This window comes from Bidens hawaiensis, unplaced genomic scaffold (assembly GCF_021521415.1).
Source record: "Bidens hawaiensis isolate Kalapana, Puna unplaced genomic scaffold, B.hawaiensis_p1.1 tig00038192_1, whole genome shotgun sequence".
In the NCBI taxonomy this organism is placed as follows: Eukaryota; Viridiplantae; Streptophyta; class Magnoliopsida; order Asterales; family Asteraceae; genus Bidens; species Bidens hawaiensis.
Genome location: NW_027496708.1, coordinates 4,247 through 76,335, shown reverse-complemented (window position 1 = coordinate 76,335; position 72,089 = coordinate 4,247). Strand labels below are relative to the sequence as shown.

The 72,089-nt window shown below is 35.1% G+C and overlaps 5 protein-coding genes and 3 pseudogenes across 6 annotated transcripts; 3 read left to right on the top strand and 5 right to left on the bottom strand.

Moving 5' to 3' along the window:
• The first annotated feature begins 140 nt into the window (after positions 1 to 140).
• Positions 141 to 507, top strand: LOC143590162 (ATP synthase subunit beta, mitochondrial pseudogene; annotated as a pseudogene).
• An 8,362-nt stretch (positions 508 to 8,869) lies between these two features.
• On the bottom strand, positions 8,870 to 11,014 carry LOC143590168 (uncharacterized). The gene is made up of 2 exons (XM_077070730.1): positions 10,757 to 11,014; positions 8,870 to 10,177 (listed from the first exon to the last, which is right to left on the bottom strand). Exons 1-2 carry the CDS (start codon positions 10,998 to 11,000, stop codon positions 9,108 to 9,110), a joined length of 1,314 nt encoding a protein of 437 aa, XP_076926845.1. The 5' UTR covers positions 11,001 to 11,014; the 3' UTR covers positions 8,870 to 9,107.
• Positions 11,015 to 13,515: 2,501 nt separating this feature from the next.
• LOC143590167 (putative galacturonosyltransferase-like 4 pseudogene) lies at positions 13,516 to 14,562 on the bottom strand (annotated as a pseudogene).
• An 11,174-nt stretch (positions 14,563 to 25,736) lies between these two features.
• Positions 25,737 to 27,783, bottom strand: LOC143590166 (auxin-binding protein T85-like). Its single transcript, XM_077070729.1, has 5 exons — positions 27,699 to 27,783; positions 26,563 to 26,669; positions 26,079 to 26,282; positions 25,941 to 26,008; positions 25,737 to 25,855 (listed from the first exon to the last, which is right to left on the bottom strand). The coding sequence occupies exons 1-5, from the start codon at positions 27,781 to 27,783 to the stop codon at positions 25,750 to 25,752; spliced, it is 570 nt and encodes a 189-aa protein (XP_076926844.1). The 3' UTR covers positions 25,737 to 25,749.
• A 9,924-nt stretch (positions 27,784 to 37,707) lies between these two features.
• Positions 37,708 to 41,892, top strand: LOC143590165 (uncharacterized). Its single transcript, XM_077070728.1, has 4 exons — positions 37,708 to 38,619; positions 40,691 to 40,898; positions 41,011 to 41,140; positions 41,526 to 41,892. The coding sequence occupies exons 1-4, from the start codon at positions 37,709 to 37,711 to the stop codon at positions 41,804 to 41,806; spliced, it is 1,530 nt and encodes a 509-aa protein (XP_076926843.1). The 5' UTR covers position 37,708; the 3' UTR covers positions 41,807 to 41,892.
• Positions 41,893 to 42,456: 564 nt separating this feature from the next.
• LOC143590164 (sugar transporter ERD6-like 7) lies at positions 42,457 to 48,007 on the bottom strand (annotated as a pseudogene). Its single transcript, XR_013145422.1, has 18 exons — positions 47,860 to 48,007; positions 47,716 to 47,778; positions 47,257 to 47,346; positions 47,081 to 47,140; positions 46,926 to 46,991; positions 46,764 to 46,829; positions 46,585 to 46,660; positions 46,289 to 46,353; positions 45,613 to 45,705; positions 45,449 to 45,529; positions 45,266 to 45,350; positions 44,224 to 44,267; positions 44,097 to 44,158; positions 43,965 to 44,024; positions 43,817 to 43,870; positions 43,678 to 43,737; positions 42,699 to 42,813; positions 42,457 to 42,618 (listed from the first exon to the last, which is right to left on the bottom strand). The product of XR_013145422.1 is annotated as a sugar transporter ERD6-like 7 (transcript).
• Positions 48,008 to 52,927: 4,920 nt separating this feature from the next.
• On the bottom strand, positions 52,928 to 53,563 carry LOC143590161 (putative B3 domain-containing protein At2g27410). The gene has a single exon (XM_077070726.1). It carries the CDS (start codon positions 53,561 to 53,563, stop codon positions 52,928 to 52,930), a length of 636 nt encoding a protein of 211 aa, XP_076926841.1.
• A 9,796-nt stretch (positions 53,564 to 63,359) lies between these two features.
• On the top strand, positions 63,360 to 66,882 carry LOC143590163 (receptor-like cytosolic serine/threonine-protein kinase RBK2). The gene is made up of 7 exons (XM_077070727.1): positions 63,360 to 63,744; positions 64,691 to 64,942; positions 65,069 to 65,223; positions 65,739 to 65,818; positions 65,916 to 66,051; positions 66,381 to 66,530; positions 66,639 to 66,882. Exons 1-7 carry the CDS (start codon positions 63,366 to 63,368, stop codon positions 66,792 to 66,794), a joined length of 1,308 nt encoding a protein of 435 aa, XP_076926842.1. The 5' UTR covers positions 63,360 to 63,365; the 3' UTR covers positions 66,795 to 66,882.
• Positions 66,883 to 72,089: the final 5,207 nt, after the last annotated feature.

Genomic DNA, 72,089 nt, shown 5'->3' with positions numbered 1-72,089 from the left:
ACCGTGTAGTCAACCACTCCACTTCCATCGCCGCCGCCGCTCCAGCCAAACCACCTCCGACAACCGGCGGCGAAGAATCTTATGCCAGAAAGTTCACCGACGAGTTCACCGGTGCCGGAGCGATCGGACAGGTGTGCTAGATGATAGGTGCGGTGGTGGACGTGAGGTTTAGTGAAGGGTTGCCGCCGATTCTAACGACGTTGGAGGTGTTGGATAACTCGATAAGGATGGTGCTGGAAGTGGCTCAGCATTTGGGGGAGAATATGGTTAGGACGATTGCTATGGATGGTACTGAAGGTCTGTTTAGAGGTCAACGCGTGTTGAATGCTGGGTCTCTTAGTGGTCAACGCATGTTGAAATTGATTTGATCTGGTTGTTGATTGATTGTTTTATATCTGGTTGTTTGTGTTTAGGGCTGGTTGGGGTTTCTTTTGGGAGTATAGTGACAAAATTGCCCCTCAAGCAGATGGACATAACCAGGTAGATTTAACGGAGTTAGTGGGTTAGGATTTAACTGCAAGTGAAATGAAACCACAGGGACGAAAATCGTAAATTTGAAACTATTGGAGTAAAATCGCAGATTTGGACAAACCACAGAGACGTAAACCGCAGTTTACTCAAAGATAAAACATGAAAAAATATGATATGTTATAATGGTAGTTCATATCACAAAAAAGGGGACATGCAAAATAGCCTTTTTAATACAAGTTAAAATGATTAACGAGTATGGCCTTTTTGATTTATCATACGTGTGTTGTTCGAGTTTCTTCGTTATCTTTTTCATTGAGAAAGTGAAAGATAATAAAGCAAATGAAAAGGGCACCACTAAAAACGATCATTTGGGACCGTTCAAACTATCTTAAATGCTAACTAAAGACTTCTTGTTTTTTTATTCTTTTTTTTTAAATGACGAATTGAATTTCTATAACTTCTGATACTTGAATCTTAGATCCTTCAACATTGGTGCTTATGTTTACTTTTCTTTTAACAACAAAATTCCACCTTGCCTTGCACCTGATAAGATTTGAATTCACAACCTCGCATTTGTAGATAAGGGCAACATACCACTAAAACAATTGGTCATATGGTTAAACAAACAAAGTTTGGGCATGTTTTGAGAGCCATTTTTTTTTAGCTTTTAAGTAATTAACTTAATGTTTGCAATACTCATATATATTAGTCTAGTGGTATGGTATCCTCACTTTTAAATGTGGGGTTATAGGTTCAAATATTTATAACGTGAAAATTTGTTGTTAAAAATAATAATAAATATTTGTAAGTGTTTTCTTTTATATAATTTTATTTATGTCGCGACTGATTTTATGATCGAAATCATATTTTTATAAGGTATGTGTGAAACCTTGGATGGACAAAAGTGAAATTGCACTAATTTTGACGTTATTTTACTAATCTTGTGAAAATAACGTTAAAAGTGGCGGAAGGTTAATCAGGTATCATGTGGTGGCGTTGATAGTCGAAAGACAAGGGTACATGCACCAATCGGCCGGGGTCCCGATGGTTGAGTGTTATGTGCCTTAGTCCAAGGCTTGATGCGAAAGTACTATCAAGCCGGGGGTCTCACCGGAAGCAGCCTCTCTAATTCTACAGGGTAGAGGTAAGGCTGTCTACATCTTATCCTCCTCAGACCCTACCATATCTTTGTTATTTGTGGGATATACTGAGTATGATAATGATGATTTTAATTTTTAAGTTAATATGGTAAACGATTTATGACTAAGTTATTTACCTTTTGTCTTTTTATCAAATAACGTTGGAACCGCTCTTTGACAAAAAAATATATTTTATTCCAAATATAATTTGCCACCAAAATCACATTTTCTTTTTATTGCGTGTTTTCAGTCAGTGCTGTAAAAGTTGGATTCCAAGGTTTTGGAATCGGCGATTCCAAGGTCCTCGGACATCAACTTTGCCGTCTTTTCTCAACTCGGCCACCATTACTCGTCAAGGTCCAACTCGGTCAAAAGTCGGAGTACTCGGGATTACTCGGCCTGTACTCGGGATTACTCGGCCTCCAAGGTCAACTCGACCACCAATTTTTTTTATATAGTAAAATGCTAAAAATAACAACAAAACATGAATTTTTTTGAATTATGTTTTTTTTTCATATGAATTATGTTTATTTTAACACGAATTATCCTTGTCTTAACATATATATAATATCCAATAATTATTTTATGTTATTTTTATCTTGTCCGAGTACAAACCGAGTACTCCCTCCAAGGGGGTCAGACGCCTAGGGACCGCCTAGCAAGTTTTACAACATTGTTTTCAGCTATAATTTGGGAGTGATATTTCTAGTAACTCCTGTATCTAGTTCATTTGATCACTAATCCATCAAAACAAAGTTAGCTCGGAAAATGGTAGTCAGAGTATGAAGCCATAGATGATTAATTCACGGGTGAATTCTGAGAAGAAAGAAAAGTTAAGTAGTCTTAACGACGATGTGTCGTATCGTAATAAGTTGTAAAAACTAATTAACTTCTTATAGCATAGTCTAGGTACGCTTTAAAAAAAATCAACTTTTCTAAAATCATCATTAATGTGTTGTATTTTCGTTTAATGTACGTAATTATGTCTATACGTAACTATAAACATAGGTGCGTAACTACAACATATATAGGTTGGCTAATTATTAACATATCCTACGAAATATGTTACATAATTATTCTATAAGGTGTAATTAGTTATATGATTGTGTAAATAATTATACGTGTGGGTAAATATTATTACGGGTGCGTATACCCTCACCATATGCCATGCGCCATATTTTGGTATTTCCATACCTTTTATACATTAATACAACTTTAAACAACTCTTTATATGTGTGTGTTTTCTAATAACCGTATGAAATGTTTTTATAAAAAAAGTATTTTGAATTTAATAATACGAATATTATCGAAGGGCCATGGGATTTATCAGCTAATCGGTTTTATCTAGGTTGGTGTTGCCGATCTTAATTCTTTAATTCCAAATTGCCGCTAATAAATAATTGCTAAGTAGGTTATTATTTGAAGTCTTTAAAAGTGCCACTGGGGTATTGTGTAATTGGGTTAAATGATTAGTTAATTGATGAAGATGGTTATTGATTAATCAAGGCTCTTATAGAACACTAAATTACTACTAACTTTATAATTCTTTTATATATGTTAATCGACCCACAGTAGCTAAACGTGAAGGAATTTTGAATAAAATTTATGTCGACGCGTAGATATTAAAAGCAAGTCTCAGCGATGTATTTGAATTTTAGTAAAACTTTATATTTAAAAGTTATAAAAGAAAAACTAATTATGAGTAAAATTAAATATAATAATATAATATTAAGAAAAGTACAAAAAATTTCATAAAAACTAGCCCAAACTATTTTTACTTAAATAGTCGTCCAGACACGTTTAGTGCTTCAAAATATTCGTCCCTGAAATTTTCTTAGCCTAAAATAGTCGACCCGGCCAGTTTTGTAAACTATTAGTCGTCACTACCAGTTTTGTGAACTACTAGTCGTCCCGACCAGTTGACACCAAGAATCCAGTCGTCACGAGTAGTTTAAATATATATTTCTGGAATTTTTTTGCAAAAAATACCTAAAACTTGAACTTGTTTTTGAAAATACATATTCTGGAATTTTCCCTATTTTTAAATGTCATACTTTTTGTTTATTAAATCCTAATTCCCGTTACCTAATTCATTAGGTATGAGGTAGAGATGATCAAAAAAACCGGTTCCTGGAACCGAACCGGTGGACCCGAACCGGAACCGAACCGGTTCCTACCCGTTTTTGGTAGGAACCGGACCCTATCTGATTCAACCCGATGATCCGTGACCGGTTCTTGCATTTCTGAGTGGGGGCGGGTAGGAACCGGAACCGAACCGGAACCGGTTAGGAACCGGTTCTATCCGGAACCGGTTAGGAACCGGTTCTAGCCGTTGGATCGATTAAGCCGTTGGAAATCGTTTTTTTGGCCGTTTTTTGACCGTTGGGGTCAAAAGTAGCCGTTTTTTGGCTCCCCCAAGCACCCCACTACTAGTATAAATAGGTATTTGGTGTCATGGGTTCATCACAACACTCAAAACGCAAACCCGAACGCAAAAAAATACAAAAAAACGCTATTACAACGTTTTGAGTTCTCTAATCTCTTGTTTTCTCTTCTTCTATATTCATATTTGTTGTTATGGCTGCCTCACAATCATCGGTTGGTCAAGGTTCCAACGCCGAACCAAGTTTCGTTCGTATTGTACCTCATAATCGTAATCAAGAGATTTGGTGCAATTGGGATTTGGTTGAATTGAGTGACCATTCATTGAAGGCTCGGTGCAAGTTTTGTGGGGTTTATTTAAACCCACTTTCGAATTCAAATTTGAAGAAACACATCGAAAAACCGTATTGCAAGGCGTTGAAAAAGAACGTAGATTCGCAACAAACGCAAATGGATAGTGAAGGCGGAATATTTACATACCAAATTGATCGAGTTCAAAATTGTATGGCGAAGTTTGTGATTCAAGAAGCTTTGCCGTTTAGCCACTTCGACAACTCTCGCTTAACCGCCATGATTCGAGATACGCTTCAACCACAATACACTCACGTAAGTCGTCATACTCTTAAACGTTATTGTTTAAAATTGTGGAAGAAGGCCAAAGAGGTACTAATTGCATATTTTGAAAATATAAATACGGGAATAAACTTAACTAGTGATGTTTGGTCGGCTCCACATGGTCTACCCGAATCTTATCTTTGTGTCACCGCTGATTGGGTAGACCCGTCATCGTGGGTAATGATGAAACGCACCATTGCTTTCGAACTCTTTGAGTATCCACATACGGGAGATAATTTGTTTAAAATTTTAGATTATGTTATAAAAACTTATAAACTAGAAAATAAAATATTTTCAATGGCATTTGATAACGCGTCGAATAATACATCGGCGGTTGATAAATTAAAATTAAAATATACGCCGATTTGCAATGGTGTATTTTTTCACTCAATGTGTGTTGCACATATCATTAATTTAATCGTGCAAGACGGACTTGCTTCGGATGAGGTTACATCGGTTATAAACGATTTTAGACTAATGATACATGAAGTTTTTAAGAAAAGTAAAAAAAGACAAATGGATTATAGAAAATTTTGTAAAGATATGGGAAGAAAAGCTTTGGGAGCTAATTGGGATGTACCTCATCGATGGAATTCCACTTGCATAATGTTTCAAAGTGCTTTGGAACAAATTGAAACTTTACAAATGTTTCATTCTAGTCTTGCCGAGAATGATTTGGCAATCCCCTTTTCAAATGAGAAATGTGAAATTATCAACGATTTATCGACTTTTCTTGAAGTTTTTAAAACATCAACTACGAAACTATCAGGAACGTATTATCCGACAAGTCCCTTGGTTCTTTCGGAGTTATTTTTAATGGTTAACAATCTTAAAGAATTTGAAAATAAAAGTCCAATGTTTTCAAACATCATATTACCAATGAAGTTTAAATTAAAAAAATACTTTCTTGAATTGCCACCGGTTTTTACTTGCGCCGCCGCTTTAAACCCAATGTTAAATGTTACGGGGGTTGAATGTGTGATAGACGAAATTTTTTCAGCCTTAGATATGCATGAAATTGACCCAAACTTTTCAACAGAGGCAAAAAATTATTTTAACTTGAATTTTAAATTTATGTATGACTTTTATTTAAATAAATATGGGTCAAACATACACATGCCTATGCCGGGGGGGTCTTCATCAAGTTCAAGTGCTACTAGAGTACGAGATCCCATGATTAGCCTTATGAACACCGTTCGCAACGTAACGGCTTAAAAACAAAGGGGTAACACCCCTTCAAGAGAATTAGGAAGGTATAGTGCAAATGATTACTCTACCGGTTTATCCGAAGAGGAATATGGCACTTTTGATGTTTTGGCTTGGTGGAAGGTAAAGGAAACCGAGTTTCCGATTCTTGCCACCATGGCCCGTGATTTACTAACCGTCCAAGCTTCTACGGTAGCTTCGGAATCCGCTTTTTCTCTTAGTGGCAGGGTAATATCGGTGAGAAGAACAAGACTAAATTCGGAGTCGGTGGAGATGTGCATTTGCTTAAAGGATCACTTGGACTCAATCGATCGTATTCAACACGTAACCACTCTCGAAGATGAAACACCACTTGATGTTCAAGTGCACAACGAACAAGAAGGCATTTCTACAAGTAATTCCGAGGAAGAAGTCGCCGCTCAATAATTACGACGAACAAGAAGGCTTTTCTAGAAATAATATGTCACAACTTTATATTTATAAGTTTAATGTTTTGTTAGTTTGTTTTTGAAGATTTTAAAACATGTAACCTTTTTTTTTTTGAACTTCTTAAAGTAAATAAAATGAATTTTATGTTAATTGTTTTGTTTATTTTTCATGCTATACAAATACGAATCGTAGTTTAGAATCCAAATCGCAAACGAAAAACGAAAAAAAAAAAAAAAATTTTACACTGTAACCGGTTCCAACCGGTTACAGTGTAGGAACCGGTTTAGGAACCGGTAAGAACCGGTTAGATAGGTTAGGGGTCCGAGGGTGGGAGAACCGGTTCGGTTCCCTAACCGGTTCGAGCCTGGAACCGGTTTAAAAGGGGGTTTTGAATATAGGAACCGGTTAGGAACCGGTTCCGGTTCCTAGTCCCAAACCGTTTTGAACATCTCTAGTATGAGGTCAGATGGCATTCCTAAAAATAAATCCATGCTTGGGAAAACTATTAATTAAATAAAGCTAATAAAATAAAATAAACCTAACCGGTTCCGGTTCCTAGTCCCAAACCGTTTTGAACATCTCTAGTATGAGGTCAGATGGCATTCCTAAAAATAAATCCATGCTTGGGAAAACTATTAATTAAATAAAGCTAATAAAATAAAATAAAACTAACTAATATATGAATACATTTGACGATATGACAATCTCTATGTAAAGAAATTTTAATGGGATGCTTTGAAAATAGCCGATCTTAAGTAACATTGATTAAAAATTAAGTAATCCTTTACAACTTAAACAACTTAGATGAAGTTATTAATTTGAAGTCTTAATCAAGTAAAATTTATTTTAGAGGTAGCGGAGAGAGGATGTTGAGGTGGATGTGTAAGCGCATAATGTTAAATATGATAAGGAAATGAGGTTTTTAAATAAATGTCAAGAGTAACTAGTATATCAGATTAGATAATAATGGTGAGGAGATTGAGACAATTCAGGCATATGAAAAGCAAGTGAAGACCAGTTAGAACAGTGGAAACCTCATTATGGAGGACATGACTTGAGATGAGTGGATTAGATACGATACCTCTTTAAGTATATGGTGACTATGGTCCAAGATAGGAGTTTCTGGAAGCACAAGAAAGATAAAGGTTAAGGATTTTCATCAAATGGTACTTTTGTGTCTTAGCTTTGTCTTAGGGGTTGCTTTAGGTAGACTTTGCAAGTGTTTTGTCTTCCAGATTATACGTCCGTATGTTGTCTATGATATATGCATTTCTATTTTACTAACTCTTTCACTACTTCTTTAGTTATTGAAAACATTCTATTTCAATAATTATTATTTTGTATGTTTGTATGTTGTTTGTTCAGAAGCCTAGTGTCACGAATCAAATATTTGAAGATCGAGATGCTTAATTTGTGTTGTAACGCTTGGGTTTGTTGGCTCGTCCAGGACTTCATTGGGCACGGCCTCAGCGGGAAGGAAGGCGTACATGTCTAGTCGTGCTTGCATGACGAATGCATTGCTGGTTGCGAGCTGTTGCCGCTTGCCTGACGAGTCCAAGGCAGGACGAAACCAGCAGTGAGCGGACTGATTGGCTGGCCTTCGGGTGCCACACGGAGTCTGAGGGATAACTCCGTCACTCCGTGACACTAGGGTCTCTTCAGAAGTAACTTCTTTATTTTTATGGATAGAAATAAGTTTTGTCTGCATCTTATCCTCCCTAGATACTATAAATAACTTTGTTATTTGAAAGATTTATTGGATCCAATTGCTTTTTTACTCAGGCCGCCAGAGGCCGAGAAGTAAATGAAGATCTGGAATCCAGCCGCTAGGCCCAATATGCAGTGGGCTTCGGTCTGCATGAAAAACAATCAAACCCAACAAGAGAACTCCCTTTATGATTGTTTGCTCACCTCGCTGCATTTTTCATCCAAGGCAATCCTTAGTTCCTTACTCCTCAGTTATTTTTTCAAGCTTTTCAAACCAAAACCATTTCCAACCCAACCAGAGAAATCTGAGTCAGATAACCGATAGATCTATAAATGGCATAAAAAACTAAGCCCGAGAGTTTAGTGTTGGGGTCTTTAATTCTAAAAGGCTAAAACTCGAAGCATTTTGGAGTATTCTAGGCGCATAGGATTAATTATAAAAAGTTTTATGGGTTTGAGACGGATTGTATTAAGTGATAACTGCACGCTTATCCATAACCAATCGCATACTCATTTACCGGTGCTAAAATCGAAGAATATAGTAATATATCATGCAATCTTAAATGACTATAATAAACATCTTAAATTAACCAGAAGCTCAAAACTACTAAAAGTATAGAATTGTTTAAAATGCAGTCGAGTATTTGATATTTCAAGTCAGGGTCAATATTGCATTTCGGGTAATAGGGACATGAATGGGTAATTTCTAACCACCTAAGATTATAACCAAGCATACTCATGCCTTTTTAATATGCTGTTTACACTTTTCGACTACTCGTTTCCTAGTGTAATTGTTATTTTCTATGATAATACTAACCTAATTGCCATTTGGGGTTCGGTCAGTTTCAACAGTTTGTGAGCACCCTAATTGCCTTATCCAATCTACCAAAATTAGTATTAAACTAAAAAAGAGCACAATATATTTCAATACAAAATCATATAACAGTTGTAACATAAATAAACTTCTATATGACCATAGTAGCAACATATGGAGAATGCGTTATTATGAACAATTAATTGCAATTCACATAAGAATACCTGCTTTCTAAAATAACAGGAAAAACATTTGGCACTCACTAAAATGTAGACACAATTACAACAAAAACTATCACACAAACACAATGCGAAACACCTTAGGTGATTGATTCATGTCATGCATCACTTATTACCTGGTTTTAACGGCTCGTCGTCATCTTCAATATCCCAACTCAAATCCTCATCATCATCTGCAACAGTACCCAACCGCTTACGCAAGTCAGCTTTGTTTGTTGCCTCCCCATGAGAGACAACGTTCTTGTCATCCGCTTTCTCAATATCTTCAATCTCGTCCCACTCAAGATCCTCATCCTCCTGATATGATGATTCGTTTGACTTAACCGTGACGTTATTATTATCTTTAGTTTCACCTGAATCCAGTTTGATATCAACCTTTTTATCAGATTCTGGCACTGACTCAACTTTCTTAGCAGTAGACTCTGCATCGCTCTTATCAACACTAACCACACTGGTCGTCATCTCCTTATCTTCGTCAACAATCCTGGAGTTTAGAGTTTGAATTTCAACGTCAGCGTTGTCTTTCTTTTTAACATCAACTGAATCTTCGGCTTTTGAGGCACTTGATCTGATTTTATCAGCTTCTTCTTGTTGTTCAATTTCATCATCATCATCATCATCATCATCATCATCATCATCAACATCCCAACTTAACTCTTCTTCATCATCAACCGACAACGACCTCTTCACAAGCTTCGCTCTCGTCTCCTCCTGCTGCTTAAGCTTCCACACCCTATAAAAATACCTAAACCAAAACGTCGCATCATCAACCTCGTTTGGAACAAGCTTCTCATACATCCCCACCAGCTCACCATTCTCTCCAACCAACTCCTCAATCTCATCTTTCTTATCCCCAACCGCAAACCCTACCTTCCACTTATTATAATCCTCCACGTCCTCAGGATCCTCACAGTAAACCCTCACATCACTCCTAATAGCATTCAACTGCGCATCAAACCGACTGTACCTCATCGAACCCACACTTCGATCACTATAATCATCAACATCAGATGAACCCGCAAGCAAAGCTTCTTTACCTTGTGAAATAATATCCGCCGTCGATTTCAACACTCCGTCAATCGCTGAAGTACCGACATCAATAGACGCCGGCAACTCCTTCACCGCACGGCTCGCAACTTCACGGAACAAATCAGATTCCTTCCGCAAACCGGTACCTATTAGAATAATTGGATCAGGAACACGATATTTTGTGGGAAAACACAACCCACAACTCTTTTCGTTTACTAATAATCAAAACCATACAAAATATATTACCATAGCATCTCTATTTATACTAAAACTCTAACTTGTTTACCAATACTTCTAACTAGACTCAAACTCAAAAACCAAATAAACTAATATTTTTTTAACGGCCAATGAATCCTCCAAATGGGTTACCAGCTAAATTCTCACCACATCACTTGCCTTTCGATCTGGGAAAACCCTCACCTAAGGCCAACGCACGAAGACACGACAGTGCAGTTCAGTTCAAGGATCCAACTAGTGAACGCCAACTACTCGCCTAGTCTCCCATCATTAATCTGGTGCCGCTGAAACTAAATGCTGGTGCAGGAATCGAACCTCGGTCACATAGAACACCAATTACGACTATCTTCCTTACCACTCCACCACTAGCACTAGCTCATTGGCAAATAAAATAAACTTAATAATTTCTAACTCTAATAATTATTTACTAACAATAAATTAACAATTTAATTATTAACCTATTTCAAGTTCATATGTTAAATCAGTACCAAATTCCTTGAGATCTCGACGGTAGGTTTCTAGTACTGATTCCGATTTGGTAGTCAAAGTTTTCACTAGATCTCCGAAGCTCCATAAACCACCACTAGCACCACCGCCGTCATCTTCCGATGAATTAATATCGTCATATTCGGTTTCGTGAGGGTTTGGTGATTGATTTGTATCGGGTTGTTCGTGGTTATTTGGAGATTCGGGTTCTGGATCATCTGATAATATGGATCTGAAGAAATCCATTGATTATTCAACTGATTTGAATTATTTATTTAGGGTTTCTGTAAAGAGAGTCTCTGTTTTACGTATATCCTTCAAATTGTTATTATATTAATCAGGTTGTGAGTGTGAATGAATGAAATGAATACTGACCAACGGTAAACGATTTTAATATCCAACTGGGCTACATCTATTAGGTCCATTGGGCTGGCTAGACACATTAAGACCATTATTTAGCCCGTCTACTGAGATGCCCTCATGGAGTCATGGCTGATTAATTTGCGGGTTTGTGTCAGTCAAATGGATTCCAAGTTGAGTTGTTTAAGCAGTTTGTTTTTAGGAAAATTGGATTTTAATAATCATAACTTTCTGTTATTGACAGATAATAATCCCAACTTAGTTTATTCCCTGGTCCCAAATTTAAAAAAGTTGGCTTTGAATGGTCCAACGTTGAAAAAAAACCTAACGGTGTTAAGTTTTTTCCGAATTTCAAACTGATTTTTTAGGGCTTTTGATTGGAATGAGGATATGAGTCGATTAACGCAAAACTTAGCTCGAAATGATGCTTCAAATGGCTTGATTAGTGCTTCAAATCGGGTGTTTGAACTTCAAATTAACAAAAATTAAGTTGTTTGGAGTATCGTTTCAAGCTAAGTTTTACATCAATCGACTGGTATTCTTCTTCGGACAGAAGCCCTAAAAAATCAGTTTGAAATTTGGAAAAAACTTAACGCCGTTAGTTTTTTTTTAACGGGGGGACCATTGAGAGCCATTTTTTTAAAATTTGGAACCACTTGTGAGAATAAACTAAGTTGGGATTATTATCGGCCAATAACAGAAAGTTTGGATTATTAAAATCCTATTTGCCTTGTTTTTATGATTCATAAATATTTTTAAAAATGATTTTTAATTATAACACGTAAAAGAGAAAAAAAATATCATGTTTATAGTTTAGTTTATACACTTGTGGGTGTTTTTTTGTTTTAAATTTGTAATTACAAGAATATTAATACGCAAATATAACTTAATAAAAATAATATGTTTATGGCTTAAGCGAGTCTTGTTTTTGTCAACCCGTGAATATGTGTCTAGCTAACGCAATTTTTGAGTAGTTGTCATATTCGGCCCTTAGCAGTTAGCACCCTCAATGGACTAGTTTTTTTAGTTTTAATTTATGATTTTCATTTTCTGATTATTTAGTCGAATTATTAATAAAGCTACACTCAGCATGAAACTCGTGGTAGTCAAAAATATAATCAAATTCAAGGAAAGTACAACAAAGATGTTATGGTATCATACAAGCAACCCCTTTGTCTTCTAAAGAAGACCCAACCTTCACTCTTTTCACTTTCTTTACCTCACATCCAAAGATTAGAATCATAAACAAATCCTTAAATTGTGACTGTTTTTCTGAAATAAAATTGCCACCAAAATTATGCAAGAAAAGGGCAAACAAGATGATGGTTTTGGCCCATTTGGCTTTTGCCATAGGCTATTCAACTTCATCATGAATAGCATCCATACTCGAGGTATAAGACGTGTTACATTCGCTACGACCAATATAACACCACCCGACGTTGACCAAACTCAAGCCTTTGAAGTAAGTCATATGGGCCAAGACCAGACATCACCTGGTATTGACCAAACTCAAGCCCTTGAAGCAAGTCATACGAGCCAAGATCAGATGATCGAGCCCGATGATCATGAACTACTAGTTGAGTTTAGACACATCAGCGGTTCAATGGTCAACCGAACCAATGACGCTTCAAGTCAAATCTTGATCCAAGAGAACAAGAATTCAACCAAAACCAGTAAGGCAAAGGGCTCACAAGATCAAGGTAAGGTCAACGATGGTCACGGGAAGTTAACTTTGACCATTTTAGAAGGTTCAAAATTGCCAGAAAAGAAGCCTCATTTTTTGAGTGTTTCTTCAAATATCAATGAGAAAGCAGATGCATACATAAGGAGCAAAAAGGAAGCCATGCAGAAGAGTCTAAGCATGTCACAAGCAAATGATGTGTAAGGAACTAATGATCAAATTTGTTGGTGTATAATAAGCAAGATTCCTATTTGCAAACATGTTTAATAGTAATTATAGCGCGCGTGTCATGGTTGTTATGATTGATTAAAAAACGCGTGCAAATGGCTAAAGAACATTATCTATGGGAAACAAATCAAATTAATGTACAACAAAGATGGGCATGGGGTTCCTAGAAATCTGACTAATCTAAAACAATGACTAAAACAAGATTAAGGTATAAACACGATACCTAAAACGAATTATCTATGTATGCTCAAATGTGGTTGTGTTTTTAGTTTTTACTGTTGATAAACAGACGTATAGATCCTGAGAAACATCGACATATTTGCTGTTAACCTCACCTTCCATCCTTATGTTGCAAAATCTAACCGTAAACCCTCTTCGCGTTCAACTTTGCATCTCTAAACGAACCTAAAACCAAACACTTTCTTGATTCTTGGCCTAAAAATCAAGAACCTGTCAAATGATCATCTTGATCCGTTTCGTGATCAAGACCCATCAAAATTCAAAGGAAAGTTTGGATTTTGACGACCGATAAAGATCATACGGAGCCCATAAATGGTCAACCACACACGGCTTACCCGAGTCAAGCCTTAGCCATGGTTTACCTTTACCACTCCAATGTAGCAAACTAATCGCACCCGGGTGCAAACTCCTACATTTTCCTTCAATATTGTCACCACCCAAACCATGTTGGTTCCAACAATGATGAACTGGCTTAATATTCCCGGCAAAAACAAGCAAAAATGGCGGCAAAGAACCCAAATGATAGATCTTTTTCTTTTTTTGTACCACCATCCATTCTTCAACCTTTTGTAAATACCCGCCTTCCCGCCATTTTTCGACATCTAGAACCATAACGCCCGTGTTGAAATAACACGGCTCTTTCCCTTCGAATATCTTTTGTAACTCGGGTTCGTTCCAAAAATTATCATTAAAGTATTGCGTAAAATTCGCTTCACAATATTCGGGTGCTGCGAGTACCTTGTCCACTAAATCAACTCTCCATAACTTGTCGATATCGTCAACGACTACAAGATCAGAGTCAAGATAGATTATCCGTTTAACATGCTTCGGGATAATATCAGGCAGGTAAATTCTCGCATAATTCAAAGGCTCATCAAGCGCCTCACGGATGGATTTCGAAATCTTCCCTTGAACCAAACTCGAGTCGAATCGATACAACTTAAAATTTAAATACGGGAACGTTGTTTTGATGCTTGTTTTAATGTCTTGATCAAACCTTAGCCACAAGAAATGGAAGACCACATTTTCGGGGCAGCCCGAGTTGTGCAAAATGGACAAAATGGCGGCCATTGTACCGCGAAGGTAGTTCGAATCAAGGGTCATTGCTAGATGGATGGTGTCGTTCGCAGTCGAGCCGCATGGTTGGCCGTTGCGAAAGGCGGGGGCTTCACGGAAGAAGTTGACACTCTGGGAGAGTTTTCGGGGGAGATTGGTGGCGGTTAACGACGGTGGCGGCGACAGAGACAGAGACAGGAGGCCAATGAGGAGTAAAAGATGGTTTAAGCTCCGAAAGGCCATCCTGCCGGCATTAATGGTGGGTGAACGGAGATATTAAAGGGAGAAGAGAAGGGTTAAACAGCCATTGAAGGCTGGTTAAAGAAGATAAATCATTTATTAACACACAATCTTTTCAATGGCTTTGAGAGGAAGAGAAGATTATTCGGAAGATAAATGTTTTCCTCATTTAGTTTGTCTCAAAATCTTGACATTATTTGACTTTTCTAGATGGAAGTCAATGATGGTCAACTGTTGACTATTTATTTGTATTTGAACAGAAATTTCTCCTGATATTCAGCTTTGAGATTTGGTTTTTTTTTTTTGAAAATTGACTTTCATTAAAAACAAACACAACCAACGACTATCTTCAAGACGGAGAAAGACGCCGAAAGCCAAAAACCAAAAACAACAATCACGTTACATCAAATAAACACCATCTTTTCCAATCCACTACCCCTATCTTAGATCTATTTTTGTACCAAAGAAAACCCAAAGATTTTATATCCGCAACCATTTCTACCACCTTAGTGTTCTTGCCCGAAAAAATCTTTTCATTCCTAGCCCGCCAAATCCTCCAACAAGTAATGATGACAATGCCATGATTAATCAATCTCTTGTTCCCCGTCGCACCACTAACCTTATGCACTTCCACCAAATCATTGACATGGAAAACAAAAGATCTAGGGATGTTGCACCATGAACCAATCGCATTCCAAACGGCCATAGAAATGAAACATCCGGTTAACAAGTGCTCGATCGATTCCTCATTACTCTCACATAAAGCGCAACTATGATCATCACAATGCAAATGACGTCTAGCTAAAGCCTCCTTGGTTGGAAGACAATCCAGAACGGCCCTCCACATAAAAATATTACATTTTTTCGGGACCCAATCGCTCCATTGAAAACCGAAACTCCCAGCATCCACAACGGACCGCACCATCCATCTTTTAATCGACGAAACCTCGAACTCTTTGCAGCTACCAACCGCCCAAGACCATGAATCTTCACAGTCAACCATCACCACCCCTTGAAGGAGATCTTCCAACTCTTGCTTCTCGATCACCTCCTGTTGGGAGCAAGGAGCTCTAAGCCAATCCCATACAATGCGACGAGAGGATCCAGTGACCACCAACCGATCTGCTAACAAGACATTTTTCTGTTTTTCTACCGCATATAAGGACGGATACTTGTCCATAATCGGCGCCGAACCCAACCACAAATCCATCCAAAACCGAACTTGGCGACCATTCCCAACTGTGGCCCGGATCACTCTATTAAAACCCACACCATCAACCTTAAATTTGTTCCAAAACATAACACAATTCTTCAAAACCCCGGGAACCCCATTATTAACCGGAGCAAGCCCCCAACAGCGCGAGGACCCGTGAATAGACAACACTACTCTTCTCCACATCGCGTGATGATCGTTTAGAAATCTCCCAAGCCATTTAGTAATCAGCGCTTGATTATTAACCTCTAAACGAGCGATACCTAAACCCCCTTCTTTTATAGGTTTGGTGACTACCTCCCAAGCCACCCATGACATCTTCCTCACTTCATCCGAACCACCCCATAAGAACCTTCTCATCAAAGCTTCTAATTCATTGATAACCTTCTTGGGTGCCTTAAAAAGCGAAAAATAATAAGTGGGAAGACTATCCAGCACTGATTTAATAAGGGTTACCCGACCGGCAATAGATAACGAATTAACTTTCCATTTAGAAAGCCTCTTCTTGAACTTGGACACAACCGGTTCCCAATTAACCACCCTATTCATGTTAGCACCAACCATAATCCCTAGATAAGAAAACGGGATTCTACCCGGCTTACAACCCATGAAACCAGCTTGGATATCGATCTCACCATCTTCTACACCTACTCCAAATAACACTGATTTATGGAGATTAATCTTTAGCCCCGAACACAAGTAAAATATACGAAGAATACGTTTCAAGTTATCAAAATTAAAAGAAGACCACTCTCCCATAATCATAGCATCATCCGCATAAAAAAGACGGGATAAAGTAGGACCTTCATTAGGAAGAGTAATACCATGAAACGCACCTATATCACAGGCTTGTTTCAACATACCTGAAAAAGCCTCCATCAGAGTAATAAAAAGAAAAGGCGATAGCGGGTCACCTTGACGAATGCCTTTATGACACCCAAATTCGAATGTAGGAGATCCATTAACAAGAACAGATGATCTGGTTGCCAACAAAATACCACTAATCCAATCACACCAGACCGAAGGAAAACCCATCTGAGAAAGAACCGACAACAAGAACTCCCAATTCACATTATCATAGGCTTTATCGAAGTCAATCTTGAACATAAAAATTCTTCTCTCCCTCTTCTTAGCCTAAGCAATAACCTCATTAGCCACCAAAGGGCCATCAAGAATATATCTCCCGGATAAGAAAGCCGACTGATGCTCTGAGACAATCTTATTCATAACCGTTTTGAATCGATTCACTAACACCTTCGACACAGTCTTTAAAATACAACCAATGAGACTTATCGGTCTAAAATCCCCCAAAGATGACGGATTGTTTACCTTAGGAATTAAGGTGATAAAAGACGATCCAACCCCCGAGCAAAAACTTTTAACACTATGAAAATGATCAAGAATATCCGCAAAATCCTTCTCGAACAACTCCCAAAAAAACCGAATGAACCTAAAATTAAAACCATCCGGCCCAGGAGCTTTGTCACTACCGCATTCAAAAACCGCCTTCTTGATCTCATGCACAGAAAAATCACTGATCAAAAAATCCGCCTCCACCGAAGACAAGACCGAAAACCCATATCCAATCAACCGAGGCCGATGTGTAATAGATTCTTTAAACTTACCAGCAAAGAAACGCAAAACTTCCTTTTTAATGAGAACCGGGTTTGTTTCCCACGCCCCATTCACTTCCAAACCCGAAAAATAATTTAAAGCTTTACGTTTATTAATAAAACCGTGAAAAAATCGAGAATTTTCGTCTCCATGAATCGCCCAATTACACCGAGCCTTTTGCTTCAAATCCCGGTAATAATGATTATCCAACTCGCCTAACCGTCTTTTAATTTCGCTTAAAGACCATGTCTCTTCTTCCAACAAATCCCGAACCTCCATGGTTTGGTCCAAATCACGCAACTCTTGCTCCAATAAAACCCTTTCCTCCTTTTCTTTGGCTTTACAATCGATCGCCCATCTAGAGATAGCATCACGCAAAGCTTTAAATTTATACAACAATCTCGCGTCCGGAGAACCATGAAACGAGCCATCAACAAGCGTCTTCTTAACCAACGTCCCAAAATCCTCTCTACCAAGCCATGAATTGAAAAACCTAAACGGTTTGGGACCATAGTTCTTGGAAGAACCAATTTTCAAAACCAACGGACTATGATCCGGCTTATTCCTTTCGAGAGCAATATACTCCGCACACGGCTATTCCATAAAGAAATCCCAATTAACGAAGATTCTGTCAATACGGCTTAATTTATTTCCTGCAACAAAAGTAAAACGCCTCCCTTTCAAGGAGTACTCGTGAAGATTCGAATCATCAATGAAATCGTTAAACTCATTGGCCTCACCCACATTAAACAAAGAATTCCGCCTATCCTCGGCACACCGAACCGAGTTAAAATCTCCTGCCACAATCCACCTCCCATTACCCTCCCCGATCAAATCACGAATTTCCCTCCAAAGTGCTCGTTTAGTAACTAGATTTTGAGGAGAATAAACATTGAGAATATGAAACAAGCTACTCTTTCCTTTCACAGTGCCCGAAACTAGAAGCCAATTATTATTCTTGACCACCCTTTCCATACGAAAGACTTGGGAATCCCAGATCGATAATAACCCACCCGACCTTCCAGACGAAGGAACCCAATCAAATGAATACTCACCATAACCCCAAAACCGTCCCACATCCACAGAATCCAAGGAAACAAATTGCGACTCTTGTAAAACAATAAAACTAACCTCATGATGGACTCGAAGACCTCGAATCCAATCGGCTTTGCTAGAACTCCCTAACCCACGAATGTTCAGAGAAAAAACATTCATTGAACACCTTCTTGATAGCCTTCGGAAACAAGAACCTCTTTAACATTAGAAACAAAATCTTGCAAATTCTTGACACCTAACGCCTTACTCAACTCAATGGTCTTCTCCAACTCCACCTCAATCGGACGTTGGTGTTGCACCGGATCAATACCTCTACCAATCATCGAGGGCTCCGCAGTCTCTCCCTCGATGTCTCGAACCACCTCCGTATTAGTAGACTGCCCTTTGTTAAGATCCGGTGTTAAGAACACTCCTTCAACACCTGTCTCGATACCCCTAGTAACATCCGAAGGCACGTGCATGATACCGATAAACCTATCAAGATCAAACATATCTATATCCTCCCTTGGTCTCTTCTTAGGACTCTCCCTAGAACCACTACCCCCACTCCGATTAGAAAATAAAGACTTCCGTCTGAACTTCTTATGTCCCTTGCCGACCATCACGTTAGAATTATCGTTCACACAACCATCCAACCCATTAACAACATGTTCCCTGACAGAAACTTCATTAGCTTGAGAACATTCGCCCTCTTCACGATGCACATTATGAAACTCATCCTGCACAATATTATCATCACACTTATCCTCCTCCGGTAAAACGGAACCATCATCCTCTCCATACTCTACTACACATTCCGGTATCCATTCCCCAACATCTTCATCCACCCACACTTTAAAAATTTTTCCCCTCCAATTAATGTCCACCCGATCCACAATCCGTTTGCACTCTTTACTCAACACACCGATGAGAGTATACGATAAGTTGTTCCCTTCAGCTGATAAGGAAGCCGATTGAACCACCTTGCCAAATCTGCTTCCAATCAAATCGAATACCTCGTCTAACACCAACTGAGCCGGAACCCCATGAACTTGGAGCCAGGCGATCCGACCCTCCTCCACACTAGTTCTATCAGACCAAGGTTCTAAAAACTCAAACCAGTCTGACCATTTGTCTTTGTCATTCAGGAAGGCATCCCTATCCCCACTAACATAGAATACCAACACCACTGAAAGCCCTCCCAGATACTTAATATCTAATGATCTCCAACCATGCTTCCGAACCAACTTTTTCAAAGAAGTTAACGTGTGAAGATTCACCACCCTCCCCGTAAGAGCACATCCCTTCCAATGAGAAAACCGTTCCACCGAATCATCCACCTTAATCTCATCTACTTTGTTCCGATTTAACAAAGAATCAACAAAGGAACGCCCATTACCAACTGATGCATAAAGAACCCCATTCCTATTGGATCCTTCGGAACTAGGGTTTGCTTGACCACTAGGTTTTGCATGGCTATTAGCAGGAACAGAAGCCGTATTCCTCCTATTACCAGTATCGGGTCTATCTATATTCTCACCATCCACAAACCGAGCAATCGCAATAAACAACTTATACGAACCGATCCATACATCTGATAACTCATCTCCCAACCGTTTGACATCTTTCACCTCGGAAAACGATACGAAAGCAAACCTCTTGCCCCATTTATCCAGCTTCCTAGCTATATAGGAACCTTCGTAACGACCAAAGCTACCCATAACATCTTTTAAGTCTTGCGAAGAACACTTTGGGGGAAGATTTGAGACAAAAAACTTCGATAAAACCTTGTTATTACCTTGAGCCTGATGATCATTCCGTTTCCCTTTCCGATTACGTGGTTGTTCTCATTCTTCTGAATCCATGCCGCCGTGGATCGCCCGAGATTTTCGGAGCTAGGGTTTTCTTACGTTGGGGGACTTCATATCATTATTTGGATGACCACTTGTTGATAGATATGGACAATAGGTCGGCGGATGCAGGTGGTGAACGGTGGCTGGAGGTGAGCGCCGACTGTAGGGGAGCGGCGGCGGCGCACCGGAGGTGGAGGGTAGGGGTGACGGGATTTTGAGATTTGGTGATTGTATAAAATCAAAACTAATTCAAAAGATGCTAATTTATTTGAAAGCAAATAATTATCTTAGAACAAATTTAAATAGAAAAATATTCTAAAAAAAAACTCATACCATGGAGATCACTGGTTAGAAATCTTGATGGGTTAAACTCAAATCTGTCTTGGGCATTGATGTGTTTTGAAGCTTGAGACTTGTTGGATCAGAACTCATCTCAGGTTCCCTTTTGGAAGAAAATTTATGATTTCTATCAATTACCCACATTAATTGCCTAAATAGAAATGGCAAGTTTTTTTATCGGTAACAATGTGAATGATTAACATAGGGTCGTCTAAGATGAAGATCGGGCCTCAGCAACAGCTAAAGGGCCGATTTCGAGAAGGAACCGAAATAATAATAAAAAAAGGTTTTATGTAGAGAATTATGGTTAATTTCAATGTTTTAAAAACCGGTTCGTACCGGCCGGTTGAACCGGTTAAACCGGATTTTCGTAAGGCTTTGGGCGGTTTGCTGAAACATTGTACCGCCGGTTTTTCAATAAATACCGGTTTAAACCGGCAAACCGGTTTTAAACTCAAAAAAAAAAATTTATTTTTTGCGGCCAATATTTTTAAAAAATGACTTTTGACATATATAGCGAGATAAAATTGAAACGAGTAAACACGGTAAACGACAATTCGTTAATCAACCAATTTTGTATTATGCAAATCCAATGCTGGTTTATTTACATCTTTTTTAACTGACTGATTTCGTATACAAAGTACAAGCGTTTGATCTAAATCAATCATTGTTCATAGCGTGATATTTGGTTCAAGTGCGATGTTTATTAATATATATTTTTAGGTTACTTTTTTTAATTGAAATTGTATATATATATATATGAATTACAAGGTAAATTATTCAACCCGGTTGAACCTTCCGGTACATTCCGGTTCAACCGGTTGTACCATTTTTAGACTAAATCCGATACGAGTAAAATACCGGTTTTTAAAACATTGGTTAATTTTGGCTTGTTATAAAGTTAGGGCACGAGTTTTTAAAAATTGCCAGTTACAAAAGCCCACAATCAATTATTTACTTAATAGTTTGGGTCTTTACAAGAATAAGCTCAATAGACTTAACCCATCAAACTAAATAGTTTACATCTTCATAATAGGTTTAATCTAGAATAAGGTCACACCCACACAATTTTGCTTCAAAACATGCTAGGAAAGCTTCAAGATTTGTTTAATTTTTTTTAATTGTTTAACTTTGTTTTCTATTTTTGTTATCCTTGTAATAACTTTGTGTTTGTTTATTGTTATCATAATTATAGTTGATCTTTCAAACCAAAATTTTATATATCGTACTCGTCTTGGACACACAAAATTTCAGAGACGTAGACAACGACATTCCGTGGTCCTTAAAAAGAAGTTACTAATCGCTATCATTGGTGGGTCACAGAAGCCACATAATAATCTTCTGGATAGCAACATGAAAGGTGCAGTTTCATCTCCGACTTCTAATAATAAAATTTTAGATCGTTTCAAGTTTTCAGCTAAAAATACATACTTGACTACTTGTATGATAAGAAATAGAAACACGATAATGAGTTAAACTTTTCATGGATGATGAGTTTTTTCTTTAAACTAATTAACTTAATAAGGATTTATTTATTATTACTTTTTTGGTAATAAAAAGAATCATGTAAATCAAGTAAAATGATAAATAATCTATAGAAATGCAAAGTATTTTTTTGGTAACAATGTGAATGGTTAGAAGAAAAAAAAGATTATATGTAAAAGAGGGGGCTAGAATTAGATGAAAAAAAAGATTATATGTAAAAGAATTATTATAACAAGTTCAATAGACTTAACTCATTAAACTTAGTAGTTCACAACTTCATGATAGGTTAAAAGAAAAATGTTTGGAGAGCTTCAAGATGTGTTTAACTTTGTTTTTATTTTTATTTAACTTTGTTTTCTACTTTTTTATCGTTACAATAACTTTTGTTTTCTTTATGATTATCATAATTTTTTATTAGTCTTTCAAATAAAAACTTTATATGTAAGGGGCTTTTAAAAATATCCGTCTATATACTCGAAATCTCATAGGCAACCCTCGATTAACTATATATATAAAGTTATTGCCAAATTGACACAATTATCTCATAAATAAACTAAGAAATAAATGCTAATAATATCTCATAGCTAATTTTATAATTAAAAATGCTATTAATATCTCTAATTAAAATAGAGAACAAACTCGCACATTGCTATAAAAATTTATAGATAGCATAGGATGAATAATACGTATTTCAAAACTATAAAACAAAATCAAAACGTGCTATTAAATTATAATGTTGTCAATAGTGTTTGTCATTTCCACTTTGGAACATTATCAATTTTGTTGATCTCTCGATGACCCTTTTCTAATCTTTAACAAGAAGATTGTTTTAAAATGTATAGCACAACCTCAAAATGCTTTACTAAGAAAGACTTAAAACATGCTTGGAATTGAATTTGAAAACAACATATTGATTTATTAGCTTTTTTAAAAAGTCTATAAGTTTAAAAATTGTCGGTCCTAACTAACGAATTAGCTGATAACGATCTCATATTTTATCATATTTGTTTCCAATGGTTCGCGACTAACAGAATTCTAACGCCGTTAGTTGCATGTCGCCGGAAAAAACGTTTTTGGCCGGAAAACTCACATTTTTTTCCGCAAAACTCTACATTTTTGTCCCAAATATTTATCTTTGTAACATTGGATCGGACATTTAGGAACATTTTTATTTAGTAAAAGTCCCAATAATTGAAGTCGTCGGAATCTAGAACCATTGTCAGAATCGGTTAGTGGTGTTTAAGTGGCGGTATTTGGTTGGTGGTGAGTCAGTTGGTGGTGGTGACGGTGTTCAGGTAGTGTTCAACTTGAGTTTTCCGGCAAAAAAATGTGACTTTTCTGGGCAGAAGCATTTTTTCGGCGACTTGCAAGTAACGTCGTTAGGATTTTGTTAGTCGCGGATCCGTTGGGAACAGATACGTTAAAAGATGGGACAGTCAGTAGCCAATTCGTTAGTTGGGACCGGTAACAACCAAATGATGATAGTTGGGATTAATAAAGCCAATATACCTTTTTATTATAGCCAATACGGAAGATCCCCAAAGATGTTTCTCTTTAACCAATTATGTGTAACCCCAATACCAGACGAATTTCTATATATTTCAGCACCATGGGGGTTACCTTGGTAAACAATGCGGAAATCTTTGATAGCCTGCCATATTTCCTCTTCGATTGGCTCCGAAATACGTCTTACCTTCATGTTGTTTTGTTTTTCAGAAACCTATTTTATCTTTCAGGAAACAACGTCTAGGAGGAAGGTATTGTCTATGACAGTCAAGACCAACAACGTCAAGGAGGAAGGTTTAATTGCTGATAAACAGAAATTAACCGTAAATCTACAAAATCTACCAAAATTAATCCGCTAACACTATGAAAAAATTCAAAACAATTACAAGTTTTGACAAAATCAAAATTCCCCCAAAAGTGAATCCTCCAACCAGCAACCATAAGGGGTCTTCTCTTTCACCTCCCATATTCATCTTGGCATGAATCTTGAATATGTCCTTAGCCCAAAAGACAAAATAGGCGGGTGATCGGTGTCGAGGGCCGGCCAAAAATAATATTAAATTAGTGTCCTATACACCGTAAGCTAGTTATGGCAATAAGGGTGTCAAAGCATAAAAGAGGTGGTTAGTATTTAGCGCATGTTCATTAAGTAAGAGCCTGTTCGTTAATATGAGATGCAGGTCGAAGGGTTCTTGTGCCTTCAAATTAGGGAATCAGAGTATGCTGAAATTGCAACAGGGAAAGTAACAAATTGATAATGTTAGTGTTTAGCGCAGGTTCATTAAGTAAGAGCCTGTTCTTTGAGATGAAATGCAAATCGAAGGGTTCTTGTGCCCTCAAATTAGGGAATCAGATTGTGCTGAAATTGCAACTGGGAAAGGAACAAATTGATAACGCTAGGTTGGAGATGGAGTACTTGGGGTCGAAGAAGACGAGGTTAAACCGGCATGTGTTGAAATGCAATTGCAAGCTCTTAAACAACAACCCCTCATTCGAGGGGGGTGATCGGAACTAGAACTCAGGCTGCGGTTATTGTTTAATTTTATCTTAAATTGCAAATTAAAAACTGTTTCATGACCTAATTTAATTCTATTGTGTTATAGATGTCCAAGGAGTTGGAGCCAGTGGTGCTAGAGCTGGTAGTTTTATTTGCGTTGAAATCTTTACTTATCTGATGATGACATGCTAATAATTTTGTTGAAACTTCTACTTAACTGATGACACATTAATTTTCGCCTTTAAATGTTTTTTTTCTTTGTTGGATATGTATTGGTATTTGTTGTGTTGAGAATCTCTGTGTCTTGTGGCATAAGATATTAAGATCCACAAGGTATTTTGACCATTTTCATATCGGTGACAAAAATGTCCCTGGTATGAACTAGGATAAACCCAACCCACCAACCCTTGATATCTTTTTGGTTTACCTTGTAAAACGTATCTGTTATGCATAGCAACATTCCGTCTATCCTCCTAATTGTCATGTACATAATAACCTAATCTTGAATTATCAGGTTCTTCCTCAACAATTTAGATGCAATTAGTTGAAATCTGTTTGTTTATGTTCAACCTACATATGGGTTTCAGCGATAATTTTGCCCCATACATTTAAACAAGATCAATTAAATAAGTTTTAGTAATCCTGACAGTAGAATCAACTATGAGCAGCAACATGTCGAGTGATTTCATCAATTAATCCAACCCTTAACTACATTTGAAAGCATCATGTTGGTAATGATGCACTAATATCAATCACTATGATTTAGTTGGATTTACTTACGTGGTTTATAAAACACTCAGCAAAGCGATCTTCTCTGAGAATCCACTATGCATGTATTTTTTTCACAAAATTTGTTTTACAATCCTGAATTTGTTCCCAATATATTTTCACAATAAAGTGACCAGAAAAAAATAAAAAGAGTTAAAAATAACATTAGAGATTCTTACAGGTTTTAATACATCAATTATTTTAAAAGTAAAGCGCACACACAGCAACAAATGACTTCATTGTTGCATATCTTAAGAAATACAGGTGCTAGCATTGCAACAAAAGCTTAAAATATGATGATTAGCACTCTCAATCAGTGAGATGCAAAAACTACTAACACATTAATCATGTATTTAAAAATTTGGCTCTACAAATAAAATTTAAAGCTCATCTTTTATAGTTTTCTGGTAGCATTCTTCATCCCATGGAAATGGGAATTTCAATTTGGCTGCAGTGTGTGGCGTTGACCAATCATCGTACATGAATCTGTATAAATTAACACACATTCAGAAGAATAAAAATTAAAAGATTCATAACAATATACATAATGTGTCACAGAAAAAGTACATACATTTTAACAGGCGGGCGAGATATAACAACCAGAACTTGCAAATCTTCTTCTTCGTTGGTGTTCCATAGCTGCAGGAAAGACTTGAATCGAACTTACCTTAATGCGGAATTATAACATAAACTAAAACATGAAAATTACCTGGTGAGCATCATTAACAAGGACATAAAATGTGCTATTTGAATAGATACTAAACTCCTCTGGTTTGCCAGGGGACTTTGAGTGAGAACTTGATGCAAGATAAAGAGTGCCACTCCCATTTAGGACTACAAAAATTTCCTCACACGAGTGCCTATGAATCGGTTTGCGTGTTCCTGGACCAAACGTTTGGAGCCATACCTCAACCTGCGCAAAAAATATTGCAGTTGAAGTTAAACAGTGTGTTAGACTAGTTATATAATTATCATATATCCAGAAGGTATTCAAGTGTAATATTATTCTCTCTATATATAGAGCTCCTATGCAAAAATAGTATACACACAATCAATATACAGTTTACGTACTCCGGCTTATCTCAGTGTAACTACGCATACCATGATGAACCAAAAATAAACTTATAATCGTATAGTTATTGACATAGGGAGACAAGAATATGCAGTGTTAATGGTGTGATTCTTTTTTTTACCTCCTTGAGCCCGTGCATGAGTGAACCTGCAACGGTAATGTGAGATAATCCAGGTATGCCAAAGTTATCTTGTGGTAGCTTATTGATATCCCTCACTAGTGGTAATCCTATATAACATTTTGATGTAATATATAAACGTTATGTTTGTAAAATAGATATATAGAAAGCACAAATTATATACATGAACATATGGAAATGAGTTAAAAGGTTCTTCTCAACTAAGTGCTCTTTGTTTTCTCAAAAGTAAAATGTCTGCAGTCTGCGAACCACATCTTCAGACATATGACATATGTAGAAGAATATGTAGATCAAATCTCTGTAGTCTGCAAGAAGACTGTTTGTTTTTTAACGTATGTAGACTGCTAAAAAATTGGTGGTGGTGTATGAACTGTGGTAGTGGGTGGTGGTGGTGGACAGTGATAATGGTAGTGGACGGTGGTGGTAGACGATGGTGGTAGGTGGTGAACAGTGGTGGTGGAAAATGGTGGGTGGTGGTGAGAGATGGTGGTGGTACACGGCGGTGGTGGTGGTAATGGACGGTGGGTGGTGATGGTGATGGACGGTGGTGGTGGCGGACGATGGGAGGTGGGTGGTGGACGGTGGTGGTGGCGGACGGAGGGTGGTGGTGATATATTAGTTTATTTTTTAAAACCATAAAAGCAATTTTCAAATTTTTTTTAAGAAAAAACAAACTGTCTTCAGAGACTTATGTGGCGCGTCCGTAGAGACATAAGCCCATTGCATACATTTTAAACAAAAACAAACATAACCTAAGCCTTTCCCTATTTATTTTCTATTAATGTAAAATGTAATACCCGTTTTATAAGATGTGATTTATTCTAATAAACTGTGTTTTTGCGCTATATCAAGTTATTTAACATACTTAACATCATTTGTTTTTATAATCCGATCCGGCAACCCATTTTGACCCTAAACAACAATCATTTTATCCACCATTGTTGGCTCGGATCTATACATTCTGCTCTCATTAACTCATACAATCGATAGTTAAAGGTCTAATGAGTCTACAAGTGATGCATATAAATTAGCCTTAACGCTTGCAATCAAAAGACTACTCAAGAGGCAGTTGCAAAACTGATAAACCGAGATTGAAGTAGTAGAGAAAATCAGCAAACCGTTAGCCGAACACTGGGAAGCGGAGGTGGACGATATGAAGAGAGAGATAGTAAGCAGGTAGACAATCACTGTAAGCTCCGTCATCTCCTTCCGCTAGCTCTTCAAGTGGATGGACAGAAACCGATATTGATGTTATTGGTCTTTTCTTTTTTGATATTTTATAGCTTCCACATGGGATTCATATATTATTAAAATTACGGCTAGCTTTTATTCACGTTTTACATGATGATTGTTTTATATTATTTATATATAATTTTAATTTTAATTTTATTTATTATAAGAAAGTTAATAACATATTTAAGGTTTAATGTTGAAAGGGTTTAACAAATAAATGAGATGTTATAACTCGTTTAAAATCTATCTGGGTTTGATGAGACCCATAACCCGTTTATTTATATTTTTTTACTATAAAATTTTGTTTCTGGCGGACGATGGATGGTGGTGGGTGGTGATCGATGGTAGTGGCAGACGGTGGGTGGGTGTTGGGGGTGGATGGTGGTGGTGGCGAACAGTGGGTGGTGGTGGTAGAATCTCCTCTCTCAAGACGAGATTTGAAAATCTCTTTTTTTTAGAGTTTGAAAATATGGACGGAAAATGTATGAAATATAAAAAAATAGTCTCTCAAGACGGTTTTTTGAGAAAAAAGTTTAGTAGAAATTTGAACTTTTACTCCAAGATTTCAAAATTATTTGGACTTTCCCTTCATTATTTTCCTAAATCTGGTCTCTTCCCTAACTTTCCTTAGTTATTTGGCCTGCTCCCTCTATATTATTATATTTTCCCAATACGCCTGGAAAGTCCAAGTTATAAAAAATTTTGTGGAAAAAAGGGCTATTTGGGCTTTCTCTCCTTAAGGGGCTATTTTGGGAATTTTCCCAAATAAAAATGGATAAAACTTTTATATCGCGTTTGTTTCATATAATGAAATGAAATTGGAATTGGAATTTGCATAGGATTTGGAATTTGAAGGAATTGTATTTGGAATCTGAACATTTCAATAGTAATAGGAATTGAAATTGAAAGAAATTGTAATCCAATTTCATTCTTGATATGTTCGTTTGACAAATGAATTGGAATCGTTTTTTTGTAATCAAATTATTTTCAATTTTTTTAGGCTATTCATAGCTTTAAGCTTTACATGTTCAACAATTTAGTGTCGGTACCGACTAAATTCGCATTGGTTCACGCTGAACTCTTGCTTTTTTTTTCCGTTTAAATATGCTAATTTGTTATATATGGTTTTGAACTTCCTTTTTTTTTGTTTTGGTAGTGTAATTGATACTAAATGAATTTGCATTCTACTATTGCATAGGGTTTCGTTTGCTTTATTAAAAGTCAAACACTGATACATATCTAGCTCGCGCAACGCGCAGGGCAAGCTACCTAGTTAATATAAATATGTGGAAGGATATGTCAAACAAGAATATGATGACAATCTTATATCGTCAAAGTCACTCAAAATTAAGAAACATTGTCCTCTCACCCTAGGAACTGGTTAATTTTCACTATTAAACTATACACAATGTAAGAGCATGTATCATCAATGAGAGATTTTACGACATTGGAGAACAATAATTCCTGCGAATGTGTATGTAATCTTCTTAAGAACTAGATGTAAAAAAGTATCGCATTGCTAGCTTCACCGGGTATTTTTCAAAATAACGAAACTGCCAAATCTCTTCCAGATAACATCACTGGAGATAAACGCCCAATATATGGCGTGCGCAAAATGTATGATTTCGATTATGTTGATTCCTATATGGCTATGGCAACCAAAATAAACCCATTTTTCCATAAAACTGAAATGAAGGACAAGGATCCCCAAAATCATGTCGTATGTAACACATGGATTTACATTGAATCGGTTAACCCACTCAAAATACATGTCGAAATCGATGGGGAACTAAAGGATACGCGTGGGTCATTAGTGACTTCTTCACGTGTACCTGACAATGTCATCGATGTTACAGAGGATGATATGGATACAACTAATTTTAAAAATGAAGCCGCTATATCTATGTTGCTTAATCCAGAAGCTTTTAGTGTCTACAAGCTTCTAGTGTCGACAAAGTCATTAAATTAATTTAGCATAAGTTTAGAGTTTTAAGTTTGCATTGTTTAATGTAGACACTAGAAACCCGATTAACTCGAACCAGAAAAAACCTATGAGATATTTTAGGTTTCGAATCTAAATATAAAACTTTGAAATCAACCCAAAACCTAAAAAAACAAACCCGAAGAATACACGTGGGTCATTAGGAATTCTCTAGATAAAGAAAGAGTGCTAGAGAAATTTTGGAAGAAAATTACAATTTTGGAAATCAAAAACGGTATGTAGGGCTTTCAAATTCAAAAGAAACCCACACGTTTCATATTTAGATTTGGTATTGAGTTTGAAAAATGAGTATTAGTTTTTTTAAAAAGCCAATTTAAAAAACTAGGATTTGAGAGTTTGAAAACTGTTTTTAACCCTTTCAAAAGCTAAAATAAAAAACATTTTTATAAATTTTCAAACACATTTTAACTTAAAAGCTTTTTAAAAACACCAATAAGCATTTTTCAAACTTAATCCCAAACATGCTTTTAAAATCATGTTATACAAGTGACTTTGTACTCCATTCCAATGAAGCAGTTAAACATATGTTATGAGTGGGGAAAATAAGTAAAAAGAATTACTCACTCACATTTTTAAAGCTTAGAAAAACGTCATCTAGAGCTCAACATAATTGATAATGTTCCATAGAGACACCATTGAAGGTTTGCTCTATATATCCTTATAAACCTCATCCTTGCTGGGTCTAAACTCTAAAAAACACATTCAAAGAAACTTGGGATTAGATTTATAGTCACTGTCTCTAAAATCATGAGTAATAACAAAATATGACTGCTAAATAATAACACATTTATATGCATTTCAAAATGTAGACGCTCACCAGAGACACTAAGATGTTGAAGTCTGACTTTCAACTCTATAAGTTGTGCTCGGAAGCAACTAAAATCCGCCGTGGGTGTGGTTGAAAAAGGTTCAACCCTTCTTGGAGATGAAAGTTGAAAGGAAATTTGGATTTATTGCTCAACTTTCAAGTTAATATTCTCTGCAGTTTGCCTTTAAGAAAAAAAAAATCTCCAATTCAAAAAGGACATGCAGGCTTAACAGCAGTACAGTACTGTTACTGTTGTATATAGGTTAAAAAACTTCCAAATTTCATTTTCATTTTATATAAATTCTTTTATTAATATTTATTTAAATTAATTATTATTTACTTAGTTACCCGGGTCTAACATAAGGTACGACCAACCGGGTTTAAAAAAAACATGGAGTTTATGTGACCCCATTGAATTATTATTTAAAGAAATCGGTTTGATGTGTTGTCCGGTTTTAGACAAAAAAACATTGTGATGTTAAGGCGACCAGGTTTGCGTGAAGCCATTGAATTTATAAAATTACATAAAAACGATATATATATATATATAAACAATTTTTATAAACTCATAAGAATTATAGATGAAAACTCTTCGTAATGTGTTAAATGTTGCTGTAATGAAATCCTTCACCGCCCCATAACATCCATTGTAGTAAACTTTCCACCGCCGCTCCTTCACTACCAGCATCACAGTCGATAAGACATGTCGATTTCATAAGCATGGTTGGATGAGAGAAAGTGGGAGAGGGGAGCAGAAGGAGGTCCAAGGTCGAAAGGACCATGGTGGCCAGAGCCCAATCTTCTGGACGACTGCACAAGCTCTCTGTTGTGGAGGTTTTTAAAACCATTTGGTACTGTTCCGAATGCTTGCATGGCAAGGAAGTTAGATAGAAGAGGTTTCTTTTTTCTTTTTTTGTCCGATTCAAAGGAGTTATGAATGCACTCGGGTTATTACTAGCGCTTAATACAACCAAGATTTTGGAAGCTAAGGTCACTATATCGTTGGCTATGTATGATTACTGGTTGATATTCCGACAGATAGTATAGATGTGGGTATCAAAAATACAAAACTGGTAACGGGTGTGAAGCAGGATGTGAATCAGGTTTGGAGGCCTACGCCTGGTCATGGTTCCTCTTCATATAGAGATATAAAGCTCTAACTTTATATTGGGCTAGCCACACAACGTAATGGGCTGGTTACACCAGTTACAAGTTACAAGACTGTGGACTTGTGTTTATTTGAATTGGGCCGAGTTACACGTACATGTACTGATGTACATGTACATCTGGTTATTATGCTTAAAACTTTTTTAAGAGTTCATATCCAGTGCTTGTCAGTTCTAAACTCGTTTTCCTCATCGAGGTGATTGTTATAGATTGCACCGAAATGTTTATATCTCAAGTGAGGTGTGTTGCCATTCGGCATGTCCTTGATGTTTGGGCATGGTCATCGTAACACCAATTACCTAATAAAGAAAATCATAACGATGCTTAACACCATGCATATCGCTTATAGATTCACGCATGTGTTATAATTTGTTTATTTATAATTGCTCATGTATATAATTAAAGTATCTATGGTTTAAGCGATTAAAACAAGATATACACAATCAAAGATACTGATCTTGTAACTATATGGATAAAATTATTGTAACATTTTATAAAACTGCACACACTGAGAAAAAGGAATATTAAAACTATTGTATGGTTATTATAAAACTATACACCCTATATTCTATAAGAAAATAAATACTTTAATAGTTTTCTATTTTCTATCAAAAGTAAAGGTGCTAATAATTGAGTTTGATAGACAGATAATATCATATATTGTTGAGTAAAGGGTCATTTTTGTTTTTGTGGTTTGCCAAATAATGCGAATTTAGTTTAAAAAGTTTATTTTTTGCATATGGACCCTCCACGTTTCTCAATTCTTGCCAATTACATCCAAATCACTAACCTCGTTAAATTTAATCGTTAAGTCAGGTTGTGTAAAAAAAAATTGTATAAAAATAAGCTTAAAAATGTCTAAAGTGAGACCAGATTCTAGAACCTTTTTGTTTGGAGTCATACCATTTTGCCACTAGACCAAGCTAATTATTGCATAATTAGGGTAAAGCATTAAATATACATATTTTTTTCATAAAAAATATATATAAAAAAATTCGTGCCCCCGAAAATTAAGTGCCCCGACAGGTCACTCACATCGCCCTATGCCCCGGCCGGCTCTGATCAATCACATCTCTTGGTGTTTTGCTCATCCTTTTTCTTTCTCGTTTTTGTTTGATCCATCATCCGGAATTCCAAACTCCACGAGATGAAGTGGTGGCTTGTTGGTGGGCTCACTCTATCATATATGTGTGTGCGTGTACACACGTGATAATTATTTTTTAAAAATGGACGTAGTCTTTGAGAGAAAACAGGTATGTTTGAAATATGGATGAAAATGTAGCGCATAAGCTAGCATGTCGTGTTTAGAGACATTTGAAAACGAAAGGAATGTTGATGCCGGAATATTTACAAAGAAAACCTCAAAATAGTCAATTAAAATCCAATATATGATGACTTAGAGCATTCACAATAGTTTCTTTAAATTATATGAGTATACCATCTATTTTTTAGAGTGTTGTTGTAAGTGGTTTTGTGAGTGATGTTACTATTTATAGATAAATTTGTAGAAACACTATTCACAATCTATAGTTTTTAAATATTTGTTAAAGACGGTTGTGAGTAAAGGAGAGAGAAAATGTAATATAAATGCATAAAAAAAGAGTAGACAAAATAGCAAAACTAGTCATTTATGTTTGCACGCTTTTTCATTAGATGTCCTTTGACGAAAGAAATGACAAAAAAACATCCTATATCATGTTATGTCCTTTGACACTAATTCTGTTAATTTTTTCTTGTTAATTCCGGTTATGTGCTAGGCACATGAGGGTAGGTTTGTAATTTTATAAATAAGTTAATAATCAAAACTAAAAAATTAAAAACATATAAAACTCTCTCTCTCTCTCCACAATCACCAACCAAATAACCACCACCACCATCACCACCACCTACCGTAACCACCACCTTCTCTTAATCATCTCCCAACACCACTAATCACCAACAAGCACCACCTTACCCTGCATATCAACCCCCACCCACCGTAAACCCCCTCTCCTCACCGACACCGTCATCACCACCACCACTACGGCTGTCACCGTCAAAACAGCCATTGTGTCTCCTTCTTCCCCTATCCAACAATCCTATTTAACAAAACCCTAATTTATAATTTTCCCCAAATTTCATCACCTCTTCAACCCAAGAAAGTATCAGATTTGAAACCCCATTCTCAGATCTGAAACCCCCTTTTCAACCACTCTTTCTCAAAACTGAAACAGGTTGAGATGGTGGAGAGACAGACGGTGATGGTTGCGGAGATGATGGTGGTGGTAGTTGCCGGAGGTTGGGGCGGGGGAATTGTGATTTTCGGAGGTTAGGGTGGGGGAGTATTGGTTGCGGAGATTGTGTTTTTCGGAGAGGTTTTAGGTCGGGGTTGGGTTATATAGTAGGGGTCTTAAGCTGTGGTAGTGGTGGCAACCTGATGATGGTGGTGGTGATGGCCACAAAGTGGTGGTGTTTTGGTTCAATAAATTCTTCACAGTTTACTGAGAGATTATATAGAGAGAAAGAAGAAATGAGTTTTTTTTTTAATTTTGAAATATTATATATGTTTTTTAATTAAATAAGGGGAAATGGATGAGAAAAGACACTATTGCCCCAAAGTGGGTTCATTTAAGCATATTTAACGAGAAAAATTAATGGAGTTAGTGTCAAAGAATGTGATGTGATAAAGTTTTTAAGCATAAATGATGTTTTCTGTCATTTCTTTCTTCAAAGGACGTCTGATGAAAAAACGTGCTAACATAAAGGACTAGTTTTGCTATTTTGTCAAAAGTGTAATTTAATTTAAATAAGAAGAAAAAAGATAATGATTTTTAATATAATTTTACAGATTGAGATATGATTTGTCGGAATGCAAAAGTAACAAAAGATGGTTTTATTTTTAACTCCTATAATTAATGTGTAGTTGATAAAGTTCGGGTATACATTAACAATGGAGAGGCGTGTGTACGCTGTATTTTAGGTGTTGTGGCTACCCATGCAAGAATTCTTTTAGTACAAACTTTGGGTTGGGAATAATGGCATTATTAGTGGAAAATTGAAGATTTGGTCAAAGACTGCATGTTCTTAAGCTTAAATCGTATCTTAATCAGGTTTGTGAAGAAGAAATGGTGAAGGGAGTGGTTGGCTCACATATTTAAATAATTATTCTTTATTTTCTATTTTATATACAAATATGGAAAAAGACAAACATACCACTGAGTTAAAGAAAAAAATCAATAACTTATTGATTTGGACGTAACTGTAATAAATAGGAAATCTCAATGACATAGTCGCACAAAAAACTTTTTGAACGAATATCCATAATTGATTAAACCTCAGAGACATTTCAAACTTTGTCCTTCGCGGACCAAGGAAGGATTTTAATTGACTATCTTTGCGAGAAAACGGCTCAGGAACTTTGTAATCGGCAATTGGAAGTTTCCGGTAGTGAAGAACTCGCCATACAGGGTAATCTTCCCCGTTGGAGGATTATTGGCAGTAGAATCGGCAGCAGGGAGTTCCGGCCCTCATTCCGGTGCCAACCCGTATAGGTTGACAATGTCCTGGAAATCCCTCTCTTTCTAGTTTATCTGAATGTTCTCGACAGTAGACGGTGGACCTTCTCGTTTCCCACCAGCAATTAGAGTAAATGTTAAATTTCACAACGAGCTATGGCGATTAATAGGGAAAGGGTAGAGAAAGAAGATGGATGGTTAAAGAAATTTTTGCAATTAAGAAGAAAAAGGAAACGCTTACCCCTTTTTATACCCATCGCAATTAATGCGATGTGAAGGGGAACAACTCACCAAAAAGTCATCGTCCAATCAGAAAAAGACACGTTAGGCGGGAATTGACAAAGACAAAATGATTTTGAATCAGCCGCCTAAAATTACGTGCAGACATCTCGAAAGTTACGCCTGACAAAACTCAGATTGAAACCATCACATCTCAAAATATTGAACAGTAACCCTAGTCCAAAGAAAACTGTGAAGATCCGCGGGTGAATAACTACGCCAAAGAACAGAGCAGTGAGTCCATAATTCCACCCGCGACATCACATCACGGAAGAAACAATGGATTGGGGGGGACTTATAGATGTAGGGTAGTAAAACTACCCGCGAACCAAGAAATACACCTCGCAGGTCTCTAATACAATCCGCAGATTACCATTGAGCACCCGCGAAAGGAACCCGCGGGCCACACAAAGGACCCCACATGTGCAAGGTCCTCACGTGATATGGAAGAACAATTGTAACAAACTACTTCTAGAAGATTATTCCAGCATTCCCTGATAGCGACGTCAACCAATAGAAGGATGGCATCCGGACAACCTGGTAACCGCCCCAAATGTGGCCAAGCCGTCGCGCCTTATAGACAGGCGACACGTGCCCATTCAGGAAGATATGGGAATATCTTGATAGTGACAACTCCACCAATCACCTTCATTCCACCTTCGACTATAAATACTCGAATCATCTCCTTGAGGTATTCATTCACTCTCGCACGATCAGAGCAAGTTACTTGTATCTCGTACTTATTACACACAGTACAGTACTTATTCTTACGTTGGGGGGTGGTTACGGTAAGAACCCCCCCCCCCCCCCCCCAATCTTGTCCTTCCCGTGACGAGACTTACGGTATTCGGTTTTGCAGGGAATTAGCTAGAATCTGATCTCATCAGACAGTCAGTACACTTACACTTGAGGAAACGTAGATTCGGACTATCCAGTTCGATTTTATGTTTCTTCAGATTCTTACACTTTACTCTAAGCAAAATGATACAAATTTAGGATCAGGATAAAGGTGTATGACTTTGCTGTTGAGAAAATGGTACAAATTTAGAGAGGTATAAACTGCTTTTTGATTTTTCAATAATTAATACATTTTTCTTTGGTTGTTATTTTTTTATCTTGGGGAGCAGTTGGCATCTTCTCTTTCTTTGTCTCAAACCAACACAAAGACAACAAGAAGAATCTCATCCAACCACCTTTTTCCCAGCAAATTTATTATATGTACCTATTTTGCTTCAATTTTGTTTGGTATTATTAATTTCTATTGCTGTTCATCTGTATTTTCTTGGAATTATTTTACAAAATTCAAGTATATGACATAACTTCATTAATTGAAGGGTCAAACGTTGCATACCATGTTTAAAAATAAATACAATATAATTGATATACGTCATTGTACATTAACTAGGAGTTTACACAAACCATCAGATAACAAATCGAAATAAATATACTGTATAAGTCAAGTAAAATCTTCGAAGTTCAAACATGGTGAGGTGTTAGCACCTAAAATTTTAAACCCATCTTTAAAAGTAAAATCTTTTTGATCACTATCATTATTTATTTAAAAGTATATAATAAATCGGAATCATTCGATGCCAAATACATAAATAACAAAAAATCAAATACCAATTAACACATAAACTTTTTTTTTATTGTTATCACATGGCATCGGTGTTGTATATGTAAGTCTACTTCTATCAAGCCTATAATATTTTAAAAACAAGCAATAACATATACTTATAAGCATATAAACTTTTTTTTTTGAGTGTATTAAAGTTATTTCTCTACTTATTTTATAGGAAAAACATTATAATTTCAATTAATTATTTTAAAGAAACAAATTTGCAGCTAATTTCTCAAACAAAACCTCTTATTTAAGTATTTTGCATGTTTAATAAATAAATGTATAAAAATAAAAAAAAATAAATAAAAAACCTTTGAATTATGGCCAAATGTCAGCCAGCCTGTTTCCTTTGAGACTCCCTCTGTTATAACCTTCTCATTACTAACAAACAAACACATACAAAACCTTAATATAATAATCCTCACTCAAAACAACCCATAAAACCCACTTCTTGAATTCTTGATTTTCATGAAAATTTTCATTTTTTTTATTTAAAAAAAAACCATCTTTTTCTTGATCACAAAATGCTCAATATTTTCAACAAAAAGCTCCGGCGACTCTGTTCCAAACTCCGGTGGCCGGTGCGCCGCCGTGCAAAGCCTAAAATTGTCATCAAAAAGTTCAGAAAATCAAATTCAAGAAACCAAGATTCAGTAATTAATTCAAATGGGTCAGCCGCAATTCATCCAAAAACCGAAAACCCAATTCGAATTGCAACATTTAATGCTGCTTTATTCTCCATGGCACCAGCAGTTCCAGAGTTGACCAAAAAAGCTTCAAGCTTTGACCATCGAGAAGATGATCAAGATCACACAAAGGCAAGTTTAAGCTTAAGTTTAACCTCCAATTCCCATGTATCTTACACTAATTCAAGGTCAAAGTCAATGGTTGACCGGCCCAAAAGTATACTAAAGCAATCACCTTTACATTCAAGTTCAATTAGTAGTTCAGAAAGTTTGACTAAACAGCAGAAATTTGCAAAGTCAAAGCTAAGGGTATCGATAAATTTACCGGATAACGAGATCTCTTTGAAGCGAAGCGGGCAGTTGAGCTTTGCTACGAATGAATCCGAACCCGACCCGAGTTTAAAAACTAGTGGTTCTAAGGGTATAAGTAGAATTTTGAAAGGAAAAGGTGTTTTGAGATCATATAATAGCTTTTCTTCAAGGGAAGTTGAAAGTCAAAGGGGGAGTTTTCGGTCAACCAAGACTGTTCTTGAGGTTTTGAAAGAATTGGATGCTGATATTTTGGCTTTGCAAGATGTGAAAGCTGAAGAAGAGAAGGATATGAAACCATTGTCTGATTTGGCTGCTGCTTTGGGTATGAATTATGTTTTTGCTGAGAGTTGGGCACCTGAATATGGTAACGCGGTTTTGTCAAAATGGCCGATTAAAAGATCGAAAGTTCAGAAAATTTTTGACGATTCTGATTTCAGGTTTGATTTTTATTCGCGATGTGTTTTTTTAAAACAAAGTTAGACCGGAAAAGGTAGTTTTTAGAGTTTGCTTATCGAATTCGGTTAATTATTCACATCATTTTTGAATAATTAGAGTGAAGAACTAATTAAACAAGAGTTTTAACTAACTTCTTTCTTACATAATCATAATTTGTTAAAACAAGCAACGTCATAGATACAATTTTAAACAATAAGCATGTTACAGTTGATTATCTGATTCTGATTATTCAATACCGCATAATATTTTAAAAAATATATATATTAAACCAAGTAAGATTCTTGTAAATCTTGCATGGTTTCTAGTTTGCATTAATGAGTTTTAAACCAATAAAAGTTTGTCAATATTAAAATAAATTCTTTAAAACAAGAAAGTGAAATAAATGTTTTGGTTATGTCATGGGTTCTATCTTGGGGAAGAAGGGGGCCACATGACACCTCATTTTCAATGAAGCAAATGGTATTGCAATTCCTCAAGGAAAAGGGCATTCTAGTATTATTTTGTGAAACCATAAATGGATCCTCCAATGGTTTTAGTATTTCAAAAAGATAATGGATCATCCAATGGTTTTATAGCCTCTTAACCTCGGAATCAGTCATAGATAAAGTATGTTTGGTTAAACTTCTTAACCATTCAGAGGTTACCGACTTACTTCTTAATGATTTTGCACTAGATTGCTAAACAATCCCTTAGAGGTTTAGATCATATATAAAATAAAATAAATTTATAGAAAAACAAGCCAAAATGCTTATAACCTTCTAAATCACGACATATAGGCTAATTCAATCACTATTATTATTATTATTATTATTATTATTATTATTATTGTTGTTGTTGTTGTTATAAAATAGTTCTTTTTTATATATATTTGCAACATTATAAAGAAAAATATATCGAGGGGTATACTTATTTGACTCCACTCATTTTATTTCATTAAAAAAAAGACATGAATACAAATTTCATAAAATCAAGAGGGACCCACAAAATGAACATATCACATAGAAAAAAATAGGATAGAGGGTTCTAAATTCATAGCATTTGGAGTGGGGGTGGGGGTGTTTTCTCTATAGGTAAAAAATTATAAACCAATCTTTCTGTCATCAGCTAACTTTTGCAGTTTTTCTATTGAATATTTCATTTTAACCCAAATAACAAGTTGAATGTTAGTGCTGTTTGGTATCATGCTTGAGAACAGTTGTATTCAAAAAAAAAAAAAAGTTCAACTACTACTATAAATAGTTTTTCTTTAAATATTAATTTGAGTCCAATAATTTTATTTAGAATGTTTGCACATCAATTGTCCAATCATTGTCCATATCTGTGTGAATGTCATTTGTTTTCTGTTCAGTTTGATGCTGAAATTTGATCTATACAGTTTCGGGTTTGGTATGATAATTAGGAAATATATTTGGTCTTTTAGTGTTTATACGCTTCTTAATGATAGTGATTTAGGTTTACTGTTATCGATAAACATAACCGTCTATGAAATTTTATCAAAATTACTTCGGATGGTGACATTTAGCTAAAAATGTACATTAGTCCGATGTTATGTGTGATGCGTGTAAGTTAATATTTTTTTAAAGTTGTTAAACTGATAAAATGAAATAAAGAAATAGTCGAAAATCGCAAAAGATTCTAATTTAGGATTAAAAATTGTGATTGATTTGATTTACTAGTAAAAGTCAACAGTAACCATTAGATTGCATCCAGGGTTGACTTCTTTGAGTCAAAGTCACAGTGGGATCACAAAATCCAGGGTTGACTTGATTAAAAAAAGGATTGGGCCTTGTTTTTTTTTTGAAAGGTAAATTTCTTTTACCATTGGACCACCACCAATGAGCGTGAAAAAACTGTATATGAAAACTAATTACAATATTAACTGATTTTTTGAATAAAATGATCAGATCCTATGCGTTAAAAACAGAATTGGTTGACTTTCAAGTTTCGACCCATTTGACCCGTTTCTTATAGCCATTTTAAAAATTATTTTTGGAGTTTGTAGTTTTTTTTAGTCAAAGTGAGTAATTTAACAGTTCCTTAACTCGAATGCAGGAACGTTTTAAAGGCGACAATTGATGTTCCACAAACCGGAGAAGTTGACTTTCATTGTACACTTCTTGACCATCTTGATGAAAATTGGCGAATGAAGCAAATAAATGCAATAATTCAATCTAGTGACAGACCGCACATATTAGCAGGAGGTATCAACTCTCTTGACGAAACAGACTACTCGGCCGAAAGATGGACTGACATTGTTAAGGTACACAAAAAACCACTATTGGATCAAACGGGCTGGTCCGGGCCTGGTCGGGTTGGGTTGATCCACAGACACTTTTACTTATTCTTAAAAAGTTATGTCCTTGTTCTTTCAGTACTATGAAGAAATGGGAAAACCGACACCAAAAGTTGAAGTGATGAAATACTTAAAGAGCAAGCAGTACACCGATGCTAAGGATTTTGCGGGCGAATGTGAATCTGTTGTCATTATCGCTAAAGGCCAAAGTACGAATACCTTAATCAACTTTTTGTTAATTAATAATTAATTGGTCATTATACATTTGGGTTAATATATTTGGGTAACACCATTTATTAAGTTCTAAGAATTCAAAACTAATAATGAAAATTCATAAATTCGGTTAAATTCTTTTTTTTTTTTTTGGTTTTAATAAGTTCGGTTTTTACAAAAACATAAAACCAAACCGTTGGTTTTTGCAATTACGAATTGGTTTTTTCAGTTTTATGCACGCTCCTAATAAGGCTTTCCCTCCTATCTAATCATAGATTTACGGCTTTCAAATATATGATTCGAGTCTCTTCTACAATACCAATTATGGTTCTTGTTTCATTTGTGAACATTAAAAATAACAACTTTAATGATTTAATGCAGATGTTCAAGGTACATGCAAATATGGTACTAGGGTAGATTACATAATGGTGTCGCCCGATTCACCCTACAAGTTTGTTCCCGGCTCGTATATGGTTTTATCATCAAAAGGTACTTCTGACCATCACATAGTCAAAGTTGAAGTAACAAAGGTAGACGAATCTGCTCAACAACAACAACAACCGTACGTTAGAAGACATCGACATCCTAAACAAAAAGTTGTGAAGATAACAAACTCTAATTCATCAAAGGGGGTATGGAAAATGCAAACTTTAGATAGATAGTGACAATACATATAGTTAACTTTATATAAAAGGAGGCTCAAAGGAGAACCTTTAAATAATTTGGAACCAAATGAAGCATTTTTGGCACTAAGCAGTGGTCACGATCTTCTTTAAATGAACCGTCCCTTCTATGATCAAACGCAATAAAGTGGCTCTTTTGGTTCCTGGTTATTTAATGATTCTTATTTGAACGCGCCCCACTTGATATATATGTGTATATGTTTATTCTTTTTTTTTTTTTTTTCTGTTTGTTTTGATTGGAATGAGCTTTGTGTTTGTTATAAGGAAGAGCATCTTACCAATGTAAAGAGTTATATGTTTTTGTAGATTTTTTTTAACGGATATATTTTTGTAGTTTGATTGAAAGTATATTATGATTTTGTTTGTTGAACTTAGTTGAAAGTCGTTCAAAATGTATTTTAACTGTATTGAATCTCCTCAATTGTTTTCAATACATACTTGACGCTTAAAATAATAAATAGAACATAAATTTTTGTACACGGAGTGTTTTGGGTCAGCCCAATCCGAGACACAAATTACTGTTTTGACCTTTTGACGCCTTTAAAAGGCAGCCTTCACAAATGATTCATACACAAACACAGAAGAAACGATTGACGATTTATTATCAAGCCGATTTGATACTCTTCAAGAATGTAATGCTACACAATGAACTTGTAATGTGCGACATTTGTGTCACTGATGATTAATGGCAGCTTGTATCTGTTCCAAAGTTTTCCCTTTTGTTTCAGACACCAACTTGACCACAAATAAAATACAAACTACATTTACTGCTGCATAAAGGAGGAAAGTGCCTGAAACAACATATGTACATCTCAATATTAATAAACATTAAAAAAAAGACACTATTAACAATTTAACACAGTACACTTACCATAAGAACTCCATGTCAAGAGGAAATTGAAAGTGTAGGAAACAACCCATGCACCAGCCCTGTTTACTAATGTCACCAGCCCACCAGCAGTGCCCTTAATGTTAATGGAGAATATCTACATACAACAAATATGCTTATCTAATTATCAACTGTCTTATGCAAAACAAATTTTGAGTAATGGTTGGTGGTAAGTAGGTCGAAACCGGTGCTTTTGGTATGGATTGAAAGGGCGGATTCGGGTTGGGTACTTGGGCTGACCTTTTACACTTTTGGATGACTTTTGACCTGTTACCTTTTAAGCTATTGCTTATAAGCATACCCGTTTGATCGTTAAGAGATAAAAAAAAAACCTGAATCAACCTATTGATTATAAAGAGAGATGCTTTGGTATATAATAAACAACTTTCTCTTTCACAACTGGTACAGCAATTTCCCTAGTCTCTAAATAGAAAATAACACTAAGAATGTTTGACGAACAGTATATAGAATCATTATTATTTGGCACAAGAAATGGGTGTGAAAAATCCGCATTTGAGTTGAACTCATGTTGATGTTGATATATGTTAAACAGGTATGCACGAAATCAAAATAACGAAACCCATTATAAAACGACATTTTAATTCTATGTTTTTTCAAAAACCGAAAAATGAACCAGCCGATTGGAATGGAACCAAAAAACCGATTTTTTGTAATTCGTATGAAACTAATAAATGGTGTAGACCAAAAAATTTTAGGTCCAAATGTGTAATAATTAATTAATTATCACTAACAAAAATACTTAGGCCCAAAGTTTCGGCCCTAACTCCCAAATTCATTTTTTTGGGCTGTTTTTTTTTTGTTCCTCTTTTGAGCCCAAGATTTTTAAACCCAAATGGTAAAACCAAAATCATACCGAACCGATTATGAAACGAATATCTAGAAACAACATTGAATCAGTTAAACATGCAATCACTTTTACAAAACATATTTATTTATGTACCTCAGACATTATGACCCATGGAACTGCTCCCATTCCTAATGAGAATCCTGCTATATACAACTGTGTAAGAGCAAAATGATTTCAGAATACATTTTTATGTTAAAAGTTTAAATTGTTTAACTGAAGTTAATATGTTCACCAGGATCCCGGTTACGGCTAGAGCAGGTGCTGCTGCTACAGATATTTGATAAGCCTGAACACAAGATTATAGCCAACTAGTCACTTCATTTCCATTTTTAAATCAACAGTAGACGAGTTTGTAAACGTTTTGTGTGTCTGATGATTACCTTCATGTAAAATGAAGATGCTGCTAATAAGCATCCCACAGTCATCCCTGCCACAGAAACCTTGAAATATACATGAAATTTAAGTTTTGTGTTGATTCATAATATGTTTTAGATATGCATTACAAAGTTTACCAGTAATAGTGGCTTTCTACCGGCTTTGTCTATAATAGAGCGTTTAAGGCGGTAACGACAACCTGATAAAAAGAAACTTCACTAAAATAAAGCTCTAGTCTTTTGAACTTAATTAACATGATAGTACCTGAAGAACAGCATAGGTTATTGTACCAATTTCAGCTGAAACTCCTGAAAGATATTGGATTTATTTAAAGCGTTACATATGGTTATTATGTTTTCTCTAAGATGCTACAAATAAGTGGCGGATCTAGGATTTTCAATCATGGTACCATAACCAAAGGAATATCAAGGGATGCTATAATAACATTTGTTTTTATTTTATATTGTTGTACACTACAAAAGAAGCAAAATGGACAGGTCTGGTAAAACAAGTAAGTTTCTGTGCAAGTGAAAATGGGCCGCGTTGATCCGAAACACTTTAATCCAAAGTTATTGGTTATTGCTGAATAATCAGTATACAATTTGTTAAAATTAATCATGTCAATTTCATAATCCATAACATTACTCTAATTGCATATGGCTTATTCTTGCATATGGCTTATTCTTGCATGGACTTAATTTGGGCTATTGGGCTATTGTGTACTTGGGCTTGTTTGGATATGGATCTGCATGCTTGTTCTTTGCTCACACATCTCTATTGATCATATCTCACCATCTACAAACGGTCGGTTGTTTCAAGCCCTAATCACGTATGGAAAGGAGCCATTTACCATTCACCTACAGCTGGAGATTTGGTTCCATGTTTGTGCTCTCCTTGATTGATTGAAGGACGCTCCCTTGGTTAGAGTTCAAGTTTAAATACAGGCTCAATAAGAAGAGATAAGAAATAAAATCTCATTCTTGGTGTTCTTATTCATCGGTAATCAATCCGATGAGAGTCGTCTGCAGTTCCATGTAATTCTATTTCGATTAGTGTGTAATCATTTGTTCTTGTTTATCAATTTCAATCATTTGACTTTTTATACAATTATTTGTTCTTGAGAATAAATTGAATATCACATTTTCTGACACAATCTAACAGGAATATTTCTTTTAAATTAAAAAACTTGGGAGGTTTATGCGTTAAAAATAAATTTTTGAGAACTGTTGACGTGTTTATAATTAAATGGGTTGAAATTGACACCTATATGTAGTTAGATTGCTAGAATATTATTCTAGATACATACCTGCAGACATAAAAATACTGCTTGCATAAAAACAGACGCCATTTATTCCTCCAAATTGTTGAAATATCATCAATCCAACTCCTATCTTCTCATTAAAAATGGAGAGTGAGGAAAAAAAAACAAGGAAAATTAACATTAATTTTTGACATAACATATAATGTTTGAACAGGATGACAAACTTACATTAACCGATCGCACATATCGTGTCTGAAACAAATCAAATAGTCTGGCTTTCGGGAGCTTTTCTAGTGTTTCTATATAATCCTATAAAAAGTGCAACATTTGATGATATTATATAATACTTTTACAAATTATGTGGGAAAAAGTTATAGCAGTGAAATGCAAACCTTGATTTCAGCTGCCTCTTCGGATACATCAACACCCTCCCCGCGAAGTTCCCTGAGTGCAAAATCAAATTCTGTTTGTTTTCCTTCCTTAGCCTGCATGAATGGGCCGATTGGGTGAGTTGAGTAAAATGAATAAATGGGTCATGTTTAGTATGCGTCCAAATGGTTCGGGCTAAATACTAAAGGTCAATGAAGAAAAGTGTGTAACCAGGCGCTGTGGATCTGTTGTTTGAAGAAACGGGCAAAATGGTCACAGTTGACTTTTGCTCAAAGTCAACGTTGACTTTGACCAAATCGACAACTCTATGTCTATCAAGAAGCTATTGAAAGTTGGGTCTTTACCTTCAGGGCTTTAACTAGTCTACGCCAGGCTTATATGTTTTTATTATTTCTAATAAACGTTTGTTGGGTACCGTCTACTTTTCCAAAAAACAAAAACAAAAATGGGCCAGGCTGATTTTTAAGTTTGTAAATAGTTGATTATGATTATAGAAACCATACTATTATAATTTATAACCACTAACCAGTATCTAAATTTCGGAATAAAAATGATTTAGGAGGTTGTATTAGTATGCGCTGAAAATTAGACTTTCAACTGCTCGACTCATTTGGTGCATGTGCTCTCTTTTTAGCTAAAGGTTGAAAATTAACGCGTCTACTTTTCCTTAGACCTTACCAGCCATCTAGGAGATTCTGGTATAAGATATAGGCCCGCGAGTAAAACAAAACAGGGAATCACTCCTGCAGCCAAATAACGAGGTTATATCGCTTTGCATATAATTTAGTTTTTTCTAATAATACATGACATTTAAAATAAGTTCACACATAGTTTCTTCTATATAAATGTCATTGAAAACTGAGTTGTATCCAAAATAAGCATTTTTTGGTCTCGTAATATTAACATAAAAAACATAATTTTTGATAGAACTAAATTGCAATTATAAAAAGGTAATAATAATGATTTCTGTGAACCTGTCAAAGCCATGGTTCTCCAGTGTAGCAATGTTCCTATTATAAAGGAAACTGACACTCCACCAATAATCAAGAGCTGCAAAAGTAGACTAGATAAAACACTTCAAAAATATCAAATGTTCAATGTGTGTATGTGTGTGATTTTGTATGTAAAGTCTAAATACTATTGTGTATATAACCTGATTTGCTGCTGTTAGCAAGCCTCTTAACTGTTTGGGTGCTATTTCGGCTATGAAAACAGGTACCTTACAACACAAAATCATAGTTATTCGGTCTTCATAAAGTATTATTAATATGTAAACCGTTACATGTTAGGAGTTTGATAATTCAGAGTGATGTACCACATAGGAAAATACTCCCATTCCATATCCTGTTGCTAACCGTCCGGTGTCTAGAGGCACAGGTCCCTTTCATCATTAAAAGAATATTATTTGGTCATTTTTTTTTATCAAATTGGAGAATTTAAAGTTCTGATGAAAACTTAATTTGTGTATACCTGAGCAAAGTAAATTGCTAGCCACCCTACTATACAGACAACACTAGATACCCTCATTGCCTGTATGAATGTGGATTGAAAGATTTAGTATTTTTTTTTTAATTTGTACAAAAATAGCAAGCTTGTAATTTAGTAAATGACAATCGCTGATAGTTTATATTCTTGTATCAACTTACCCCTTTTCGGCCGAAGAAATCAGCATTGGGCCCACTTGTAACGGCACCAATCATCGCGCCAAATGTCATTATTGACCCAAACAAAGAATACTACAAAGACAACATAATAACTTACTTATAATACTTTTGAGTCTATAGCTGATATTTCTAGTTCTATAACTTGTTGCACTCTTGAATTTTACTGAAAAGGTAAACTAAGCATTTCTAGCCAACTATCTACATGAGTTGCACATATGTGTTTTTTAAGTTATTCTTGTTTTTTATGTTATGATTCGGTTCATATTTTATGTTATCACTATTATTGATTGATATTGTGACACCTTAAATAAATCACACATTGCTTTGTCCACACGAGAGATATTAGCTAGCTTGCCCGACCACAAATACCACCAATGCGTGTTGGATGCATTGGTTGTGGACGAGAGAAGAACTTCACAACTAACTACTACTTAAACTAACCTGTGCTATTGTTAGATCTAGATCTTTCTTGATGCCCGCCTCACTAGGAGATGAATATCCAATCTGATCGAAAAGGTAAAAATAAAGAAGTTAACTATTGTTTTTTACTTCAAGAAAATAAAATTATAACAACTTAGCACTTACACCTGTTCCAAATGAAAATGAACCACATACTGCAACAAATGTGCTCAAGTAAACCATATAATTATTCTCCTTTCTTGTTTCATCTTGAGCAATAAGTGGAGTTCTACTATCTTGACCTTTGTCCACTTTAGTAACCATGCTTATTTTCACATGTTATGTTTAACAAAATCATATCTCATAAGAACCCGGTAATTAAAATGCGTAGATCAAATATGTTTAATTAAACGAAGAATTCAACTGGAGTTTAATATGTTTTCCCCGTTCAACGGAAATTAAAGGGAGAGACATATTTTTATTTTTCTTAAAATTAACACGTTTTATAATCAAAAGTTATACATTGACTATACCACTGATCGATTTTAAAAGTTTCATTTTAAACCCAACCTTTCGAAATCTTAATAATGTTTGAAATACCATACATGAAGAAATATTATGTAAACACCGCCAACATGTTATGGGCATAGCGATTGTAAGAATTTCACATTTAAAACATATTTGGGTAAGAGAAGAGTAGCGTTATGACACATGTCTAATGAGAGGGGTATCACCAATAATTTCTAAATCAACTCGATCGATCTTTCTCTTCATAATTGCAAAATTGGGGCGTATTATCTTTACAAAATTTACGTACAGTCTTATCAATATCAGATCTTGATAGAGGGGACTCTCATAAGACAAGAGGCACATGTTATGTTTTTCTATAAATTCAAAATTATATTGCATAGGTTAGGTTTGCTTTCCTATCAAAGTTCCGTAGACTGTGACATTCATGTGCTATGTACCATATCCCATATTTCAAAATAACTGCCAGAGTAAGCCAGTCAAAAATTGTTGGGCTGATAACTCTAATAGTTAACTCAAACATGGATCATCGGTAAGAATGCAAAAAAGAACAAAGAAATGGATCAATGCATCAACAAAGATTTTTATCAATTTCATTTCATTTAAGAGTTTATGGCTTTCATTGTTTTTACTTAAGTTTAGAATAGTTATTTTTTTTAACAAAAGTTCAGAACTTCAGATATGGTTATGTTTTGAGTTACTTTCACCAAACTTAAGCTCTTGATCAGTATATTTAGAAAGACTAACTCACACGTGCTTCCGCTAATTCTACTCCTACGTTTAAAACCATTGTTCACTATGAGACCTTAACCTCAACCTCTTTAGAGGGAGTGATATATCATATATGGGTTATGTTCACATAAGAAGTTTGATTTTTCTAAGAAGCCTAGGAAGGAGGGTATTTTAGTATAATACTTTAATATCAAAACCCACTTACTTTAATCTCAAAACCCACTTAAATTAATTTCAAAAACCCACTTACATAAAACCCAATTACATCTTCACTCATCTCTTACAACCACCACCGCTCCATCGCCCACCGCCACCACAACCGCCACCACCTCGCCGGAAAAGTCCAAAAAAACACAATGAAAAACATAATGGAAAAATACAGTATGAAAAAAAAAACACAATGATAAAAACACAATTGTATGACATAATGTAAATAACACAATGAAAAAACCAACACAATGAAAAATACTATTGTATAACATAATTTTGTAAATCACAATTTGGTAAACACAATTTGTAAAAAACCCACTAATTTTTTGTAAATTTTATATTACAATATGGTACTCGTATGAAAGATAAAAAGACACTCGTTCTTATGGTGAATTTGTTTTTCAATAAAAACGTCGTAAAAAAAGTTATGGACGTTTTAAAATGATGGGGGAATTTGGCATGTGCATTGCATGTGGAGAGCGAAAGTCAACAAATGTGTTATTCCTTTTATGTCCTTTACCTTATGTTCACACTTGATTTCCCCCTTAATAAATCTCAACCCTCCATATTCAAAATCAATAGATAAGATTACTTCTTATCCTTCCTACAAAAACTATACTTCCTATTATAGCCTAACCCTATCATATATATGCAATCTTGATATCACTATGCTAATATTTCGATCATTATATAGAGTCAACAAGACTCTTACGTAATGCTTTAACGATAACTTTTATATACGATAATAAACTTTTATTGTCATGGATATTATCTTAACATTTGCCAAGTAACTAGATTTATTTGCTTCCGCTTTGCATGGTACACGGGGTCCACAATCCCGTCCCGCTTGAGTTGGTACCAGAGCATATCATATAATTGAACTTGAAATTTGTAAAGATGCATGTAATTAAGCAAGGAGTTATAGCACAAGTTCTTTCAGTTTTGACGTACCTGTACGTTTCCTTCTGCGAATATCCGAATAGATTTGGATCAGTAGCTACTTATTTTCTTGGAACTATGTTGAAGATGACCTCATCAGGAATTGGAATTAATTTGAAATTTGCAGAAATGATGGATCAATTGGTAAGACTATTTGAGGAAAGAGTGGTGAGGTGAGGAAGGAGTCAGCTTGATGAAAGAATGCCTTGTTTGTGGGATACCGCATATATTATAGTGAATGTCCTATGTAACTATCCACATGAAATACTACTATTATTATTTTTTATACTAGCTCCTTTTGATCCACATGAAATATTACTTACGAGTATTATTTTTTAACCACTTGTGTATCAAATGGGCTCTATCCTTGTTCATAATAAAATATCTTAACATATTTTGTTAGAATTCGGTATTCCATTAAAAATATAATTACAACTTATAAAATCACCAAGTGTATATGTTTCATGATTATGAAGAATTGTGTGAGAATACACCATGTATTCGTATGAATATTCCATTAAAAAATATAATTTTAACTTAAAAAAAACCATTTAATTTGATACAATATATGGTTTTTTTAATTTAATCATTTAATTTTTATAGTTTAATTGTATTTATTTTAAACATTCCTTATATCACTCTGACTATTGTAATTTTATTTCAGGTTACTTTCTTCTTAAAAAGATGAGGGACACCCCTCTACTTTGTAACCATTCTTTTCCTATGTGTATGCCGTAGAAAACAACAATACAAATGTATGAGTCCATCAAAATCTGGATTGATGGATGAATACATTGTCTTTTGTCCTACATATTAGCCGTAAAAGTATTGTTTAACAAATACTAGCTAGAATAATGGTTGGTAGTAGTAGTAGTAGTAAGGTTATCATATGGAAATCGACATACTTTTGGTCGGTTTGTTACAATAATGGAGATGGTAGACTTGTAGGGTTATAATGATGGTATATCTTCTTGTGCATTTGCCTTACCCAAAAATCATGTTAACAAGAAGTAAATGACCATATTGTCCATTGATTTTTAGATTTGTTCAATTTTATAATACTTTAGAAGAGAACGCATGCATCGGTTTAATTTTAGACACTTTATTTCATGGTTAATTATTTATTAATGCATCAATATGTGTTATAAATATACTACTTTAGCTATTTTGATTTTTGTGTAGTCCGAACACCGAAATTCCAAAAACAAGCTTAAACTAAGTCAAAACGTGTGTGATCCGTACGAGTTAATCTTAAATTGTTTCAGATATTATTTCATTACATTGAAACTCGATTTTTAACAATTGCATGACTGCGCCTAAGAAACTAACTAGTGGGCTTCAGTTAATTTGTTATTGGCCAACAACAGCCCAGAAAAATTAATATTAAAAAAAAAATCTCTATTTATAGTGTATCATTTATATGATTTTAATACCAAAAATGAATTCATTTTAAATAATAATTATTTTCTTTTTTTAAATATATCTAATTTTCAGCGAGAAAGCTATTAAAAAGTGAAAAAAATAAATAAATAAAACAAACAGGGTAGGACCGGGCACAACCTGCTAGTTCGTATACCTATTCGTAGTATCGTTTCTTCAAACAGGTTGGGACCCGACCAGATTTGAAAAACATGCAATAAAAAAAAAAGGTAAAAAACAAGGTTTTTCTTTTCCGAACCGGTTTCAACCAGATCCAAACCGGTATGATCAGCTGAACAATCTAGCCTCCAAAAATCTTTTAAACTCCATCCAGTTTCTTCCAAACCAATTTGACCGTGCCTTTGTCAACCCGGACAGCTTTATGCACGAACTGGTTTGGTATGTAACATTGTAACCCGTTTTGTACAAGTCTAATTAAAACAGTTGATCAGGTTTAGTTGGCCCAATAGACCCTTTTTTCATACAAATTAGAGCCAAAAGCCCAAGAAACTTTAAAACTGAATATAGTTCCGTAAACAAACTGATAAAAGATGTGTTCCGAGTTTTGACAAAATTAAGCTTATTGGGCTTAGGACCGGCCCAGTTGGCTGATCATAAACTATTTTAAGTCAAAAAGCACAAAAATCCCAAGGAACACTTTTGTACAACCAACCCAAGTTATTTTTTTTCCATGGCATTAACATTTTGTTGTTAAACGTAGGCCTTCTGGACGTAAAATCATTTCAATAGCCATTTACTAGCCATTTTGGGATTTCAAACCCCCACAATTCACTTATATTTCATTACTAGATTAACTTTGTATAACTCATCAAATTGTATTTCACATGTGTCTAAATACTAGCTTTTTATAATAATAATAATAATAATAATAATAATAATAATAATAATAAATCCTCCGCTATGGGCTTTATGGGGGTGATTTGGAGAGTGAACACCAGCAAGGGGCGATTTTGGAGGGGGGGGGGGGGGGGTTTGGTCAGGGCGGTGGGCGAAAGAAAGGGGATGTGAGGATGGATATGGGGTCATCCAACTTTCTTTCTCTCTCTCTCTCTCTCTCTCTCGTATATACATATATATGTATATATAATGGGGTAACAAACCATAGAGTGACGTTATGGAGATGAACAACAAACCTACATGGTGATAACATGACAATGATGTGGCACTACAGAGGGGCTTTAAAGCCCCCAACATAGTGGATCGCGTTAATAATATGCATGTCCACCTAATATACAACTAACTAAACAAAAAATAAACACAAGTATTGAAAAAACAAATGATTAATAAAACCTAATTTGATATATCAGTAAATTTCTTGAACTAATGTTCAAGATGATCTAATGATTCAAATAAAACAAATGAACGTAACTAAACATAAAACCATGATGCATCTTCAAGATCATCTTCAAGAATCAGAATCGTAGTCTTCAACTTCCGGTTCCTCCACACACGCAACCGCAAAGCACAACCGCTTATCCCTACCACGAAACGACCACACTTGAATCTTCGAGTTTCTCTTCAAAAGCAACTTATTCTTCGATCGAAACCTGTACCAGTTTGTCGTCAACACATAATTCTCGGTCCTTAACATGCGCCACTTCCTTAGCTTCATCGGGTTTTCGTACATCTCCAACGTTGGCCCCAACACTCGAACCTCAATCTCGCCTTCGCTTTTATCAAGAACCCGCTTCTCATCATCCGTCAAGAATGTATTGGCCTCGAGTTGGATGACTGGCATATTCAACCTGTTTAACACTTTCTTTGTATCTGATTTGTACAATATTTTTTGAATCACAAGTGTCAACTCGGTACCCTTCATCCCATTCACCACAAACTCTTTCAACCGCTCGGTTACATCATTAATCACTGCGGGGGTACGGACAACCTGTTTCGGCACCGTCCTCTTCTTCTTTTTACCACAATCCTCGCCCGCGGACGTTGGCAACTTTCTCTTATTAGTTGACAAGATCTTAAGCGGTCGAGGAGCCTCGTACGTGTTTCTTTCAATGCCTAACTCCTTGTCACGAAAATATTTCAGCATTGTATTTGCGCGCGAGTTCATGGATCTTTTGAAGATAACCGTTGTCTTCGGTCGTTGAACTTCGTTTGCATGTTCTCACGGGTGCATCTTCGATCATCAGAATGTTATTATCCGCTATAAAGATTATGAATAGAGGGTTTGATCGATTTTTAGGGTTTGGGTTATAATAGTTGTGATGAATGATGTTGTAGTTATATAGTGGTTTGGAGACGTTAACGTGTATATGCGTATGAAGAAAAGTAACGAAATATTAGGAATGTAATTATTATTATTAATGAGAACAATTGTAAAATCTTGAGTTTGAGATATACGAGATTTTAGGGAGAAATATATGGTTTCCGTAGTTACCAAGTATTCCTCAAGGTACAGTCTTTGTTGCATAAAGTACAATTGTTTTAACATAATGGGTTATGGGTCTAACCAAAAAATATTCTAAGGGTAAAAGAATTATATGATGATTAAAAGTTTAAAACCGATATAAACAACTATATACTTTATATAAAAGGTATATTTGGGCCGAGGAAACACCATTCGGTTTTGGATTTATACTTGGGCTGATGAAATCCAATTAAGCTCTATGGTTACTGGTTTCTATTATTGTTTGAACTAGAAGCCTAAAATATGTGTAACAAGGAAACAACATAAGGTTCTAGTAGTTCTCCTTATTTTTCAATTAAATAATTTTACTTTTATCATTATATTTTTTTTATCCTCTCTCCACAACCATTTTCAAAACACATTAAAAAATAAAAAAGTAAATATTTAGATTACATCGAAACAGAAGGCAGGCTGGCAACAAGCTGCGTCGCTACCCCTTTTTTGAATTGTAAAACCCAATCTTTTAAAAACTACATTTGTTGATCTTGGAGTCATAACATTACTATGCATGACCCGCTGAACACTGGTAAGTAAAGGGTAAACGGTGTTTCTCCAAATTACTCATGAACACTTACAACTACTCTTTAAAACATAGAGAACCCACTCACATAAATATAGAGAACCGACGGTGAATGTTCGTAATACTAAATTTCAAAAAGTTAATATTTGTAAAAATTCACTCGATCCTTGCTTCTCCTTTGCCATTGAAGATTCATGGATCTTGGCTGAAGACGCGGCTGGCATGTTGAGATCGGCTAGAACGCATCTTCATGCAAATTTTATAGGAACAACTGGATTCCTTTGAAGATAAACATTTTAGGACTTCGGAAGATAGAGAGATTAATCCACCTCCACACGCATACCCAAAGACATTATGGGGTATCAAAGCCATACCAGGGAGAAGAATGATAAACAAAAAACTTTACACCAGCTTATAACTAAACTGTAAATTAAAAAAGAAAAAATAGTTTCATGTATTTTTGTTTATGTAAGTTATTTATTACAATCGGTTTCTAAAATTAATCTTGTCAATCAACTACTTCTATGACTAGTTGGTATAAAATTATTAATAGTTAGCAGTATCCCCTTCAAAAAAAATTGATAAAAAAAAATTAATAGTATAGTAAGTTATTGTGGAGAAGCAACATCCACTCACGTACCCGATGACTATTCATTATTGGGCCATCCTAACAATTATTTTGCCTTCTACTTAATTAGGTTAAATTGCTTTGTCTTTTAATAGATTACATAACTTTTCCAAAATAGAAAACACAACACGTTGTCTCGTTAGTCAAAACATCCTTTTATATTAAATTGTTTAGTTACAACTTACAAGGCATGTCCTTGATGAAAGATCGATTTACATGATATAGTAAAAATAACGTAATAACATAATAAGAAACAAATCTTCAAGTGTGATGAAGTTTTAAAGAAATAAAAGTTATCAATCAAAGGTAGATGGAGAAAGAGAGTGAATGTGAAAGAAAGGTGTGTGTGTAATAAGTATAATGATGACGCTTTAGATTCATATATTCTTAGACTTCAAGATGAAGTCCCACTCATAACCATCCAAAACTTTCTTCTCAATGTAAGGTACGTAAATATTTTCAACTTATAAAGTAGAATGGTCTTTTATTCATAAATATTTATATTTTATCTCTTGATTGATTAAAAAAATTATCATATATAAATGGATGATCTAACTTTTTAAGTATGTGTTAAACTAATTCCCATTTTAGTGGGGTAGTAAGGTAGCTTAAGTGTAGGATCTAATAACTATTTAAGGGTCCAATCTATGTACATTGCAACATTTAGTCGTAAAGGAATAAGAAAATAATAATAAAAAGAAACTAATTCAACTATTTTTTTAAGCCTCTAAATGAGCTACTGGCTAAATTAATCATATCGAAATACACTCACCTTTCGATCGAGGAAAACCCTCAACTAAGGCCAACGCCCGCGAACAATGACCTAAAGGCATAATAGTGCGGTGACATATAACTCGTTTAGTTCAGGGAATCAACTAGTGAACACCAACTTACTCGCCTAGTCTCCCATCATCATCCCATGCCGTTGAAACTAAATGATGGGTGCAGATATCGAAACTAGGTCACATGAAACACCAAATTTCTCCTTTACTACTCCACCACTAGCTTATTGGTAATTCAACTACTAATACCACGACTAACTTCACCCTGTGACTTATAAATTGCTGATTTCTCCACTAAATCCGAAATATATATCCAGTGGATTGACGACATTGACCTTCAAATAGGTTTTAAAATATGTGTGATAAAATTTTTGTTGTGCATTTAGTCAGGTGGTTTAGTGAATCTTAGCTGGTTGATAGGATTGTTATACATAATCTCAAAGTTTGTTCTCTAAGATCTATTATTTGTATTATGCAATTACGGACAAATTTTCAGTTCAGGAGATACTTTGTTAATAAAATTTATTTGTGTTTATAATACAAAGAAAAATCTCAATAAACTTTAGATATAAACTGAATGAATTAACCATCACAAGAAGTGTCTATTTATAGAGATTTTCTAAATTTGCTTTTCTTCTTTTTTTTCTCCAAAATTTTGAAATTACAAATTGTTTATTAACTCTTGAAATTTAAACCATAAATATGCAAGTAAAAAGAAAGTACTGAAGATTGATGAAAATTGAGGAAATCTTTCTCGATGAACCTAGATATTTTAGATTAAGGAATTCGAGTATGTCAGTTGGGTCAATCTATCTAGGGCTGTATGATAAATGATCCGACTCGTCAAAACCTACCTGTTAGCTAGTTGTGGGCCTCATAACTCTATTACTGGCCAAGTTATGCCCGTTTTAGTTTTGAATCCTTTTTGTTATGTTTCTCTTTGTCCAACTAGTCCAAGTAAGAGTGTTGCCAACTATAGGGTAGTACTGTTTGTTATACGGGAATAAAAATTAGTCGATATTGAATGGACCATTGTGAGGAAATGGAAGAAAAGACTGTTTGATTGGTCAAAGAAATCGAATCACCTATCATACAAGAAATCGCATCCCCTCTAATTAAACACATTAAAACTATTCTATCCTCACTCATGCTTATTTTTTTCATTTCATTCTCTCTTTTACCCTACATTCTCGACACCATCACCACAACCTGACGACCTCAATTGTCGTCATCACCACCACAACCTGCACTGTCGTTGACACCATCACCACCGCTTGACCACCATCATCGTCACTGCCGCTTGACCACCATCACAATCGTCGCCACCACGACGTAACCACTGCCACCGCCTCCATCACCACCGCCATCGCCATTACCATTTTCTGTGTTCTGGGAATTTTTATTTAAGTATAATATTATTCAGATAATATAATAGGGTTTACTGTTCCGCTATCACCCCCTAAGTCAAATTCCACTTCTCAAACTCAAATGGCAGTTTGACGAATCCTCAAACGGGTGTTTTGAAGTGTGTGGATGTTTTTTTTTTGTTTTTTGTTTTTTTTTGTTGCTGCTGCTGTTGTTTTTGTTGTGTGTGTGTGGGGGGGGGGGGGGGTTGAAGGTAATTTGACATTTAACTATGCAAACGACCATTTGACTAAATTCGAGTTTTTATTCATCATTCTAACTCATGAATATATTTTATATACATGTGAATTCGCTCATAACATCATGATTCTTATCTTTATTTTATTCTTTGTTAAATCAATTTAATCACATATCAGTTAACACAAGAATAAAAAAATTTATATATAATAGTGATATTTTTTTTCTTAAAGACTCATATATAAAGAAAACAAAGGGTTCTTGCTAGAAGCCCGAACAAACAAAAAGAAAGAAAATACAACCCGGAAACAAAATAGCAAAAGAAAAATAAAACTGAAAAAAAAAAACTAGAAGGGAAAATTTCAATGCTGAATGGACACCATTTGTCCCATCCTAAATTGACAGAGTTCTTATATGTCACCCAAAGATAGAAAACCTACTTTTAAACATACACTCTTTAATATTATCTTTAATAGCAACATATGTTATATAGTTTTGGTGGGTGGAATACTTTTGGATGGTAGTTATTTTGGATAGAAGTTTGGCCAGATTTTGGCCTAACTTAACTGAAAGTCAATATAGCATACGCATCCAACTTTGACCAATTAATTAGTCAGTTTGAGACTGGTGGCTTTTGAGAATGAGTGATTAACGCATACATTAGTTATTTATTAATTAATAATTACTAGTTGAACTTATTTGAATCAAAATAACTTCTAAGTAAATTCTATCAATGTCTATGAAGCATTTAAACTGTTTCCAAAACTATATAATTGTCCGTACGCATCTTTCTGTTCGGCCATCCGGTATACACCATAGAGGTTAACACGGGTGCGTACGTGACTCTACTGATGCCCAGCAAATACCGCGCTTCCCATCCTCCTCTCATACGTGATAGGGACACATGAGGGCCATCACTCACCTAATTCCCATTTTCCCCATTCTATGACTATTACTCATAAGTCACAACCTCACCTAGTCATATTTTTTTTTTCCTTCTATTTTTTTATTTCTTTTTATATCTAAATAATATAAATAAAGGAAATGATGGAGAGTGAAGTATGACATTGGTTGAGTGGTGGGGTTGAATGTATGAGGAAAAACTAAGTTAACGCTATCGTAGCGAATGACGAAAAGCAACACATTACCTATAGCCTTACAAATGACGCTTTTATCATTTCATGTTACAATTCGAAGATGCCATACTATCTTGATTAAGAAAATATATGTGACAGCTAACAATTATTTTGATTTTGATATTTGACTTCTTTTATCTTCCAAAAATGATATATGGCTTTATTAAAAAGAATAATCCTACAAAAACGAATAATCAAATTAATATAACTACTTTCTTATTTAATTCACCTGGAGATAGAGCAGCATCATTTGCTTTCCTTTTGTAAGACACACACGTATGGTACGTGTGTGTATATATTGTGCGTGTATCCAACATAATATTAATTAAATAACTAGAGTAATAGTCACTCCACAAATCACAACTTGAAGAGGTAGGTCCCAGCAGAGCCCAGTTGGACCCGCATGACTCACCTTGAAGAGGGACGTCTGCGCAAGGACCAACTGCTTCCGCAGGACCCACCATGCTCAGAAAAGACCTTACGCGCAGTACGCCAGCAGTTCCCGCAGGGAAAGCCTCCCAATGGTGAAGTACCCTGCTTGTTCCCGCAGCTACGGATACAAGCCATCAGGGAAGGCTACCCGCACTGATAACAAGGCTACACGCACAAGGCACTAACTCGATACTTCAGTAATGTCACCTGAAGGAATGAGCAAGGCGGGAATACTCCCGCCCAAATGAGCCAGTCCGTATGCTTCTGGAAGATCTTTTGTACTATACCTGCCAAGGTATGGGCAGAATAGACGATCTGACCAAAACAGCCCATGAACCAATCATAGGGTGACAGCTCACCGACAACAGTATGAGGAGGAGCACCCTCTAGTACTGTTTGTCACTATTAGCCGCTGCCTACTCACCAACCCTCACTGTGGGACGTGCGTAGCCTACAGTTGGTGGAACAGTGCATAGCCGGCAGTAAAGGAACAGTATACAGCCGGCCTTGTCACTATCGGCCGCAGCCTATCCACCAACCAGCATGGCTTGCGCGTAGCCCACTGTTGGTAGAACAGGGATACTATTCAGCCGGCTGTACCTTCTTGGAAATCTACCTTCGGCTATAAATACTCCAACACCTTGGAATGGTAAGGACATCATCTGATATCTCATTATCTTTTCTCTAGCAATCTCTTAATATACACTTATATTCAGAGCAATCTAGTCTGATTCTCACGCCGGAGGGTGGTCACAAGGAGGAACCCCCCCCCCCTTCTCAGTGACGAGCTTACGGTGTCTGTTTTGCAGGTCACCTGAAGAACAACTTTGCTGGACCTCATCCTCGTGGGAAACATCTATTTAACTCCCAGATTATCCGTAATCTGCCTGGGGTCACTTAGTGTTTCTTCACAACTCAACCATCATTTTCTTGATTAATTATTAAGAAGTCCTTTTTGAAACTTGTAATTGCTTCCTAATTCAGAAATCACAACACTTTCTCGCTTCTTTTATTTATACTCCCAAAGAAATCTCGGTAACTATAACTATTTATCTAGAAATAGTTAGAATTTTTGTTTCTAAATTCTAACAGTCAAATTAATTAATAGAATTATTCAAGTCAGTAAAAACAAATTTTAGACACAACGTCTCTCGTAGTACTAATGTTGTCTCATATCTGTTTTGTCTATAAGAAGCTCACAAAGTTGTTATATATTGGTAACGTAGAGGCTTCTTAACTGTGGAGTTATTTCCTAATCCACTACTATTATGCTCAAAATGTGTTGGTGATATCTTAGACATGGAGTTCTTCATAGCACAACAATTCTCCCTTGACGGAATATAACGACATGGGATATGCTTAAGGTGTTACAAACACCCCCGGACTCATCGTCTTCAATGAGCTTTACCCCATCAAACAAAACATAACAAAATTGGCTCTTATATCATTAATTTGTTATTTGTAACATTCAGCTCCTCCATACCAACATTTTTGTACGTTTGTTCCCAAGGAGCTTAAGGATTTTTCTTAGTTAAATGTCCAGATAGAAACTTTCTAGAAGATCACTCATTATGATTATGGTACTGACTACTGAGCATGCTAACTATGGAGTTCTCATCTAATTGACGTGTTGGTTCCTTAACCTTATGGCTCACTCTCTCTCTTATGAACAAAATTTAACAATCTAATATTTACCTAAGGTGGTAAACAAATTGTTTTTGAAAAAAAAGAGACTCTGAAAATGAAAAATTACTCTAGTGGCATAAGACAAACATTAATATATATAAGATTTAAATTTAGTTTAAATTTTCGCAAGCTTTGCATAGGAAGAATAAATGAAAATATGATTTTTCACCAAATTTGTACACATTCGACTACTTATAATATAAGTTAAATAATTGACAAATAATGAGTTTGCTGTTCTCCTTTATTTAGGAGAAAGAGAGTTTTGTAACAAATCAAAAGTGTGTCAAAAATTGAGTTGCATTGTATGATGTGAAATTTGTTTTAAGGTGTTTCTATTACACACTCTAGTGGTATGGACGCATGGTATGTGTCAAACTCAAACATTAATACAAGATTTTAATTCAACTTTTAAAATTTCACAAGGCTTGTGTAATTGTATCTGAAATTTAGATTTCAACAACTTTGTACACAGTGATTTTACTTTTATATAAGTTATACAATTGATAAATAATGGATTTGGTGTTCTCCATGATTATAGTTTTACAATAAATCAAAGTGTGTCAAAAATTGAGTTAAGTATATGAGATATCAATTTCCAAAGTGGTTATGTTAATACGAAACCTGAAAAGCTAATGAATAAAAGTTTTCATACAGTTGAGTAGACAAACCTTGAAGTTGTATATAAACGAGCGAGCTTGATTCCTTAACTATAGGAAATAAGTGATAGCCTAAAAGAGTGTGAAAGACCATTACACGGTACACACTTTGACATGTAACTGTGACCATGGTGTTAATTTTACCAAAATTAGTTAGCTACTATAAGTGAGAAAAAAACATATTTTGTTTTTCAGAGATTGGGATATATTATTACCTCATTCTTTTCTATAATATATAAAACACCAAATTCACTTAGTGTTATCTCTTTGGCGTGTGAGTCATTTTCGACAATACAACTACTACTCTGAATGTTGCATCATGTGAAACATACGTGTTCAACTAAGAGGAGACATGAAACTCGCTTTAAGGGATCCGTGCCAAACTACAAAACTCTACCAACACTAACGGTATAATTCATTTGTTTCTTACAACTGACGACAGTACTTGTTAAATACACTTGACTGATTCTCTTCATACTTTAATTTACATTAACGTAATCACAAATTCACGACTTATAAACATCAATTTGCTATACGTGACATGATCAAAACACTTTATAACACCAATCAAGTAATTTTCACTTTTGAAAACACAATAAAACCTACCAAATTTTGCAACAAGGATTGTTCTTCCACCTTACTCCATTTCCACCATTTTCTCTCTCTCTCTCTCTCTCAAACCCTCTTTTCTTTCTTTCTCTCTCATCGGTTTCTGGGGTTTCCCCCTCCTCTGTTTTGGGACATCTTCACAAACACAAACACAAAGACAAAGAATCTTCAGCCTTTTCTTTATGGTATGTCGGCCAAAACCTCTTCATGTTTACTATTTCTTTAACCTCAAATTCAACTTTACACTCTTTATGTTCATGATTCACTATATATGAATCATGCTTTTTTACACATATATCCATAATAACAAGTTACTAGCATGTGCTGATGTACATGTGCATGTGTTACCTTGTCTCCCTGATGTCATTTTAATGCCTTCCCTCGTTTACTGCACCAATTTTTTACCTTTTTTGGAAATTTATAAACCCTTTTACTTTTCATGTGATTCCTAATCTAGTTTTGAAAAAGAGTTATTCCTTGGTATGGTATGTATTTATGTTCCTTATTTTCACAAATTATTGCCAATTATTTTATTTTGAAGTTCTGGTGTTTTTATCTCTCTGTTTGATCATGGATTTCCAAGATGATTATTAATTAGAATTGGTTAATTAATAGTTAGGTGATTCATGTCATAGTTGTTTTCTCGTGACTATACTATAAACCGTATCAAACACCTCTAAGCAATTCTGTATGGCTGTAGTAGGAGAGAGAAAGTGACACGGTTATATAACTGTTTTATGTATAACACTGTGACAGTTAAAACAACTACATATTAATATTTTACCAGATCTATACTTTCTTTTCTTTCAAACAATCATGTTTATTTCATAAATGATCTAATTACAATAGAGAGACTGGTAACTGGGAAACAAGCTGCGCCGCAACTTCTTTTTAAAGGCAAAACTGATCCTACTGAAATTAAAGTTATGGTTCTTCAGTTGTCGACAAATAATCGTGTACGATCTGCCGAACTCTTTTTACGAACACAACAGCTTTGGTGGGATGGGACCCAAATCTATACTTTAAATTGGTTTTGTAACATATATCTTATATAACACTCTTTCACAATAAATGTTCACAAACTTTTATAAAATACTATATTCTAAAACCATACTAATCAAATTAAAGACACACCAAAACATCTTTTTTTCTCCCAAAACTTTTGTCTAAGGTTCATAGGCTGTCTTGTCATGTCTTGTCTTGATCCAACAAACTGACACCCATCTCTTCATGACCATCACTTCTATAAAAAGAATGAAAATATGTGTGTCTTTGTTCAATTTATGATATGGGCTTGTACACTTTCGTATCATTTTACAATAACCAACACAAAAAAGATTGGCCACCATTTATAATTTTGCAGATTTGTTGATATGGAGAAGATGAAGGCTGACAGTTATTCTCCCACATGTGTTCTTGAGGATTATTTAAGGGGTTTGGAATCTGATACAGTTTCTTCAAAAGAAAGCACATCTGGGAGTGGGAGTGATCAAGATCATCAAAAGGATTCAAAGTTTTCAAAATGGATGGATTTTGTTCATTTGATTAAAAGCAAATCTAAGAAGTGTTTGCCAAGGTCATTTCATCCTATTACTAGCGGTTTGCAATTATCAAGAAGATTAAGTAGCAGCTTTAGAGAACAGCTTTCTGTGATTCCACCATCTCCAATGGTGGATATGAGTTATTTTAAGCCTCATTGGAAGAACTTCACATTCTCACAGTTGCAATCTGCCACTAATAATTTCTCAAATGGTATGATTCTTCAATCTTCAAGATTTTCTATCTAGGTGTGTTTTACAGAGGGTTGCAACTGTGTTTGGTTAGTGGGTTTCGGGTAGTCGGTTTGTAAATTAATTTTAATCGGGTTCTAAACGGGTTGGTGGGTTGTAACCTGTTTAATTAAACAAATCAACCTAGACATGACTCGTTTAACTAAGCGGGTTTTTAATTAAACATATAAACGGGGTTGGTGGGTTGTCAGTTCGAACCTGAGCCCACCCGGGTTTCGTCCCACTGTGTGTTACGCCAAAGAGTTCTGCTCTTGTGGTGGCACACAACTGTCAAGTGGCACGGTATGGTTTCCCTGGGGAACGCTCAAACCAAACTCTGAAGCCAGCGTGGGCCTGGTAGACAACATAGTCTGGCCAGAGTGAGGCATCGGGCTCTCCAAATTTGAAGAGTGCAGTAACCTAAATACAAGAAAGTCACCTTTTTAAAAAAAAACTAACCGAGTTGAACAAGTCAACCAAACGCAACCTGTAATTGTAATTAAACGGGATTAACAGGTCACCTGGACACAACCCGTTCAAGTATACAGGATATACAGGTCAAAAAAGGCAGCCCGAACACAGCCCGGTTGATTGAACTGCTTTAACATATCAACCTGAACATAACCCGTTTAATTAAACAGGTTAATCAGGTGAACCCAAATATAACTCGTTTAATTTAACGGTTTAGCAGGTCAAACTGAACATGACACGTTGAAGTAAACAGGTTAACCCAAACAAGAGCTATTTATTAAACGGGTTAAAACCCAAAACTTTACTATTTTTGTGTTAATAGTTTGGGTAATGTCAGGAATTACCACGCCTAATACTCTTTATTAATTCGTGACATACAAAAGTTTACCGGATACCATGTTTTATTATTACAACTTGATTCCTACCATTAAATATCTCACGCTACATTTTTTTTATAGAAAATATGATTGGAAAAGGAGGTTATGCTGAGGTGTACAAAGGAGTTTTAAAAAATGGCCAACTTATTGCTGTTAAACAACTCACAAGAGGCCCGATCGATGAACGAACCGCGAGCTTTCTATCCGAGCTTGGCATTATGGCTCATGTTAACCATCCAAACACAGCGAAGTTAATCGGTTATGGCGTTGATGGAGGGTTACATCTTGTTCTTGAGTTGTCTCCCAATGGTAGTTTAGCTTCATGGCTTCATGGTTAGTATCATTATAGTGGGCCCAGCCTGGCCCGTTAATTATTGTTTTCTTTTTCTTGAAATTAAAGTAAAAGGGAGTGAAGGATTAAAGCTTAAAACTGAATTATAGATTCTTAATTTGTGACAGCTTTGAAGGAGAAATTAGATTGGGACATTAGGTATAAAGTTGCTTTAGGGACAGGTGAAGGCTTGCTTTATTTACATGATGGATGTCAAAGGAGAATCATTCATAGAGATATTAAGGCTGCAAATATCTTGCTTACAAAGGATTTTGAACCTCAAGTAAGTAAAGCCTTATTTCATTTGTTGGTCTGTTTGTGACACAACAGAAACACAAAAACAAAAAACATACTATTAAGAGAACATAATCAGTAAATGACAATTTTTGTTTGGAAAATCATCTTAAGGTCAAAATTGAGACTTTTGGCTGAGGGAAATTGGACCCAAAAGTCTACAGTCTGGCCCATTACAGTTAGCCCTTTCTAGCCCATTATTTCGTTGGTTAGTTAGTTAGCTAGTTAGTTAACATACCAGTTTAGATTTGTATTTTGGCTAACTAATTTGTACAACTTGAATAATCAAAATATTAAAATATAATAAATTGAGAAAAATAGTAAAAACAGCATAATCTTTTGTTATTATTTAAACACAAACTGTCCAATTATTCTATTTGGTCCTCATCATTGCATACATAAAGTCACAAACTTTAGTCTGAAGTAGAAAAATACGTAACTTTCAGTGTGTTGTTTTTTAAGTTTTGTAAACAAATAGTCAAATAGTAACCGTTATCATTTCAGATTTGTGATTTCGGGCTAGCAAAATGGCTGCCTGAGCATTGGACACATCATACGGTTTCAAGATTCGAAGGCACATTTGGGTTTGTACATTTCATCATTACTGTCTTTAAAGTTTGTCTAGCTGTATCATACTAGTATTGTGATTATTAAATACCATGATTTTACTATTTTGTGTAGATATCTAGCTCCAGAGTACTTGATGCATGGAATCGTTGATGAAAAGACTGATGTTTTTGCCTTTGGTGTACTTTTGTTGGAGCTTATTAGCGGTCGTAGAGCTCTAGATTATTCCCAACAAAGTCTCGTTTTATGGGTATTGCTCGTCTTCTTTTTAACCCGCATACCTGTGGCAATATGGGCTGGGCCGCATGGGTTGAATTACGGGTCAAAGTTGGGTTGGCTCGAAACAGTTAACCTGTTTGGCATTTTCAAATTTTAAAGTAGTTCAATTTGGCCCATTTGACATGTTCAAGCGGTTTGACCCGTTTTCTGTTCATCTAACATTTTGGCATAGTTCAAATACTAATTGAAAACGAACATTTGGTTTACTTAAAAGGGGGTAGCAAGTTGCCTCTCTATTGTAATTGGATCCTTTTATTTGTTATAGGTAGTAAAATAAAATAAAATTATTTACTTAAACAGGCAAAACCGTTGCTGAGGAAGAATAATGTCAGAGAGCTCGTTGATCCCGCAATCGTTGACAATTGTAACACGCGACAATTACATTTAACGGTTTTGGCGGCTTCTTTATGCATACAACAATCATCCATTCGGCGCCCTGATATGAACCAGGCATGTTTAAATTGTCTAATATTTTGATAATCTTTCTGATGAAGCTTGACTCGTATCCTTTTTAAGCAGCATTTAACCATGATTAACCGTGGAATAACATATATACAGGTTTTACAGATCCTAAAAGGTGAATATGGTGGATGGGAATTCGCAATGCAAAATTGTAGGCGTCGATCGTCATTGAAGAAACGTTATGAAGAGCTTTTTAGCATGGAAAATTACGGTATGATCACTTCACAAAAGCCTAATAATAATAATGGTTGATTAGGCTTGTGTTATATTAAAGTTGTAACTAGACAAGTTTATGAGTCATGGTGAAATTTTGAAGTAGAAATGTTGTATTATGTTCATATGTATAATTACTTTTAGTTCAATTGTAAAATTGTATTGTTGTTTTAAAAAATGAAAGAAAAGGTTGTTGGTGGATCCAACAACATTTCTATGATGAAGAATATGTGTATTGTCATGTGACTTTTAATCTTATGAAGAACCTAAACAAGATCATTTATGAGAAAATTGGGATTATAGGATAAAGATAATCATTAGTAAGTGAGTTAGAAATACCTTCCTTGAATAGCATATAAATCAGGCTAACTATTCCAAGGGTTTTTAGATAGTAAAAAACCTAACTTAAAGTAAACTCTAAAAAATGTTAAAACAAGAATGAACTCGCAAGCTTACTTGCAAAGATAAAATGGGCCATTTTTATTTACAAGGTTTTCTGAAGTTTAAGTTAAAAAACACACACAAAAAATAACCAAACGCGTGAATGTATTGAAAGATATCTTCACCATTGGTCTCTCGTCAGTTGTTCACACGTTTTCGAGACAGCATTTGCCTTAAATACCTGGCAAGAAACGTGTGCGTATTAGTAAAACATATTTTGTAACATATTCTTGTACATTTATTTTCCAGTCAACTGTTGTTATTCACTTCCCTTAGATAGCAGCGAGTCATGAAATGAGATAATCATTGAAAATTATTTGGTTACAGTAAATTCTGTAGGCAAGTATGATTAAGAACAAGATAAAACTATATGTGATAGTAAGTCACTAACTTGATAAATAAACTTCTTGTTACACAATAACCAGTATGTACAATTGGAAAGTCACAAACGCTAAATAGATGGTGAAGGGTTGCGTTGGACGGGAGCGACGGTTTAGTGATAACGGTCCCATATATCGACCCAAACGGTTTTTTGTGACCAACTAGCATCTCCTATAATCATGGATATCATATCATCTCATTCTACAATTTATTTGTTGGCCAAAGGTCCAAACGAATCCGCAAGCCCTATTCGACCAAACCATACCCAAAATGGGCCTAACATGTTTAATGTACTAGACAAACGAAATATACTAAAAGACATAAATAAACAAACTTCATAACTGAAAATTTATATGTTAAGCAGAGCAAAAAAATTCATTTGCCAGTAGAAACCTTAATAGAAACTTCATCAGAAAGTTACCACTACTCTCTGTTAGTACTAAGCATTAATTATTACCACTTAACTAAGTTACTACTGCTTAGCAGTAAATAGCCACTTATCATATTCTTTTTTTCAGAAATTGTTTTAAAAGCTACTTACTTGTTAGGTTTGCCACTTGAATTGAAAACATTATGTGACATTCGTCAATTTTGAGTCTTGTTTTTATTCGTTTTTGTATTTGTTTATTATGTAAACCGACCCGATTTTTAAACCGAAGCTTATGTTATAATCAAAATGATGGATTTATGTTACAATATTGTTTCACACTGTTGGGTCTTGAAAACATCCTATTTTTATTTTTATTTATTTATTATTATTATTATTTTTTTTTGTTTTGTGTTTTTGTCTTGATCCATTTTGCATGAAAACTCTTGTGTCTCACACCCATATTTGGCAACCAACATTACCCTATATATACACCACCTTTCCTCTTCATTTTCCCTTGCTACAACTCAAAAAAAAAAAAAAAACTCTTTCAAACATCAAAGATTCAAGGTTATCTTCTTAAGTGTTCTTGAAGGTTTTTAGTCTTTCATCCTAATTAGTTTATGTAGCCTTATTAATACTTGTTTATGGTTGTGCAACATATATATAATACACACCCCTTGTTTACCTTTGGTAGTTACTTCTCCGATTCCGGTCGGTGAGGTTTCGGACCTCATAAGGCAAGGCTTCATGGAGGACTTCGTGTCCTTGATATATACATCTATATAACTTGTTCATACATATTAATCTTGCTTATTTTAGTTTGTTGGTCATGTTTACAAGTTCCATGGTTATTGGTTTTTAAGAGTCTATGCTTCGGTTTAACCGTAAATAGCTCTAAACCGTAAACCGAACTTTGTTACTAGTTTTGTTAAATAATTGTTTAAACATACTTATTGTTAGATCTAAGTTTCTAAAATCATTTTTACAAATTCTATGGTTATGGGTTTGTAGAATCTTACCTCGATCTTAACCCGAAACACGATCCGAACCGAAAACCGAACTTTTGTTTAAAGACTTTATTGTTAACTTTTGGTTGTAAAACTTAAAGTATTTTTTATTTGTACATTATTATACAAGTTCTTTAGTGTTTGGACATGTGGAAACCATCTATGAACTTGTTGTGAGATGGAAACCGAACCAAACCGATTCTTACTCGCTTAAGACACACAAGTGTGTTTTTTTTAGCCATCAAGACTTGTATATTTCTTTAAAAATAGTTACAAATTGATTTTTAAATATTTTCTTAAGTACTTGGAAATGTTGTATCCAACTTGATCTCATAACAAAGTTTGGACCGACAAAACCAAACACTCGCTTAACGTGTGTTGTTCTAACACAATGGAACTACATACTTGGTTAAGTCTTATTAAATTTTATTAAGTTATCTCATAACATTCAATATTTTGGAAAGTTAACTTTGGGTTTGACCAATTATCAAGACCCGAACCGATAACCCGAACACTCGATAAAAAAAAAACCGTTTTAGTATCTTTATTCCAAAGGGATTTGCATTCTTGCATTTTACCCACCTTAATACTTAACATAGATTGAGTAAATATTAAGGTTAGATACTTTAACCCGGTTTCGAGCAAACTTACATTTTTAAAGGGTTATTATTATAAATTCTTAAATAGTCACATTTTAAAACCTTGAACTTTAATTATTTACATTTATCAACATTTATTTTGTTTAAAGACCTTCAAGACAACCTTTCTAAATTCAAGACTTCTTTTCTTTTTAGGCATTGTGCGTTAAATTCGTCGTTCCGACAAATCTCCAAATTATCATCTTTCAAGTTTACTACTTGAAGGTGAGTACTTCATACCCCATTTTCCATCTTTTATTTTGGGGGTGACATTTCATACTTATTCAACAAAATGCTTTATATTTGAATCTTAAACCACAAACGTAGTTGTATACTTTACCTAAATAATTGCTCGATTTGGTGTTCTATGCTTATATGCCTATGTGTTTATCGCTTTTGGTTGGTGGAACTATAAAATCCTAGACTATTTGGCATCCCCTTATAGCAAGGTGTCGTTAACGTAATGCAATTAACGATAACTATAAAATCCTAGACTATTTGGCATCCCCTTATAGCTAAGTGTCGCTAATGTGTTTAGCGATATCTATTTATCCAAATTACCACTTTTATTTATCGTTTCGTATGCAAGTTTTGTGGCTATCTTTATTATATACTAATATGATTAAACTTATGAATTGCTCACCAACCTTTATGCTGACAAACTTTATTTTATGAAATGTTGCAGGTTTGCATCTTGGTTGATTTATGATTGTGAAGAAAACGACATCAAAGACCTTAGGATATTAGTAAAAATGAACAATATTAAATTTGCCATATTTTGTGATATTTTGTTTATGGTTATTTTATGGATAATTGTTATGTGACATTTTCGATGTTGTGAAATGAAATGAGTTTATTAAATACTGTCACTTTAATTAGTGTCATGTGCTTATGGACAATTGTTACACCTCGGCATGTTCCGCCGCCTTTGGTCGGGGTGTGACACATTAGATGGATTGCAACATTCGAATAAACACGCAATTGGATTTAACATGAATAAGATGATAAAATTTATTCGGTACCAAATTTATGAGGTAATCTTCAACTAACAATGGGACTGATCTTATTTGATTCAGATACATGATTAATGAATGATGATCACTTAATCGAGAACATTAATTAAATACAATATTTAGTAAGTCCACTCTTTCGGGAGAAATATTTCAGGTGAAGAACTTCGGTTTTGAGAGATGACACATGTTTGGCTCGACACATCCCTGCTCTTCTTAGGTCTAATCTGATCGCAATCTAATCCCTTCACATTATTGTTATGCTCTGAAATAACCGGAAGAACATTTGATGTTAATGGTATGCTAATGAATGGAGTTTATTCCAAAAGGTTAACATTAGATATATAAGAATCAAATAAAACCAATATGTGTACCTTGAGGCTTGATTTGCAAGCCTAATTCATGTACGTTAAGGTTCAAAGCTTGTACAACACGAGACGGAAGGAGAATGTGAGCAATTGCTGAAAATAACCATCAAAGATATCTTCAGTTTAAAACGGGTCATTTAATACATCTGTATTGGCTCTGGTTGGGGCAAAAATATTTTTTTAATAGCCTGTTTTATATTATTTAAGTAATTAATTCAGATACTAAGATTAAAAATATTAATATGATAAAAATTTATAATTAATATATAAAAAGTAGAGGACATGCTCATTACAATAGTCTTTTAAATAAAACATAATCAAAATCGACCTCTTTATAAGTAAACAAGACTGTCAAACTGCTTTGTCACTTAAAAGTTAAAGAATTTTAACACTTCTAGCCATTTATAAAAGCTCTATTTTGTACGATATAGTGCTAAAGAAACAATTATGACATATCGTGACAAGAATTTACCTAGTTTTTTGGGTTTTTGGGCTTCGGTTCCTGCTATACGAGGAAGAAAAACTCCTGTACCGCAAGATCTTTGGCCGGAAACTAGAAACATAGCTTGCATACCAGGTCCTCCAGCTGCCCAATTTGTGGAATATTTGGTCTTTTGATCCGGTTTTGAATAATTTTTCCAATGCTAGCAACAGAAATTAAATTAATTAAACATTTGTGTTCTTTTAAGGGCGCATATTTAACGAGTGGGACGTCTGTATTACTTAGTCATATTAGGTCATATTAAACACTTACAGCTGAATCCTAGTTCATATTCCCTTTCAACGAGTAACGCCATATGAATTACTATGTACAATGTAAAAAAAAAGAAATCAACTTTCTTTACACAACAAACAAAATGATATATGATCATTTTTAACTAAGACCACTTGTAGTCCAATGTCACATACACCAATTGGCCGGTTGTATCAGGGACAATAGTGTGACAAGGGCCCTCACAAACTGAGATGTGGGCCCATTCACTCACAATAATCTCTATTAAATATAATTGTAAATAAAATCAAATTGCATGTATAAATGTATAATTGTATAGACATATATGTGACTACAAAAGTACATTTACAATTTGATGCCAGCTTCAATGTAGTAACTGGTCAAGG

Coding starts and splice junctions, on each gene's coding strand:
- LOC143590166 (XM_077070729.1), bottom strand. CDS start 27,783: ATGACGGAGCTTACAGTGATTGTCTACCTGCTTACTATCTCTCTCTTC. Junction 26,670..27,698: donor TTCCCAGTGTTCGGCTAACG/GTTTGCTGATTT, acceptor AATGTTATATAG/GATTACCACTAGTGAGGGAT. Junction 26,283..26,562: donor TCATGCACGGGCTCAAGGAG/GTAAAAAAAAGA, acceptor TTTTTTGCGCAG/GTTGAGGTATGGCTCCAAAC.
- LOC143590168 (XM_077070730.1), bottom strand. CDS start 11,000: ATGGATTTCTTCAGATCCATATTATCAGATGATCCAGAACCCGAATCT. Junction 10,178..10,756: donor TCGAGATCTCAAGGAATTTG/GTACTGATTTAA, acceptor TTATTCTAATAG/GTACCGGTTTGCGGAAGGAA.
- LOC143590161 (XM_077070726.1), bottom strand. CDS start 53,563: ATGCTGAAATATTTTCGTGACAAGGAGTTAGGCATTGAAAGAAACACG.
- LOC143590163 (XM_077070727.1), top strand. CDS start 63,366: ATGGAGAAGATGAAGGCTGACAGTTATTCTCCCACATGTGTTCTTGAG. Junction 63,745..64,690: donor CACTAATAATTTCTCAAATG/GTATGATTCTTC, acceptor TTTTTTTTATAG/AAAATATGATTGGAAAAGGA. Junction 64,943..65,068: donor TTTAGCTTCATGGCTTCATG/GTTAGTATCATT, acceptor AATTTGTGACAG/CTTTGAAGGAGAAATTAGAT.
- LOC143590165 (XM_077070728.1), top strand. CDS start 37,709: ATGCTCAATATTTTCAACAAAAAGCTCCGGCGACTCTGTTCCAAACTC. Junction 38,620..40,690: donor TTTGACGATTCTGATTTCAG/GTTTGATTTTTA, acceptor ACTCGAATGCAG/GAACGTTTTAAAGGCGACAA. Junction 40,899..41,010: donor GATGGACTGACATTGTTAAG/GTACACAAAAAA, acceptor TTGTTCTTTCAG/TACTATGAAGAAATGGGAAA.